The 60,948-nt window shown below is 42.6% G+C and overlaps 2 protein-coding genes and 2 pseudogenes across 2 annotated transcripts; all 4 read right to left on the bottom strand.

The window, feature by feature from the left end:
• Window positions 1-805: 805 nt before the first annotated feature.
• Window positions 806-13,186, bottom strand: LOC149320525 (uncharacterized; annotated as a pseudogene).
• Window positions 13,187-18,933: 5,747 nt separating this feature from the next.
• Window positions 18,934-28,327, bottom strand: LOC149320524 (uncharacterized; annotated as a pseudogene).
• A 5,740-nt stretch (window positions 28,328-34,067) lies between these two features.
• Window positions 34,068-39,598, bottom strand: LOC149320523 (uncharacterized). The gene is made up of 5 exons (XM_089500550.1): window positions 39,560-39,598; window positions 38,619-38,739; window positions 36,553-36,759; window positions 35,976-36,474; window positions 34,068-35,720 (listed from the first exon to the last, which is right to left on the bottom strand). The coding sequence occupies exons 1-5, from the start codon at window positions 39,581-39,583 to the stop codon at window positions 34,154-34,156; spliced, it is 2,418 nt and encodes an 805-aa protein (XP_089356676.1). The 5' UTR covers window positions 39,584-39,598; the 3' UTR covers window positions 34,068-34,153.
• Window positions 39,599-48,379: 8,781 nt separating this feature from the next.
• LOC149320522 (uncharacterized) lies at window positions 48,380-56,000 on the bottom strand. Its single transcript, XM_089499849.1, has 4 exons — window positions 55,424-56,000; window positions 53,933-54,015; window positions 52,925-53,045; window positions 48,380-50,178 (listed from the first exon to the last, which is right to left on the bottom strand). Exons 1-4 carry the CDS (start codon window positions 55,998-56,000, stop codon window positions 48,380-48,382), a joined length of 2,580 nt encoding a protein of 859 aa, XP_089355975.1.
• Window positions 56,001-60,948: the final 4,948 nt, after the last annotated feature.

Raw genomic sequence — 60,948 nt, 5'->3', positions numbered from 1 at the left:
AATGGGTTCTATGGCAAGTTCTCTGACTTAATCTTTTCCAACCTTTAATATTTTATCTCACCTTTCCTATTTTCAGCTTTAAATGCCAATAATTTCCCAAGATTTAAAGTACAAAGTAAATAGAAGTGAGGATATGGGAGACGAATTACTCCAGTAACCAAAAAAGTAAAATGGTTTATCATTTCACAATGACAGAACAAAGATAAGAATTTCTTAGGCCAGGTGTCACAGAAGGCTGATGCATATTGAAATACTAAGACAGCTTTCATTTACTGAATGACAGATGGTGCATATTTATTTCAGAACCTGTACTATAGCCTTCTCAAACATATTGTTGTGTGCCTTCTAGTTATTTCTGATGTTATTTCTGGTGACCCTAAGATGAACCTATCATAGAGTTTTCTTGGAAAGATTTGTTCAGAGTGGGTTTGCCTTTGCCTTCCTCTGAGGGCGAGAGAATGCGACTTGCTCAAAGTCACCCTGTGGGTTTTCATGGTTGAGTGGGGATTTGAACCTTGGTCTCCAGACTTGTAATCCAATACCCATACCACTACACACCTCAGACATTAGTCCACAAGAAACTTTTGTTTGTCTGTTAACTTCTACAAAATTGTAAAAGGAAGATGACAAAATTTCAGTGAACTTTATTAAACTAGCACAAAGTATAAGACCCAACAGCTGAAAAGGGAGAAACCAAAGGGGACACCACATCATATTAACCAGTGAAGCACCAGCAGTAACACAGACCAATACTAAGCTGGACTGATCAGGTTCTTCCTTAACAGGAACAGACAATTTTTTTTATTCAAATGTAAGATTCCTGGCATATTTCTGATTTCTCTTCTGTATGAATGTGCTGGTGTCTTTTGAGGACTAGTTTGCAGCTAAAACTCTTTCCACACTCCAGACATTTATAGGGCTTCTCTGCTCTGTGAGTCCTTTCATGTCTAATGAGATTGCTCTTTGCAGCAAAGCCTTTTCCACACTCCAAGCATTTATAGGGCTTCTCTCCTCTGTGATTCATTTCATGTCCAATGAGACTTCTCTTTGAGGTAAACCCTTTTCCACACTCCTGGCATTATTATGGCTTCTCTCTCATGTGAATTTTTTGATGTCTATTGAACTGTCCTCTTTGACGGAAGCTTTTCCCACATTCCTGGCATGTATATGGTTTCTCTTCTGTATGAATAAGCTGGTGTCCTTTAAGGACTAGTTTGCGGCTAAAACTCTTCCCACACTCCAAGCATTTATAGGGCTTCTCTCCTCTGTGATTCATTTCATGCCCAATGAGATTTCTCTTTTCAGAAAAGCCTTTTCCACACTCCAGGCATTTATATGGCTTCTCTCCCATGTGAATTTTTTTATGTCTATTAAACTGTCCTCTTTGACGGAAGCTTTTCCCACATTCCTGGCATGTATATGGTTTCTCTTCTGTATGAATAAGCTGGTGTCCTTTAAGGACTAGTTTGCTGCTAAAACTTTTCCCACACTCCAGACATTTAAAGGGCTTCTCTCCTCTGTGATTCATTTCATGTCCAATGAGACTTCTCTTTGAAGTAAACCCTTTTCCACACTCCAGGCATTTATATGGCTTCTCTTCCATGTGAATTTTTTTATGTCTATTGAACTGCCCTCTTTGACGGAAGCTTTTCCCACATTCCTGGCATGTATATGGTTTCTCTTCTGTATGAATAAGCTGGTGTCCTTTAAGGACTAGTTTGCTGTTAAAACTTTTCCCACACTCCAGACATTTATAGGGCTTCTCTCCTCTGTGATTCATTTCATGCCCAATGAGATTTCTCCTTTTAGCAAAGCCTTTTCCACACTCCAGGCATTTATATGGCTTCTCTGCTCTGTGAGTCCTTTCATGTCTAATGAGATTGCTCTTTGCAGCAAAGCCTTTTCCACACTCCAAGCATTTATAGGGCTTCTCTCCTCTGTGATTCATTTCATGCACAATGAGACTTCCCTTTGAGGTATAGCCTTTTCCACACTCCAGGCATTTATATGGCTTCTCTCCTGTGTGAATTTTTTGATGTCTCTTGAGGGTTCCTCTTTCATGGAAGCTTTTCCCACATTCCAGGCATGCATACGGTTTCCCTTCTGTATGAATTAGCTGGTGTCTATTAAGGACTAGTTTGCTGCTAAAACTCTTCCCACACTCCAAGCATTTATAGGGCTTCTCTCCTCTGTGATTCATTTCATGCCCAATGAGATTTCTCTTTTCAGCAAAGCCTTTTCCACACTCCAGGCATTTATATGGCTTCTCTCCTGTGTGAATTTTTTGATGTCTCTTGAGGCTTCCTCTTTCATGGAAGCCTTTCCCACATTCCAGGCATGCATATGGTTTCCCTTCTGTATGAATTAGCTGGTGTCTATTAAGGACTAGTTTGCGGCTAAAACTCTTCCCACACTCCAAGCATTTATAGGGCTTCTCTCCTCTGTGATTCATTTCATGCCCAATGAGATTTCCCTTTGCAGCAAAGCCTTTTCCACACTCCAGGCATTTATATGGCTTCTCTCCTCTGTGATTCATTTCATGCACAATGAGATTTCTCTTTTCAGCAAAGCCTTTTCCACACTCCAGGCATTTATATGGCTTCTCTCCTGTGTGACTTTTTTGATGTCTCTTGAGGCTTCTTCTTTCATGGAAGCTTTTCCCACATTCCAAGCACTGATAGCATTTATCCACTGTCTGTCTTTTTTCATGTCTAGTAAGGTGTATACTACATTCAAAGCTTTCTTCCGATTGGTGGGATTTACGTTGTCCTTTCTCTATGTCGTTTGTGATGTTATCAGTCAGCTCTGATGCTTGGTGGAACCATTTCTCACGGATAAAGCACTTCTGAATCTCCCTGCTTTCATCTGTTTCTCCTTGGATTGGGATTTCACAAGAGTTGGCAGGGCACTGATTCCTTCTGTTTTGTTCTGCTTCCATTCTCATGCTTTGCTCTTTCCTCTCTTTATATCTAGTTGTATTTAGCCACTCTTTCCATGGTGCTCCCCCATTTTCATTCTCCTGTCCATCATCACCTCAAAAGAAAAAAGACAAACCATAAGTAGGCATAAGAGAAGGAAAGGATGAGATCAATTGAAGAGAATGAAGAGGAGAATGAGAAAGGAGGGGTGATAACCATGCCTCAGCTAAGGGATGAGAACATGTGATCTTCTGAAAGATGCTGATAACAACTTTCACCATAGTAGCACAGCCAACAGTGGGGGAATGAGGCAATTTTAAATCCAATAAAATCTAAGAGGCAGTACATGATGCAATAAATTCTACTTTGGTTAGTTTTAACTAAGATTGTGTGTCATGTTGCATCAGCTCCATGGAAATAGAAAGTCTTTTTCTAACCTGTCTTGTGTTTCTAAATCATTTTTAGTGGTCAAAAAGGCAGCACCTAAGACCAAGATGAGACCAAATGCAAAACCAGAAGTATTTAAGTAAAACCACAGGCAAAGCAGAAAAGTGCTACAATCTTTAAGAGCTGTAAATAGTTCTTCAGTTAGTCAATTCTTCCTGTTTCTCTTACTTAACAGGGTTGCTGGACATCTAAGTTTTACTCTATTCTCCAGAGGTAGGATATGATAGAAAGAGCAAGGAATGATAACCATAGGGCACCACAGTGACACTGCCACCTCCAGCCATGGAACAGAAGGAACAGGGGCTGTACTATTAAAGAATTAACAAGGCCTGGGTGGAAAAAAAGAAGAAATGGGGCAATTCTGATCAGGAGAGCTAAGAGGTAGGGTGAGACAACTGGGTTCATGTAATGGCATGAAACTGTCTCTTAGTTCTTATGTTGCCATACCCCACTTCTGGAGTGGTGAATCCAACTTTCTGAAGTCTTCCTGATGTTATAAATAAAACGAAATGCATGGTATCAATAATACAGGCAACATTTTCTGCATGGCAGGTGGTTGGACTGGATGGCCCTTGTGGTCTCTTCCAACTCTACAATTCTATTATTGCTTAGAAATGGGGTGAGCACAAAGGAGATCAATTACTGAGGCTGCTGAATTCAAAAGACCTCTCCATAAGCTATCCTACTAGAACCACCTCTGAGTAAGCATTGACCTAGCAATGTCCCTGTGAAGATCAGCTCCTTAGAAGCAGCAACCAGAGGGGAATTGTTTATTCTCACCCTGATCAGAAAACAGAAGTGCTGAACACTGGGGATTCATAGCCCCATACAGAATGACTCTAAAAAGAGGTGGCAATTACTAAAATAATATTTATTGACCAAGAGGCAAAGGGGACATCAGTTATTGATGACCACAAAACCCCTTACCATAAGCCATCCTACTGGATCCACTTTTGAGTAAATGTATGTCCCTGTGAAGACCAGCTCCTCAGAAGCAGCAACCAGGGAAGAATAAGTTCTTCTCACGTTGATCAAAACTGGACACAATGCTGGACACAGGAGATTCATGGCTCTGAACAATACACACACATACACACTCCTATATACAGCAAGGCTCTAAAAAGAGGGGACAGTTATTAAACTGATATTTATTGACACAGATGCAGAGGGATCCTTACTGAAAGAAGCCACCATCTTATAATTCTCTTCCATGACCTCTCTTTGCAGAGTCCTTTGCTCCAGATCTAGCAGGGCCCACTCCTCCTCACTGAAACGGACAGCAACATCCTTAAACGACACCTGAAAGAAGAGATTTTTGACAATAAAACTACTTTCACTGCTAAGCAGAATCTAATGTACACCCAAGTTGATGAAAGCTTAAATACAGCACGCCCTTGCCTTACATGGGGGATCTGTTCCAGACCCCCCTCCCCCCAGTGTAAGGTAAATTCCATGTATGATTTGAATGGGGCGTGCCCCCATGGTGCAGCATGCACCCCAGGTGCGCGCCCCATTCACCATATTAGGGCTCACCATCCGCGTGACCTCAAGTCTGCATATGGCAAGCCCGTGTACAGCGTGGGAGTACAGGAGTCAAAGAGAGGATTTGGACTTATAATGCAGCACAGAAAAAAATAAAAAAATCAGTATATTGTAAAAGGCTCATCCCATGTAAACAGTCCTCAAAAGCCTGTCAGAAGAGAAATGTCTTCACCTGTTTGCAAAAAGAGAATAGGCCACTCTAACCTTCTTGGGAATAGAATTCCAGAGCCTGGAGGCAGCCACTGGGAAGGCCCTGTATCTCATGTGTTTCTTGCACTGTTAAGAATAACCCCAATGTACAACTAAATTGATCCAATTACAGTTTGAACAGTCTAAAGCCTAAATTGGAAAGCACAATGTGGGTCCTAGTGGAAAATTAAGGCCTTCAAGAACAGAAGTCTGCAACTTTTTACTAGGATGTTTGGGCAGAAGCAGAAAACAAGAAGAGGAAAAAAGCTTTCAGGTCAAGTGAAGTGGCAGTGGGCAATTCCAGTTATCTCCAGTTGATTTCTATGTCCATCCTTTTACCTGATTTTTTTGCACAGAAGCCATTTCTACATCTTCACAAAGAGATGAACTACTGCAGCTTACCAGCGTCCTTGATCCATCTCCTGTGAAATAGCAAAAAAAGAAAGGGAAGAGAAGCTTAATTTCTTGATTTGTTTTTCAAAGTTAAGTTTTAGGTCAAAAATTGGAGCCCTGGTGGCACAGTGGTTAAATGCCTGTACTGCAGCCATTCACGCGAAACCACAAGGTTGCGAGTTCAAGACCAGCAAAAGGGCCCAAGCTCGACTCAGGCTTGTATCCTTCCAAGGTCGCTAAAATGAGTACCCAGACTGTTGGGGGCAAATTAGCTTACTTGCTAATTAGCTTACTTGCTGTTCACCGCTATGATCATTGGAATAGCGGTATATAAATAAAAAAACAAAAACAAACAAAAACAAAAACTAGTTTACAGTTTAAACATGCTAAAAAGGTATTTTAAGGGATTTTCAAGGGACAACAACATCCTCAGGACAGAACAAAAAGAAGTAATAGTGCCACTTTATTCTGCTTTGGTCAGGCCCCACCTGGAATATTGTGTCCAGTTCTGGGCACCACAATTCAAAAAGGACATTGAGAAACTGGAGCGTGTCCAAAGGAGGGCGACTAAAATGGTGAAGGGTCTGGAAACCTTGCCCTATGAGGAACGACTCAGGGAGCTGGGGATGTTTAGCCTGGAGAAGAGAAGGTTAAGAGGTGATATGATAGCCCTGTTTAAATATTTGAAGGTGTTACGGCGGGAATCAGTAATTAGTAAACTTACAATGACGGAGACAACAGCCAGAAGTTCAGTAGCTCAGATATGCTGTTTATTTGCTATAGCAAAAAGACTGACCCTTTGAATCACTTCAAGAAGAGTCAGCCTCGAAGGTAGGCTGGTGGCTCTCCTTTATGCACAGAAACCACAAGCTGTCACAAGTGTTCAGTTTGACCAGACAATTACACCATGTCTCATTCTTAGTTTCTGCAACTTAAGCTAGCAACCTAAGCAAGTCTATATTTGCAATCCTTAGTGTAGCATCAGCAAGCTAGCAAGTTAACATGTGGCCCCCTTGTCCCCCATGTCTCCCCCTCCCCTATATATTTCCCGTTAGTCTAACCGCAGGACAGAAATTTCCTGTACAGCGAATGTCCAGTATACTACCTAGGCTATTTTGGTTATCCCTTGTCACACATCTCTTACAGTTAGGTTTGCCAATTTCTTGTCACATAGCAACTTTGAATTGTCAATGGCTTCTAGTTATCATTTATTACCTTTAGCCCTTAATTTAGCCTCCTTTTTACCCTATCAAAGGGATGTCATATTATTTTCTGCTGCTCCAGAGAACAGGACCCGAAACAATGGATGCAAGCTACAGGAAAAGAGATTCCACCTCAACATTAGGAAGAACTTCCTGACAGTAAGGGCTGTTCGACAGTGACAGTGGAACAAACTCCCTTGGAGTGTAGTGGAGTCTCCTTCCTTGGAGGTCTTTAAGCAGAGGCTGGATGGCCATCTGCTGGGGATGCTTTGATTTGGATTTCCTGCATGGCAGAATGGGGTTGGACTGGATGGCCTGTGCGGTCTCTTCCAACTCTATGATTCTATGAAAAAGCAGAATGTTGGAGGCAGGTCTGGCTCGTCCATATAGGCCAGCTAGGTGGCCGCCTAGGAGCGCCAACCTCTAAAGGGCACCAGAGAGAGAGAGAGAGAGAGAGTGGTTGGAGCCAGAGGATCATAGAAGCAGGCAAACAGAGCAGCCAGCAGCACTGCCAGCCTCCGAGTGGCAGGAAGAGAGAGCTGCTTGCTGAGGCTGGAAGGAGGGAAGAAGTTGGCTGCGCTCTGCAACACCTAGACTGCATCCACACTGGAGAATAAACCCGGTTTGGCACTGCTTTAACTCTTTCTGGCTTAAGGCTATGGAACTCTGGGAGCTGGAGTTTCTTATGGAGTCCAGAGTGCCTCCCTTCTCCTTCCTTCCTTCCTTCCTTCCTTCCTTCCTTCCTTCTCTTTGTCTTCTTTTCTTCCCCCTTCTTTCCTTCTCTCCTTTTTCTTCCTTCCTCCTGTCCCTCCCTCTCTCTTCCTTCTTTCCCCCATCTTCCCTCTATCTTCCTTCCTTCCCTCCCTCCCCTCTCTCTCTTTTTCTTGCCAAGAGAGACTTGTTCAGGGAAGGCTTGCCATGGCCTTCCCCTGAGGCTGAGAGAGTGTGACTCTCCCAAAGTCGCCCAGTGTGTTTCCTTGGCCCCATTTCTCCCTCTCCCCCATAACTCCTTCCCAGACTTTGGCCCTATTCCTTCCCTGTCCACCCCCCTTTGCCTCCCTTCCCATCACTTATTGTTGTTGTTTGTTGCTGTGTGTCCTCAAGTCCTTTCTGACTCATGGCCACCCTCTCATGGGGTTTCCTTGGCAAGGTTTGCTCAAAGGAGGCTCACCATGGCCTTCCCTTGTAGCTGAGAGAGCGCGACTCCCCCAAAGTCACCCAGTGGGTTTCCATGGCTGAGCTAGGATTTGAACCCAGAGTCATAGTTAGGGTTGCCATTCATCAGGACCGCCAAACCGGGACAAATGTAGGACAAAATGTTCAAATGTAGGACACTTTTTTTTGTGTCCTACATTTGAATAGGAGCCTCCGAGGCTTTCCCTGCAGGCCTGGGACCCGCCCTTGGCGGGGGCGGAGCCCAAGCACAAAGGGACTCCTCCCCTTCAGGGAGGCTTTCCCTTTAGGCCTGGGACCTGCCCCTGGCAGAGGCGGAGCCCAAGCAGAGAGGGACTCCTCCCCTTCAGGGAGGCTTTCCCTTTAGGCCTGGGACCTGCCCCTGGCAGAGGCGGAGCCCAAGCAGAGAGGGACTCCTCCCCTTCAGGGAGGCTTTCCCTTTAGGCCTGGGCCCCGCCCTCGGCGGGGGCGGAGCCCAAGCAAAGAGGGACTCCTCCCCTTCAGGGAGGCTTTTCCTTTAGGCCTGGGACCCACCCTCGGCGGGGGCGGAGCCCAAACAGAGAGGGACTCCTCCCCTTCAGGGAGGCTTTCCCTGCAAGCCTGGGCCCAAGCGGCAAGAGAAAGCCTCCCTCAGCTTGCTATATCTCGCCCGGGAGCAGGGGCAATCCCGGGGGCGGGGCCAAACCGGGCCGTGACCGTGCAGCCCTGCCCCAAACCGGGAAAGTCCCGCCCCCAGGCGGGATATGGCAAGCCTAGTCATAGTCCAATGCTCAAACAACTAGTCCACACTGGCTTAGGGTTGCCATAAGTGAGGACCTCCAAACTGGGACAAATGTAGGGCAACATTTTCAAATGTAGGACACATTTTTATAAAAATGGAGGACGTGCAAAAAATGAGGTTTTTTTAAAAAAAATGTTAATATAAATGCATGTTTTTAGGCATGATCAAAATGGAGGACATTTTGGCATTATTCCTAGACAGATGGCAGAAATGTATTTCCCCTCGGGTTCAACTGTACTTCTCAGAAGTGTGTACTTGGGCAAGGGACTGTGGTTTTTCTTCACTGCGCATGAGTTAGTAAAAATCATAGCAAGTTACATTGGCCGTGCCTCAGAGGCTTGTTGATATCAATATCACCATCATCATCATCATCACCACCACTATAATTGGCCAAGAAAGGCAGACTTGTTAGCATTCAAAGCACCATAAATACACAAAAAACGCACTTGCGTATATTTAATAATAAAAAATAATGAAAAAATAAATAAAAAACAAGGCAGGGGTGTATGTATTTGATAATAAAAATTAATGTAGTAAAATAAAAAACAAGCAATAATTAAAGTTAATAAAATAAAACAAAAACAAGCAATAATAAAAATTAATAAAATAAAACAAGCAATAATAAAAATTAATAAACTAAAACAAGCAATAATACAAATTAATGAAATAAAAACAAGCAATAATAAAAATTAATAAAATAAAATAAAAACAAGCAATAATAAAAATTAATAAAATAAAATAAAAACAAGCAATAATAAAAATTAATAAAATAAAAAATAAAAAGCAATAATAAAAATTTAAAATATTAAATAAAATAAGTATTTTATATTTTTAAAAATAAATTAAAAACCCCAAAAAACCAAGGCAGACCTAATGGCCACTGACTCAGCTTTCCTCCTCCTCCTCTGCCCCAATTCTGCCCTGGCCTAAGTTCAGGCACCCTTCCTCCGGCTCCTTCCTCCTCCTCCTCTCCCCCCTCCTCCTGCTTATGAAGGCTGGCGTGCGTGCGGAGGGAAGCAGGGCAGGTGCGCGCGCACGCGTGCGCAGAAGGACGCGTGGAAGGCAGGCGCATGCGGAGGGAAGTGGGGAAGGCGCGCACGCTGCCCCTGGCTCCTGCTGGGGCCTGGGCGGCGCGCAAGCCCTCCCAGTGGGGGTGCGGTGGCGGCGGCGCTTCTGCTGCCCGCCGAGGAAGAGGAGGAAGGCGGAGCCGGAGGAGGAGGTGGGTTGGCGCCGCAGCAGCCGCGTTAGCAGCAGCGGCAATGGCTGGAGCGGGCCCCCAAACCGGGAACAAGGTACGGGTGGGGGCCCAAACCGGACTGGGACCGGGAGGGGCCCCCCGAAACCGTGATTGGCACGGGGGCCGCCGGGTTATGGCAACCCTACACTGGCTCCAACAATACAATTTAAAAGCTTGGTCTTCTTCCCAGATGTCTTCACTGCAAAGGAAGGCACCACAAAATGGAAGGCATTCAAGAAAAAGGGAAGACAGGACTCAAGAAAAGCTCCAAACACTCCTAGAAATGTAAATGCATGCTTTTTAGTCAAGCTCAAAATGGAGGATGTTTTAGAATATCTCCTGGACAGATGGTTAAACTGGAGGACATGTCCTGCAAAAGGAGGAGGTCTGTCCTGCCCTGAGGAAAACCTACCATAGGGTTTTCTTGGCAATATGAGTTCAGAGAAGCTTTGCCATGGCCTTCCTCTGAGGCTGAGAGAGTGTGGCTTGCCCACTCTTGGTGGTGTTATTATTATTATAGTTTATTTCTAAAGCGCTGTAAATGGTGTGCCTATTATGTGTCTTTTTTTTCTTGCCCTGTAGCCATTCCCATCCTTTTTTCATAGGCTGCATCTACACTGCAGAAATAATGCAATTTGACACCGCTTTAGCTGCCCTGGCTCCATGCTATGGAATCCTGGGATTTGGATTTTTGGAGGAGAATTCGCCTTCTCAGTCAGAGAGCAGCGGAGCCATAACAAACTACAAATCCCAGGGCTCTATAACATGGAACCAGCAGGATGGCCAGATGTCCTCTTTTTCTGAGGTATACCTTACATTTCAGTCTTCTGTCCAGGAGGAATTCCAAAAATATCCTCCCTTTTGAGCATCACTAAGACGCATGCATTTATAGTTATATGAGGGGTTTCATCTTTTACTTGGTCATGTCCTCCATTTTACTTGAAAGCCCTACATTTTGTGGTGCCTTGTCCTCCTTTGCGGTTAGGACAGCTGGTCACCATGAGAGCCAAGGGCAGCTAAAGTGGTGTCAAATTGCATTAATTCTGCAGTGTGGCAGCAGCTCTGATCCTTTCACCTGGTGACTCTACTGGTTTTCTTCTCTTTCTTGTGACACCCTTTTCTGCCCCTTGAGTGAAGATTTTTAGTTTTTAGGGATCATAGATGGGGTACTACTATCCCATAAATTCATGGGGATGGGATCCAGATTTTTCTACATCATTAGAATGAATAATGCTTCCAGCTTGCAAAAGGAATAAGTGTGAATTAGTCTCCATTCCAAATATCACAGCAATAAATAAGTCTTTAACCTGTAAAAATCTAATTGGCTTTTTGACTAATTCTCAATATTGATGAAAGATTGGAACCTAGGTTTTATGTCATGTTTAGCTTTAACAAACGAAACAGCAGAAATCAAGGAGTGAAAATAATTGAGGAACGACAGGGGTGCCAAAATATTTCTTACCTAGGGTGGCAAAATACCTAGAGCTGGACCTGGTTGGAGGGTGAGACTTGGGCAAGGTGATTTGCAAGTCCTACCTAAAAATGGCAGGTGGAGCACGTCCTCTGTCACTACCCCTCTGACGTCACTGCAAGAGAAGCTGTATAGTGTGTGACACCCCAGAAGAGGTGTGATGCCCAGTTGCACCTCCCCCCATATCTTGGTGTCGCTGCCTCGTTCTCTGACACAGCAGCCGCAAGGAAGGCTGAGTATGCCCACCCCACACACACCTTGGTGCTGCTGCCTCATTCATTGTACAGTATATACAGTTGGACCTCTGTATCTGCACGGCATCTGTTCCAAATCCCCCCACGGATACCAAAATCTGTGCATGATCAAGTCACATTTTTGCTAATGGTGGAGTGGTGCACATGCACACTATGCCACAGCCACGGGCACACGGTGCCATTAAGAAAAACAGGGGCTTGCAATCCATGGATGGTTAAATCCATGAATGGCAAATCTGCTGATACAGATGGCAAACTGTACATCTTTTCCAAGGAGTCATGTTGCCTCATAATCTAACCAAAGTAATATACACTCAGTTTATTAATTTTGGCTTCTAGTGAGAGTTCAATCTTGATTGGCTCTACGAACTTTTAATTTGTCTTTTTGGACAATCCATGATATTTGTGGAACTCTCTTCCACCACCAAATTCCAAATCATCAAAAAGTTCAAACTAAAGACTATACTCAGGTTTTTGATCCCAACTATTCAGATAAGAAAACCTTATGAAATTCATGAGGTCACCAGAAATTGACAAGTGACTTGAAGACATACACACACACAGGAAACACTTTACATCATTGTGTATTTTGTGCTCCATTTACTGTTGATGCAGGAAACAGCAATACTGCACCAGCCTCCAAGAAAACATCCCTTTAGTATTTCTACTGGTTTGCAGTGGTCTTTGGATTAAGCGATAAACTAACTTCTTCTAGTATTTCTACTGGGGTGGGAGACGTAAACTCTCGCCCCCCCCCCCATCAAAAGACCCAAACTGTTAGGTAAAAGTTATGTTGCTCTTTTGAAGCAAACAAAACATTGTGGTGGCTCACTCAAAACAAACAGGTTTTATCTGGCATAAGCTTTCATGGGATGGAGCCAGTTTCATAAAATACTATCTTGGGTGTATGCATTGTACAACCATCCTACCAAAACCGCTATTGCAGCTAAGTATTCATGGGAACATAAAAACAGACCTTGTTTTTTAAGGACCCTTGTGAGCGAGGGACAAAAGTAAAGAAGACACCTCAGCTAGTGGAAAAAGTCCCTCTCTTACCTTCCAGCTTGATCCTGGCCTGCACCTTCTGACTGGCATCGGATGGGACCTCCTGGGCATTAAGTTTCTTTTCCTCTGCCTGGCTCAGGAGAAAACCTTCAGCCAGAGCCACCGCCTGGGAACTGGTCTCTGCCCCACATTCCCTGATCCAGCTTGACATCTCCATGGGAAGGACAGCCAAGAATTGCTCCAGGATCACCAGGTCCAGGATCTGAGCCTTAGTGTGTCTCTCTGGCTTCAGCCACTGATGGCAGAGAGTATGGAGTTGGTGGCAAACCTCTCGGGGCCCTTCAGCCTCCTGGCAGCGGAAGTGCCTGAAGCTTTGGCACTCAAGATATGATCTGAATGTCTTTTCATCTGGGACTCCCTCCACTGTTCTTCCCCAGAATTCCACACTTCTCCCAGCCCTGATCACATCGGTCCCTCTTTCCCCTTCAGAGCTGGATAGGTTTAGCTCTTCCATCTTCAATCTGGATTCCAAAGCAGTTTCCACCAGGGCTGAAGAACCTCTTCCTTTCTCCATCAGATTATGTCATGAAGCAATAGCTACTCGATACACTGAGGAGATCAAGTCCAGGTTGACTAATAAGATCTGGAAACCATTAACACTTCCAAGAGAGGAAGATCCTTTATGATCCTTTTGTGGCTTTCTTCTGTATGGTTTCCCTGTAGAAAAGAAAGGCAAAGGTCTGGCTGTTTTAGAGTCAAATGAATGAAGCACCACTCCTGGAACTAATTGACTTCTTTTGCTTTTCCTTTCCTTTCCCTTTGCCTTCAGCCCCATTTCGCTTTTGACCATGCCTATGCAATTGTGAAGCCCACAGGTGGGGCGGACATTTTAAACCACCATACATATATCTCACAGAGAAATTTTATTTACAGATTTGGAGCTGTGCTTTCCTGTTGCAATACTGAACAGAATATTTCCCCCATGTAGCAAGTATATTCAATCAAGACATTTTTAAAATAATTGTTGGGTGTCCATTTTAATAGGATGGACATCTAAAAATTATTTTTAAAATGCTTTGAATAATTGTGGTACTTAGAATGGAAAAAATGTGTGTGTGTGAAATTAAGATTTCTGAAAAAGAAAACTTTCCTACATTCCTATGAAAGTAAATATGCAAGAAACTGCATTTCGTAATATTATAAAAAGATTTTTAACAGAAAACATAGGATATACCTTAAAGCTAAAGCATATAAAAATAAGAGCAGCAGAAAATAATACATAATTTAACCTTCAATAGCAAACTATTAAAAATTATAGACTACAAAACCATTACATTTACCATATAGTGTTACAATATTGTAAGTTTTTATTCTGAAGCTGGAAACCACTGTAGAATTAGAGTGCTATTGTTCCACTTTAACTGCATGACTTTGTCCTATGGCATCTATGGGATCTCCAGTTTTCATCATTCCCAGCCAAAGACCCCTAGTGCCTCCCCCAACTACAAATCACCAGGATTTCATAGGACTGGAGGTGCTATAAGTGGATAGTGAGAATCAACCCCTGGGTTTCAACCCCTGCTCACTCATGGAATCCCACTGGGCAGCAAGTCCCACTGTCTCAGCCTCAACTGGCAAGCCACCTCTGAATTGGGCTGCTGCCACACCTGCAGTGCAGCAATAACACAGTTTGACCCCTCTTTTAACTGCCATGGCTCAATTCTGAGATGTGTAGTTTTGTGAGATGGTTAGCCCTCCCTGGTCAGAGTGTCCTTGTGCCACAGCAAACTACCAATCCCCAGGATTCCATAACACTGGAAGTTACGGAAGTTAAAATTAGTAGCAAAGCACTTCATTTGTACAGTTTGGAAAGAGCCTAAACCATACCAGGAAGAAGGCAGGCCCTCCTTTGCCCTCCTGCCATGGCTGACCCCCATCTCCCCAAAGAGGGTTGGGGGCCAGGAAGGAAGACTCACCTCATTTCCCTGGTTGAGAAGGAGAGGAGATTAACAGGGGATCCATACAGATGGCCATAGTTGGGCCACCTCTTTCCAAGTCTCTCTGCCCCAAAGCAAGGATCCACCTGGCTTCCTCCAGATCAGATGCACCTGGCCATGGGAGGAGGAGACTTTCATTAGGGAGACAGGCCCCCTTTCCACCCCCTCTTCCCCCCCCCCCCCCATCTTCTTCAGTCCTTTTAGCTCTTTCTGCTGCTCTTTTGGGGAACCTGAAATTGCCATCATCAATACTGCCATTTCCTAGGGATTAAGCTTTTGTGCCTGGGAATGGCTTTGCATTTCAGCCTGCAGTGGCTCCTGCCTGCCATCAATGCAGACTCCTGGGGGCTTTAAGGATCATCCTCCTGTTTATTGTGTTTCCCACCTTTTCCCTTCAGTTTTGGAACCACTGAGTCCTGGCCTTGGTCCTTGCCTTCATTTCTTGGTGAGGTTTGGCTTGACAATATCAGATCCTCCCTGAAGAGGTGGATGGTAATGATCCAGGCCCCAAACATTTGGTTGTTGTGTGCCTTCAAGTCCTTCTGCCAGCTCATGGTGACCCTAAGACACTCTTATTGTGGTGTTTTTTTCACTTTTTTGGCAAGATTTGTTCCAAGGTTTCCTGTTTGAGTCTGAGAACATGTGCTTTGGTGAAGGTCACCCAGTGGGTTCCAGGGCTGAGTAGGAAATCGAACCCTGGTTGGACTGTGAACTCTGGAGGCCAGAGATTCTTGATTCCCTGCTCAGGCATTGAATCCCTGAGGCTCAGAGAGTTTGACTTGCCCAGAGTCACCCAGTGGGTTCCGTGGATGAGCGGGGAATCGAACCCTGGTCTCCACAGTCACAGTCCAACATTGAAACCACTTTTGTGGTTTTTTGGGGGTATGTGGTAATTGAAACCGCTGCTGGTTGATTTGAAGGTAGATGCAAAAGGGGAGAGGCACCATATTTTGTTTGTAAATCATTTTTAAAGGGCTAAAACAAAGGCATTGAGTTATTGGAGTTACAAAAGGAACAAAAAAAAATCACAGAGGGCTGACTGAGGTATTGCTGGTAAGGTTCAGTGGGGATGGGATGACAGAGAAGAAAAACAGGATGCAACATGGACTGTCAAAAAACTATCCTTTAATGCAATGAAAATTAGCATACACAAATGTAAAAAATAACACTTGGACAGCACCAAGAAGTCTTCAGCTAGTGAGTTCTATGTCACAATATTGCAAGACGTTAGAAAGAGAAACTGAGAGGCTATGAATATCTAATAAGTACAGATAGGGAAGTAAATAAGCAAAAGAGGAATACAGAAATAATTGTTGCTGTTGTTGTTGTTATGTTTATTTATATCCCACCTTCCTCCCAGTACAGGGTCTCAAGGCAGCTCTAAAACAGTCCAAGAAATAAAATGCAGAGGGTACTATCAGCTCACAAAACTAGAGAAATACAAATAATCCCTCAGAAAAGGCAGATATAAATATTGTTGAACCTTTGTTTTTGCAGACTAGGAATCCGCATCCCTCGCCTGTTCTTGGGCAGCAAACGGAGGGGGACAAAATGGTGCGCACACCACCATTCAAGCCAATGGGGTTTGAATATTGGCGATTTCCCGTTTTTGCGGAGGGTGTGTGTGTGCCCGGAACAGATCTCCCACAAAAACAGAGGGGCAACTATACTATGTGGTCATCATCACCAGAAGTGGGGTTAGAGATCCTTTTACTCAGTAAATAAAGACGACCACCCTGAGACCTTGGAAATTCAGTGAGTACAGCTACCCACAACGAAACCCACTTGGTTACCTTGGGCAAGTTACACTCTCTCAGCCCCAGAGGATGGTGATGGCAAACTCCTTCTGAATAAAATTGCCACAAAAACCACATGACAGGCTTGCCTTAAGGCAGCAATGTATTTAAGCAACAACAAAGTCACTCACAAAACAGCCATGTTGCAAGATGGCAAATTGGTGAGGATAAGAGACTGAAAATTTGCTCATGGTCTGATAGGAATAAGGGCAGAAGGCTTTGACCCATAGCATGACCACTTTTCCAGCATCAGCCCACTCTTTCTCTGATATACAGATGTCCATATACTCTCCAACTGCCCCAATCACACTTCCCTGCTGTTCTGCTCTCTTCTGCTAGCATCTCTCCTGGCTCCTTCCCGCTTTCAAGTCCCACTTCCCAAGCATTACCCTCCAATTCCTGCCAATTCTTTTTGATTCCTTTTCCAGTCTCTCACTTTCCAGGCACAAAGTGCTGGTTATACCCAATAAAGCCCTCTATGCTTCACGGTTTGTGAAGACTCTGTTATCCCATATGGTTTGATGATGTGCCAGAAAGGTACATCTCTCAAGCCCTCCACCTTCAGAGCTTTTAATGTAATGCAAGCCACTCTGCATCCCAGACATGGGAGAAAGGTATTTTATTTTATGAATAAAATAAAAATATTTTCCTTTAAAACAGGGTTTTGGCAGGTGGTTGGCAACCCGAGTCCTACCCTGGGGCCAGACGGAGCTAAGCAGCACAGTGGGGTAAAGAAAAGGAAGGAGATGTGAAGGTAGGGATAATAAGCAAGCAAAGAAATAAAGCATTAAGGACCAAGAGGGCACGCTGGGCCCTAAAGAAGTATAGGAGCCTTATTAAATAAAATGTTCCACTCCTTTGATTATGACTGCCATGTTTGCTATGATTGTCATGCAATTTTATTAATAATGTCAGTATTTTATTGATTGTATCTTTGTATTTGTGTTTTGTATTTATTTTATCGGATGTAATTATAAGGTGCAATGGTCACTATGACACCCGCAGGTACTGTTCACTCTCAAAAACAATGTTATTTCTGGCAACGTAACCGTTTCCCACACATTATACAAATATTTATTCCTGAGCAATAACTTTTTTTCTTTCCCTTTCAAAAACCTTTTAAACCAGTATTTGGGAAGCAGAGCTAGAGGTGTGGATGAGAGAGGAGAGAAGGAAGGTGAAGCAGCCATTGGGGTGATGCTCTGATTTTAAGCCACCCTGCATTTTTTAAAAAATTCAGGTGACGAAGGACCTCAAGCAGCTACCAAAAGAAATTCAGGATTGATCTCGGGATCCATTCTGCAAAACCTGCTTTAAAAAGTCTCCCCTTGTATGAACAGACTAATTTTGAAAAAATGACAATTGCTAGAACTAGGACTCTTCCTGCACTGGAGGAAAGTGTATGTTTACAACCAGTGAAAGTTCTTTGATAGCTCTTAAGATCTGAATCCACTTGGTGGGCCTTTCCATACTGATAGCACTGATATGGTTTCACAGGCTGCATGTGGTTCTTGAGGCCCTAAATGAAGTCTCAGAAGCCCAACCCCCAGCTCCCTATTTTTAAAATTGTCCATTTCAAGCTGATTTTATCCATTTTTTGGCCCCCAAATCATATAAAACTGTGGCAGTTTGATTCTCTCTCACACACCCAGAGCACCCCAACTGCCTCCAAACTTTTTAAAATTGGGATATACCCAACTAAAATGTTCAAAAGTAATGTTGTGTGTCTCCTGGTGTCCAAATATACTGGAGACAGGCAGATACAGAGTAAGGGAGAAATGCTGCCCATCTCCTCCCTGATTTAGATTTTTGTTTTGTTTTCTGTACAGAGTACTACCTAAATATTGCAAAGGTCTGCCTGATCTTGGAAGCTAAGCAGAGTCAGGCCTGGTTAGTCTTTGGGAGGGAGACTTATCAGGGACTATTGGTGCTAGAGATATTTTTCAGAGGAAGGCTGTAAAAATCCTCCTCTAGATATTCCTTGTCTAGTAAAATCCCATGAAATTCACAGCATTGCCATAAATCAATGGAAGACTTGAAGACATCTCCTCAGACATGATGCTGTGTGCCTCCCAATCATTTCCAACATACGGCAACCCAAAGGGAGTTTTCTTAGCAAGATTTGTTCAGAGAAAATTTGCCTTTGCATTCCTTTGAAGCTGAGAGAATGTAACTTGTTCATGGTCACACGATAGATTTCCATGGCCACATCCTGGTTCCCAGAGTCCAAGTCTGAAGGTCAAACCACTACATCATGCCTCAGATATGAGACCATGTGAAACCTTTATAAAGTGTAAAAGAAAACAAGCATATTCCAATGAACTTTCTAAAACAAGCACAAACACACAAGACCTTACTGCTGAAAATGGAGAAACCAGAGAGGACGCCGTATCATCTAAGCTGGTGGATCACTGTGAGGGATACAAAGCCAGTATTAAGCTTAACCAGCCAGGTTGTTCCTTAAAGAAAATGAAAAAAAGAGCATTCAATATTTCTTTAATCAAGTGTAAAACTAGATGGGAGGGAATTTATATGAAATCCTGAGCGGCTTTCTGCCCCTGTGTATTTCCCCCCTCTGTGTGAATAGTTTGGTGCCTCTTGAGGGTTGATCTATGGCTGTAGCTCTTCCCACACTCTAGGCATGTATATAATTTATCTTCTGTATGAATATACTGGTGTCTTTAGAGAACTGGTTCACTGCTAAAACTCTTTGCACATTCCAGGCATTTATAGGGTTTCTCTCCTTTGTGGTTCATTTCATGCCCAATGAGACTTCTCTTTTCAGCAAAGCCTTTTCCACACTCCAGGCATTTGCATAGCTTCTCCCCCACGTGAGTTTTTCGGTGTGCACACAGGTCATTTTCCTGATGGAACCTTTTCCCACATTCCAGACATGTGCATGGTTTCTCTTTTTTTATGAGTACGCTGGTGGTTTGTGAGGGATTGCTTGCGGCTAAAACTCTTTCCACATTCCTGGCATTTGTAGGTTTTCTCTTTTCTGTGGTTCATTTCATGCCGAATTAGAGTTCTCTTTTCATTAAATCCTTTTCCACACTCTTGGCATTTGTACTGTTTTTCACCTCTGTGATTCATTTCATGCCAAATGAAACTTCTCTTGTCAATAAAGCTTTTTCCACACTCCAGACATTTGTATGGCTTCTCTGCCATATGGTTGTTTTGGTGTCTACTGAGGTCTTTTTTCTGACTGAATATTTTCCTACATTCGAGGCATGTGTACGATTTCTCTTCTGTGTGACTATTCTGGTGACTTTTCAGGGTTGATGTGTTTCTAAATGTCTTCCCACAGTCCAGCCATGTATAAGGTTTGTCTTCTCTATGAATATGTTGATGTTTTTTGAGGACTAATTTGTAGCTAAATCTCTTCCCACATTCTAGGCATTTATAGTTTTTCTCTCTTTTGTGGGTCTTTTGATGCCAAATTAGATTTCTTTTGGTAGCATAGACTTTTCCACACTCCAGGCATGTGTAGGGTCTCACTATTGTGCTGTGATTCATTTCATGCTCAGCGAGAGTTCTCTTTTCAACAAAGCCTTTCCCACACTCCAGGCATTTAAAGGGTTTCACTCCTCTGTGATTCATTTCATGCCCAATGAGGCTGCTCTTTTCAGCAAAGCCTTTTCCACACTGCAGGCATTTATATGGCTTCTCTCCCATGAGGGTTTTTTGGTGTCTACTGAAACCTCCTTTCTGACAGCTTTTTCCATATTCTAGGCATGCAAACATTTTCTCTTCCATATGTTCTTTTCCATGGCTAGTAAGGTGTGTACTACATGCAAAGCTTTCTTCCAATTGATGTGATTTATGTTGTCCTTTCTCTATATAGTTTGTGATATTATCATTCAGGCCTGATGCCTGGTGGAAGCATTTTTCACTGATAAAACACTTCTCAATCTCCCTGCTTTCATCTGTTTTTCCTTGGACTGGAATATCACAGGAGTCAGCAGGGCACTGGTTCCTTCTGTTTTGTTCTGCTTCCATTTTCATGCTCTGCTCTTTTCCCTCTTCATATCTAGTTGTCTTGAGCCACCCTTTCCATGGTGCTCCCCCATTTTCACTCTCCTGTACATCATCACCTCCAAAAAGAGAGAGAGAAATGATAAGAAGCCATGAGAGAAGGGAAGGATGAAATCAATCAACTAGCATAAATGTTACGAGTGAGAAAATGAGAGATAAGGAGAGCTGAGAATCTTGCTTTGGAGGAGAGGAAAGGATCTTGCCTCATCCAAGGTTTTAATATTGTATTGTCATACTTTGATATTACATGGTTTTAAATTGTTTTTAAATTGTAATTTTAGATTTTGTTGTTGAAACACTGTTGTAATCCTGCTTCAATCCATCGGAAGAGGTGGGAAAATAGAAATAAAACCTATTATTATTATTATTATTATTATTATTATGGGGTGAGGAATATGTAGTATTCTGAAAAGTTGTTAGATAACAACACCCATCATAGCACATCCAAACGTTAGGGATATTGTGACAGATAACAGTGTGCAATAAATTCTAATTTGCTGAGTTTTAACTGACATTGTGGATTGTATTGGATCAGCATCAAAGAAATTAAGAGGGGGATACAGACAGGCATAAAGAGGCGGTGAGACGCTGCCCCTTTCTGCCTCTGACGGAGGCCACAGGAGACAAATGTCGTGGCCTCTAGCAGACCTAAAAGGAACCCGCTCCCAGTGGGTTCTTTTTAGGTCTTGTGCGGGTGTGCCATTGGCATGCTCCCACGCAACAATGACATCCGTGCAGTGCTGTTTGGCCCTGCACTGCATGGACATCAACGTTGCGTGGCCTGTATGGATGGGCGCATGGAATTATGGCGTCCACGTGCCAATAGTAGTGTGTACATAATCCTAATTTCAGCCCAGGTCTATACTGGGCCTTAAAGTCTTTTTTAAAATTCTGTCCTGTGCTTCCTAAATCACTTGTTTGGTGGTGAAAAAGACTATAAAATGCAAACCAAAAAGACAGTACTTAAAACTATTACTTCCCTTGATCTAGACACTATACTTTTATTGATGCAGCCTAAAATTGCATTGGCCTTTTTGGTTGCCACTTCACACTGTTGACTCATGTCCAACTTGTGGTCTACTTGGACTCCCATATCACTTTCACAAATAGTCTCATTCAGCCAGGTGTCCCCCATCCTATATCTATGCAATTCATTTTTTTCCCCCCTAAGTGCAATATCTTACATTTCTCCATGTTGAAATTCATTTTGTTAGCTGTGGCCCAGCTTTCTAGTCTATTCAGGTCATTTTGAATTTTGATCCTGTCCTCTGGGCTGTTAGCTACTCCTCTTAATTTGGTGTCATCTGCAAATTTGATAAGTATGCCCCCAATTCTGTCATTCAAGTCATTGATAAATATGTTGAATAGCACTGGGCCCAGGACAGAGCCCTGTGGGACCCCACTGGTCACTTCTCTCCAGGATGAAAAGGAGCCATTGTTGAGCACCCTTTGGATTCGTCCAGTCAACCAATTACAAATCCATGTAACAGTTACCTAGTCTAGCCCACATTTTACAAGCTTGTTTGTAAGAATATCAGGGGGAATCTTGTCAAAGGCCTCACTGAAATCAAGATATACTATATCTACAGCATTCCAACAGCAATCAAAGCACCGGCAACGGTTAGTTATCCACACACTGTTTAAAAACTTCCAAAGGAGGAGGCTCCACCACACTTCAGGGCAGCATATTCCACTCTCAAACGGCTCTGACCATTGTGACGTTCCTCCTGACCTGTTGGCTTTTTTGGCTACCGTATCACACTGCTGATTCATGTTCAGCGTGTGGTCTACTAATACTCCTAGATTCCTTTCACATGAACTGTTATCCAGACAGATACCTCCCATCTGTGCCTTTCATTTTTTTTCTGCCTAGGGGCAGTTCCTTACATTTCATAGAATCATAAAATTGTAGAGCTGGAAGAGAGCACAAGGGCCATCCACTCCAACTCCAAATCAAAGCATCACCAACAGATGACCATTTCTCTTTGTTGAAATTGTATATAACTGTAAAGAGTTGGAAACCATTCTTAAAATACCCCATTTTGATTGTTAACCATTACTTATCAGGGTTGTTGGAAAGCTATGTGCTACTCTGCTCTCCAGAGAGTTAGGATAGGGTACAAATCACAGAGCCATAGAGCACCGTAGTGACACTGTCACCTCCAGCCTTGGGACAGAAGAAACATCAGTTATTGAGATTGCTGACCACAAAAGTCCTTTCCATAAGCCATCCTACTGGATCCACTTTTGAGTAAGTGTGAAGACCAGCTCCTCAGAAACAGCAAACAGAGAGGAATAATTTCTTCTCATCCTGATCAAAACTGGACACAGGGGACTCATGGCCATGAACAATACCCCCCCCCCCCCCACACACACACCTATATACAGCAAGGCTCTAAAAAGAGGGGTCAGTTATTAAACTCATATTTATTGACCAAGAGGCAGAGGGATCCTTACTGAATGAAGCCACCATCTTATAATTCTCTTCCATGACCTCTCTGTGCAGAGTTCGTTGATCCAGCTCCAACATGGCCCACTCCTCCTCACTGAAACAGACAGCCACGTCCTCAAAGGTCACCTGAAAGAAGAAATGTTTGACACACAGATACTTAATCTTTCATCCATCGCTAAGCAGAATCCAATGTAAACCCAAGTTGGTCCACTGAAAGCTTGAACATCCCTTCACCTTGTTCTTTGTCTATTCAGTAATGAAAAGTGAACACTACACAGCAGGAAAAATAACAAACAGAACATTCAGTACATTGTACAAGGCCTGTCCCACCTGAACAATCACTCCTCAAAGGCTTGTTAGAACAGATATACCTTCGCCTGTTTGCAAAAGAGAGCAGTTCCAGAGCATGGAAGCCATCGGTGGGAAGGCCCTGTCTCCCGTGGGGTTCTTCCACTGCTAAGCATAATCCCAATGTAAACTAAGGGCCCATTCAGACTACACTTTACCCTGGATCAGGAATCAGTTCTTGCACGTGAAGTTCATATTGGCCCCAAATCTGTCACAATCCATTTCGAGGCAGGCACAAGCGTTTTGTGGCAAATGCCCTTTAGGGGTCATTCAGAATCGGGGCAAAAGCCGTCTCTTTTGAAAAAAACCTGGGTTCCACGAAATATGAACTTGCCCCCGATCATGATCGGGTCAAGTTCAGGGGAGGGATTAAGGTCAGAGGGAGGGCAGAGGGCGAGCATTCCCTCCCTTCATCGGAGGAGGAGGAAAGAGCCGGAGGAAGGATGCAAAAAAGGGGGATCTGACCGGAGGCAAAGGATGACAGGAGGCAAAAAGGGGGAATCGGGGTGACTGATTGGGTAAATTCAGGGCAAGTCAGAGGGACAGAGCAAGCCAAGGCTCTGCTCTGCAGCAGAGAACTTTCCCCTTTTATTTTTATTTTTTTAAATTATTTTTCTCCATCTATGCGCATGTTTTTTGCTTGAGGTAGATATATATTTAGATAGAATGTGGCTAGCTGCTTGTTCACTTTCCTTTTCATTTCCTCACCTCCAGCAAAGGGGAAATGCTGAAAGGAGTGCTTTGCAAGAGGCCTTTTTCCTTTGAGAATGAATGCTATAATGCGAATGTTACAATGTTTCTCTTTCCAATTTGGCAAACTGGCAAATTGATACACAGAATGCTTTTGCTACTGTCTCTAAGGAATTCAGGAGGAGCCTAGGAAAAGCAAAAAATTCATGGCATCGCTTCCTTTTCTGGCATTCAGAGGTGAGAAATTTATTATTATTATTATTATTATTATTATTATTATTATTATTACTACATGTGTATGAGGCATTCTGAGGTGACAAGGAAGGGGATACAGGATGCAGGGATGGCATTAGCTTGCATTTTGGGGTTGAAAACGGGGCCAAGGGCAGATCATAACCTGCACTGACTCAATGACCACAACACACACACACACACACGAGGTTTTTAATTTGAAAGAATCTGTGCATACAGGTGCCTTTTTTAAAAAGGAGGGGGGAAGGACACTTCCAATGGGCCAATGAGTGCAGGATCGTCCCCTATGATGATCGCGGAACTAAATTTGATTGACAGGAAAGGCGCCCTCAATTCAACCCGCTTTCTCTGAGAGGGCATTCAAGGATTCGGGGAGGGAGAAACCAAAGCTTCCCATTTCCTTCCAGTGCAAAAGTGCCAGTGAGAATGGGGCCTAAGTGTATCCAATGACACTTTGAACACAGGGCAAGCCCAGAATGGAAAACACAGTGTGGTTCCAGAAGAAGCAGAAAATAAATAAATAAATAAATAAATGCTTCCAGGCCAATTGAAGTGGCAATGGGCTTCTTATTAGGAGACTTAGGGGCTTGATAGACTGTCCCTAAGTGGTGACCTATCCCTAAGGGGTGGCCTTTTAGCCGAATTGGGTCCGCAGCAACTACATGCCATGGCTTTGATCTCTGCTTTCTGCGGTGCAAAAAGAAGCTGCAAAAAGCAATGCCAGAGGAGCACCATGGCGCTGCATGCTGTGTGGAATGCAGTGTGATGTCACGCCAGCCTGGGGGAGAGTCGGGGCGTGCGTCATGTGGATGCCACACCTCGACTCCGTCCCCAGGCCAGCCTTGATGGTCAGTCTGTCAAGCGCATGAGGCAGAACCAGAAAAGAAGAAGGGAAAAAAGTTTTGAGTCCAGGTGACGTAGCAGTGAACAATTTCACCATGAGATCCAGGTCATTTCTATTTCCATCCTTTTACCTGACCATGTTCCATGGGAACCATTTTTCTGTCTTCACAAAGAGGTGAGCTACTACAGCTTCCCAGCATCCCTGATGCATCTCCTGTGAAATGTCAAAGAAAGAAAGGGAAGGGAAGCTTCATTGATTTGTTTTTCAATGTTCATTTTTAGGTCTCAAAGTGGTTTACAATTTAAACATGCCAAAGAGGAACTGTAAGGGATGCTCAAGGGAAGGGACAAAAGAGCAGCAGAATGTTGGAAGGTGAGACTCAGGCAGGCAACATGCATTGCTAGTCCCACCAGAAAATGGCAGGGATAGTCCTCGACATCTCTGGTGTGTGAAGCTAGTGCTTAGCCACTACACCACAACCATGGATAAATGTGGGTTGTAAATGGGCAAATATACGCACCCAAGAACCAGACCACAATCAAATACTTTAGCCTCCATAAAACTTTTTAAGTACAGTGATCCCTCCACATTCACTGGGGTTAGGGGTGAAGGACCCCCGTGAATGCGGGGAAAACGCAAATAAAAAAACATTATTCTTTTTATCTGAGAGAACACTTCTCTAGGAATCTCCAGGTCCTCCAGTTCAACTCTAGGTCCAACATCTGCAAGAAGTTGATATATGAATCATGCTGGAGGACCTACAAAAGCCTAGAGAAGTGTTTTCTCTAGGAACTTCTAGGTTCTCCAACACAACTCTATGGTCAACCTCTGGCAGAGTCAGGCTGCAGGGCCTAGAGATTCCTAGAGAGAACATATTAATCAAAAAGACCTTGAAAAGTGGAAGAAGAGACAATTATCCCTAATGGGTAGAATAGCTACAATCCAAATGTCGGTTCTTCCTAAAATGCATTTTTTATTCCAAACTATCCCCATTATCACTAATAAACACCCATTCAAATATATGGAATCAGGTCATATCTAAATTCATTTGGCAAGGGAGAAAGCCAAGAATCAAATTTGCAGTTATGCAGGACAAAAAAGAAAAAGGTGGACTAGGTCTCCCTAATTTTGAATTATAATATAACGCATGCTCTCTCCAGTGGATCAGAGAGTGGATTCTTTTTAAAAATCCCAAACTATCAAAACTAGAGAGTATAAATATGAGACAAGGTTGGCACAACTATCTATGTTATGATTTTCCCCAAACTGATAAAGATTTCCAGTCACATCTTATTAGAAAAACTTTATTCCTGATCTGAAAATATTATAAAAAAATATGTAAGATTCCTATCTGGACCTCCCCACAGGAAGCCTTTTATAATAATGATTACCCAGACAATACAACATGGATTAAATATGAAGAGTAATTTATAATTAATAATAGGTTTATTGCTTTAACAACAACTTAATTAGACATCTTCTCATTTCCACCCTCTCCCCTCCTCCCTTCCTCTTGTCCCTCTCCTTCACTCCCGACTCTTGTTTTTCCTTCCCCCCTTCTCTTCTTTTCTTTCTCTCTCTTCTTTTAAATATTGTGTACAGTTTTGTTAGCTTTTTATTGTACATATGTTCAAAACAATAAACATTAAAATTAAAAAAAAAACTGTGACTCATCAAATCCACGAGAGTCTAAGCCACAGATGTGGAGGGCTGACTGTACAGCCATACTATCCTATCCCTTGTCTGCCTCTGACTGTCTGTTGTGGTTATCTGCCAACAAGTCTACTGTCTGTGAATGTGAGACCTCCAAGAGACCATGTTCAACTAATAGCCCTGCTCAGGTTTTGGGAACTGTGGTTTTAAGAAGGGAGGGATTAAAATTTAGCATACATGGATATTTAGCATATGATAAAGAGAAAACAAACCAAATATTTAGTAATCATTGCATGAGGAAACGTATTTTGCTGGTCTGGAAGAAATATAAAAATAGAATGCAAAAATTCCCTACTTGGTTATTCCCCCAAGAAGCTATATATAGGAGAGAAATGTATCGGGAGAAGAAAAATAGTTTAAGTTTAAGGAAACTTCAGATTAAGTATGTAGGAAAGATAGACATAGATTTGGAAAGGCAAGAGTAAGTGTAGAAGGTTAGAGGAGGTGTGAAGGGTTTGAGAAGTACAATTGAAGGAATCGGAAGAAAGTATGGGGATAAGAGAGGAGGAGAGGGTGAAGATTGGGAGAAGCAGGAGAAGAAGGATGGTTAAGGAAAGATGGAAAGAATGGGAGGTGTGTGAGAAGAAGAGAAAGAAGTGATGAAGGAGGAAGGAAAGGAGACTGGGATGATAAGATTGATATGAGATTATTTTGTTTGCTATATGTCATTGTGAAATAATAAGTTTGGAATAAAAATATTTCAAAAAACCTTTTTCAGCTGGGGCAGGGGAGGCAAACTCCCGTTTCCCCCATAGAAGGACCCAAACTGCTAGGGATTAGATGTGTAAAGCTAACGAAACCTTTTGGTGGCTCACTCAAGACAAACAGGTTTTATCTGGCATAAGCTTTCATGGGATGGAGCCAGTTTCTTAAAATACTATCTTGGGTGTATGCATTGTATAACCATCCTACCAAAACCACTATTGCAGCCAAGTATTCATGGAAACATAAAAACGGACCTTGTTTTTTAAGGACCCTTGTGAGCGAGGGGCAAAAGTAAATAAGACACCTCAGCTAGTGGAAAAGTCCCTCTCTTACCCTCCAGCTTGATCCTGGCCTGCACCTTCTGACTGGCATCTGATGGGGCCTCCTGGGCCTTAAGAGCATCATTGTCTTGATGCTTTTTCTGTTTCTTCTCCTCTGCCTGGCTCAGGAGGAAACCTTCGGCCAGGGCCACGGCCTGGGAACTGGTCTCTGCCCCACATTCCCTGATCCAGCTTGACATCTCCATGGGAAGGACAGCCAAGAATTGCTCCAGGATCACCAGGTCCAGGATCTGAGCCTTGGTGTGTCTCTCTGGCTTCAGCCACTGATGGCAGAGAGTATGGAGTCGGTGGCAAACCTCTCGGGGCCCTTCAGCCTCCTGGCAGCGGAAGTGCCTGAAGCTTTGGCACTCAAGATATGATCTGAAGGTCTTTTCATCTGGGACTCCCTCCACTGTTCTTCCCCAGAATTCCACACTTCTCCCAGCCCTGATCACATCGGTCCCTCTTTCCCCTTCAGAGCTGGATAGGTTTAGCTCTTCCATCTTCAATCTGGATTCCAAAGCAGTTTCCACCAGGGCTGAAGAACCTCTTCCTTTCTCCATCAGATTATGTCATGAAGCAATAGCTACACGATACACCGAGGAGATCAAGTCCAGCTTGACTAATAAGATCTGGAAACCATTAACACTTCCAAGAGAGGAAGATCCTTTACGATCCTTTTGTGGCTTGCTTCTGTATGGTTTCCCTGTAGAAAAGAAAGGCAAAGGTCTGGCTGTTTTAGAGTCAAATGAATGAAGCACCACTCCTGGAACTAATTGACTTCTTTCGCTTTTCCTTTCCTTTCCCTTTGCCTTCAGCCCCATTCCTCTTTTGACCATGCCTATGCAGCAATTGTGAAGCCCACAGATGTGGGGGGGGATCTTGGGTCCCCTCCTTGACAGGACCCCCAAAATAAAAAAAGGCCATACATAAATTACGTAGTCCTTACTGACTGAAGTTATGAGATCTCCCTGGATAGATCCTAGGGGTTACAGATATAAAGTGGGCTGCAAGAGAGCTGCATATGGACTCCTAAAGTTGCAAAGTAAATATCACAAATATATCTACATACATACATCTCATAGTGAATTCATATTTACAGATTAAGAGCTGTGATTCGCTGTTCCAATACTCAACAGAGTATTTCCCCCATGTAGCAAGCGCATTGACTCAAGACACTTCAACAATGATTTGAAAAGTGTCCAACAATGGACAGCCAACAGTGATTTTAAAATGCCTTGAGTTCATCCTGCCTTTTGGACATTCAGAGGAGACAAACACACACCTACAGTTTATTCAGTGATCAGTATGATCCCAACCCCTATTTCAATGCCTTTTGCAAGGTACTGCCAGCCAATAATAATAATAATAACAATAATCCCTAAGTATGTGATTGCTCACAATTCCAGATCAATTGTGCTTTGATCCATTTTTTTAACCACCTCTGACCTGTGATTTAGGATTTGCCTCTTTAGGTGCTTTCTAGTGGTGGGCAGGATAATAAAACTTGCTAGGATATTGACAGGTTTAAATATATTAGCAGCCCTTCAGCTTTCCCTCCTCTGCTCCCAGAGATTTCCTTGCCTTTTCTCCAGGACTATTCAATCCTCCAAGTATGATCCCAACTCCTCCCAATTCCTGCATAAATGGCAAATGTATATTAATAAGTAATAACAAATTGACTGTGGTAAAAGGGTGGCCAGATGAACCATTGTGGTACTTCGAATGGAAGAACATAGAATATAGTTCTTTCATTAAGATTTTTCAAAAGACTGACTTTTCCTAAATTCCTGTGAATATAAATAAGCACATAACTGCATTTCATAATTTTATAAAAAATTAACAGCAAACCTAGGATAAACCTTTAAACTAAAGCATATATAAAACTAAGACTAGCAGAAAATAATACATAAGTTATTATCCATTACAAAACTTATAAAAAATGCACTGCAAAAGCATTACATTTACCATATATTGTTATAAAATTGTAAGTTTTTCTTTTGGAGCCGGAGACCAGGGGCCCATTCACACTCCAGAATTAGAGCACTATTGTTTCGCTTTAACTGCCATGGTTCTATGGAATCCTGGGATTTGCAGTTTTCAGAGTTCTCAGCCAGAGAGCCCTAGTGCCTCCCCCAACTACAAACCCCCAGGATCCCATAGCACTGGAAGTTATGGAAGTTAAAAGTAGTAGCAAAGTGCTTTATTTGTGCAGTTTGGAAGGAGCCTAAATCTTACCGGAGGGAGGGAGGGAGGGATGGATGGATGGATGGATGGATGGGGGTCTGGCTCCTCCTTTGCCCTCCTGCCATGGCTGACCTCCATCCTCCCCAGATTAGGGGATACCTAAAGAGGGTTGGGGGGGAGAAAGACTCACCTCATTTCCCTGGTTGGGGGTTGAGAGGGGACCCACAGGGAAGGCCAAAGTTGGGCCACCTCTGTCCCTCGTTCCAAGCCTTTCTGCCCACCTGGCTTCCTCCAGATCAGATGCACCTGGCCATGGGAGGAGGAGACTTTCATTAGGGAGACAGGCCCCCTTTCCACCCCCTGTTCCCCCCCCCCCCCCCAATCTTCTTCAGTCCTTTTAGCTCTTTCTGCTGCTCTTTTGGGGAACCTGAAATTGCCATCATCAATACTGCCATTTCTTAGGGATTAAGCTTTTGTGCCTGGGAATGGCTTTGCATTTCAGCCTGCAATGGCTCCTGGGGGATTTAAGGGTCTTCTTCTTTTCATTGTTTAAATTCTGATTCCCTACCGTTTTGGAACCACTGAGTCCTGGCCTTGGTCCTTGTCTTCATTTCTTGGTGAGGTTTGGCTTGACAATATCAGATCCTCCTTGAAAAGGTGAATGGTAATGATCCAGGCCCCAAACATTTGGTTGTTGTGTGCCTTCAAGTCCTTTCTCCAGCTAAGACACTCTCATCATGGTGTCTCCCCCCCGCTTTTTTTTTTTGGCAAGATTTGTTCCAAGGTTTGCAGTTTGAGGCTGAAAGAGTGTGACTTGCCCAGAGTCACCCAATGGGTTCCATGGCTGAGTGGGAAATCGAACGTTGGTTGGACGACTTTGGAGGCCAGAGACTCTTGATTCCCTACTCAGCCATGGCCTTCCCCTGAGGCTGAGAGAGTGTGACTCACCCAAGGTCTCCCTGTGGATTTCATGGCAGATCAGAAGCCTGGTCTCCAGAATCATAGTACAATGCTCAAACCACTACGCCATGCTGGCTCTCAGTTACAAAGTTACACATTTGCATTGTATCAAAAGTTTTAAAATGTAATGATGCTATTAATAAAGAAAGCCTTTCCTTTTTGAAAACTTTTAAAACCAGTAGTTAGAAAGCAGAGCTAGAGGTATGACAGAGAGGAAAAGGAATCAGCCAGGGGGTGATGCTCTGCTTTTAAGCCACCCCACATTTTAAAAAATATATCCAGGAGACCATGGGCCTCATGGAGGCACCAACAGACATTCTGGACTCATGTGGGCAAACCCTGCTTTCCAGGGTCTTCCCTTGTAAGCACAGGCTGATTTTTAAAAAATGGCAATTGCTGGCACTGGAACTCTTTTGTGCCAGAGGAAAGTGTATGTGTAAGTTCTTTGATACCTAGAATCCTAGAGTTGGAGGAGACCCCAAGGGCCATCCAATCCAACCTCTGCCATGCAGGAATTCTCAAAGTACCCCTTAAGATCAGAATCCAGTTGTTGAGTTGTTCCAGCACTGATACAGTTTCACCAGCTGCATGTATGTGGTCTTTGAGGTCCTAAATAAAGGTGCTCATCACATGGCTTAATAAATCAATGTACCTCCACCCGGCTTAAATCTTAATTTGGGCAGCGTCTTTTCGGATCTGTGAGTTTTCTGAGTTAAGAAAATGGCCACCGGAGTGCTCCTGGAAGCGGGGATGGACCCGGGATGTATTTGGGTAGCAAATTAGGCAGCAAAAACCTTGTGGTAATATCAGGATGCCACTTGAATTACGATTTAAGCCAGGTAGAGGTAAATCAATTTATTAACAAACTCCAAATTCTCGGAAGACCAACCCCAGCTCCCTATTTTTAAAACTGTCAATTTCATACTAGTTTTTTTTAAATCAAAAAATGTTTTGCCCCCAAACTGGCCTAAATCCCTAAAGTCATATACAACTGTGGCAGTTTGATTCTCTCACACACACCTAGAGCACCCCCCACCTGCCTTCAAACTTGTTAAAAACAGCCTAAACCCAGGGCATGGCCAGCAATCAAACATGGGAGATGCATAGTCAAAGAGCTTGCCTCAATCCTGATTACTAATCATAAGTAAAAGCAAGAATTTCAACTTAAGACTGTGGGCATTGATGTCCACATTAAAGAGGGCAGCCGATAACTTATTACGTATTTTGGCACACCTGCAAAAGAAGCAAAACCACAACTGGAAGAGAGAGGCCCAGTAACTACTAACATGCCATGTGGCTCTAATAAAGCAAATAAAATGGGGAACCCTGGATGTCCTGTTGTCCCAGACCTTCCCTTTCCAGTATTACTGTAAAAGTTAAGTGAAAATTTGGTAGACATCTACAAAGGGACTAGTCATTTGCTTTAGAGCCATTTAGTTTAAAAATCTCTGAAATTTCAAACAAAATCCAAGATATAGAGGAAACAATAACCATCGCCTTCCAACAAGGATTTCATCATGAAAAGAGAATTTGTACCTTAAAAGAAGCAAATTCTCAGCTGCAAAATAAATTGGAGGATTGGAGGATTTGGAAAATAACATAATAAAGACAGAAACAAGAGAAAACAACCTCCATCTCATCTGAACCTTTGGTTGGACTTTCTGTATTAGATTTACACAAAGACAGGAGACCCGCAACATAATTCAAAGTTGTGAGATGAATTGTTTTATTTTGCTTATTGTTGTGACATGTTATGTCTACTAATTAATTTTGTTTTAACTTTTTTAAAAAACTAAATATATATAGTTTTAGCCCAAACTCAACCAAAATGGTCAAAGGTAATGTTGTGTGTCTTCTGGTGTCCAGATATGCTGGTGACAGGCAGATGTTCCCCATCCCTCCACATTTGCCCAACCCTGCTTTATGGTAGATTTTTGTATTCTTTCCTGTATGGAGTACTGCCTAAATATGGCAAAGGCCTGCCTGATCTTGGAAACTAAGCAGAGTCAGGTGTGGTTAGTCTTTGGCAGGGAGACTATCAGGGACTATAAAATGCTATATGCCATTTTTCAGACAAAAAGGTCATTAAAAGACTCCCCCAAATATTCCTCGCCTGTGAAAATCCCATGAAATTCATGTTAATGTATATTTGTATTTAAAATGTTTAGATGTGACAATGGTTTGCTAAAGTAAAAATTGGTTACAGACTGAAGGCAAAAACACTAGGCCTCAGACAAAGTTTTCAAGGACAACGTACGAGACAAAATGTACACAAGACATGTTTGTTGGTTGTACTATGATTGGTTCCTGTGTTGCATGGCAATTTGTGGGAAAAAGGCTGGACTATCGTGGGAATGTTGTTCTTATGAGAGAACAAAGACTGATCTTATGTTCAAGTTTTTCTGTGAAAATGGACTCTGAAAGAGAAAGGTGTGTTGTACAGTTATTAGCTATTAGCTTGTGTATATATCAACTAAGACAATAAAAGCCCTCATTGAGATAAGCTTGCTATAGTTTGTTTCTTTAATTAAGCAGCTGTTTCACTAGGCATTCTTCCAGCAAGCTGAAGCTTGTGTTGGAGTTTGCCAGGATCCTGAGTTCCAGAAAAGACTGCAGCTACATCCAGTTGGAACCACGGGGCAAGACACATCACCCAAACAAATTTTTCTAACAATTCATGGGGTTGATAAGTCAACAGGAGACTTGAGGGCATGTACCAATTTCTGTTGTGTGGATGTTTTGACCCCGTGAAATTCACATGTTTGCACAGGAGACTTGAAAGCATCAAATATGTTGCTGCATGCTTCCAAATCAATTTCAACATAGGGTGACCCAAAGGTATGGCGTTTTCTTGGCAAGATTTGTTCAGAGGAAGCTTGCTTTTGCCTTCCTTTGGAGCAGAGAGAATGTAACTTGTTCAAAGTCACCCAGTACATTTCTATGGCCACATCCTGGTTCCCAGAGCCATAGTCCAGCTCAAGCCACTGCACCATGCCTCAGACACGAGGCTATGTGAAACCTTTATTTCTCTGTTAACCTCTACAAAAGTGTAAACGAAAATGACCAAATTTCAATGAACTTTATTAAACAAGCATGAGGTACAAGACCTTAGAACTGAAAAGGGAATAACCAGAGAGGACACCATATCATTTCAGCTGGTGAAGCACCAGCACTGACCCAAGACCACAACAAAGCTGAACCGAACAGGTTCTTCCATAAAGTAAAAAGAACAAAAGAACAGCCTAAGAGACTTTCTGTCCATGTATATTTTTGCCCCTTGTGTGAAGAGTTTGGTGTGTCTTGAGGGTTGATCTATCACTGAAGCTCTTCCCACACTCTAGACATGTATATAATTTATGTTCTGCATGAATATGCTGGTGTCTTTGGAGAACTTGTTTGCTGCTAAAACTCTTTGCACACTCCAGACATTTATAGGGTTTCTCTCCTCTGTGGTTCATTTCATGCGTAGTGAGACTGCTCTTTGAGATAAAGCCTTTTCCACACTCCAAGCATTTGTATGGCTTCTCCCTCATGTGGGTTTTTTGGTGTGCACTGAGGTGGCGGATCATTTTCCCACATTCCAGGCATTGGGATGGTTTCTCTTTTGTATGAACACGTTGGTGGTTTCTGAAGGATGGCTTGCGGCTAAAACTTTTCCCACATTCTTGGCATTTATACGGTTTTTCTCCTCTGTGGTTCATTTCATGCCCAATGAGACTTCTCTTTGAAGTAAACCCTTTTCCACACTCCAGACATTTGTATGGCTTCTCTGCCATATGGGTGTCTTGGTGTCTGATGAGGTCTCTTTTCTGACTGAATATTTTCCCACATTCCAGGCATGTGTTCGATTTCTCTTCTGTGTGACTATTCTGGTGGCTTTTCAGGATTGACATGTTTCTAAATTTCTTCCCACAGTCCAGCCTTGTATAGGGTTTCTCTTCTCTATGAATATGTTGATGTCTTTTGAGGACTAATTTGTAGCTAAAACTCTTTCCACATTCTAGGCATTTATAGTTTTTGTCTCCTTTGTGGTTCTTTTGATGCCAAATGAGATTTCTTTTGTCAGCATAGACTTTTCCACACTCCAGGCATGTGTAGGGTCTCACCCTTCTGCTGTGATTCATTTTATGTTCAATGAGAGCTCTCTTTTCAGTAAAGCCTTTCCCACACTGCAGGCATTTATAGGGTTTCACTCCTTTGTGATTCATTTCATGCCCAATGAGGCTGCTCTTTTCAGCAAAGCCTTTTCCACACTCCAGGCATTTATATGGCTTCTCTTCTCTGTGATTCCTTTCATGCCAAGTGAGGTTGCCCTTTGAGGCAAAGCCTTTTCCACAATCCAGGCATTTATAGGGTTTCTCTCTTTTGTGGTTCATTTCATGCCTAATAAGACTGCTCTTTGAGATAAAGCCTTTTCCACACTCCAAGCATTTGTATGGCTTCTCCCTCATGTGGGTTTTTTGGTGTGCACTGAGGTGGCGGAACATTTTCCCACATTCCAGGCATTGGGATGGTTTCTCTTTTGTATGAACACGTTGGTGGTTTCTGAAGTATGGCTTGAGGCTAAAACTTTTCCCACATTCTTGGCATTTATACGGTTTTTCTCCTCTGTGGTTCATTTCATGCCCAATGAGAGTTCTCTTGTCAATAAAGCCTTTCCCACACTCCAGACATTTGTATGGCTTCTCTGCCATATGGGTGTCTTGGTGTCTGATGAGGTCTCTTTTCTGACTGAATATTTTCCCACATTCCAGGCGTGTGTTCAATTTCTCTTCTGTGTGACTATTCTGGTGGCTTTTCAGGACTGACATGTTTCTAAATGTCTTCCCATAGTCCAGCCTTGTATAGAGTTTCTCTTCTCTATGAATATGTTGATGTCTTTTGAGGACTAATTTGTAGCTAAAACTCTTTCCACATTCTAGGCATTTGTAGTTTTTATCTCTTTTGTGGTTCTTTTGATGCCAAATGAGATTTCTTTTGTCAGCGTAGACTTTTCCACACTTCAGGCATGTGTAGGGTCTCACTCTTCTGCTGTGATTCATTTTATGTTCAATGAGAGCTCTCTTTTCAGTAAAGCCTTTCCCACACTGCAGGCATTTATAGGGTTTCACTCCTTTGTGATTCATTTCATGCCCAATGAGGCTGCTCTTTTCAGCAAAGCCTTTTCCACACTCCAGGCATTTATATGGCTTCTCTTCTCTGTGGTTCCTTTCATGCCAAATTAGATTGCTCTTTGAGGCAAAGCCTTTCCCACAATCCAGGCATTTATAGGGTTTCACTCCTCTGTGATTCATTTCATGGTCAGCGAGGGTTCTCTTTTCAGTAAATCCTTTTCCACACTGCAAGCATTTATAGGGTTTCACTCCTCTGTGATTCATTTCATGCCCAATGAGGCTGCTCTTTTCATCAAAGCCTTTCCCACACTCCAGACATTTATATGGCTTCTCCCCTGTGCGGCTTTTTTGGTGTCTACTGAGGCCTCCTTTCTGACAAAAGCTTTTCCTATATTCTAGGCATGCATACGGTTTCTCTACCGTATGTTTTTTCCCATGGTTAGTAGGGTGTGTACTACATCCAAAGCATTCTTCCGATTGCTGTGATGTATTTTTTCCTCTCTCTACATAGTTTGTGATATTATCATTCAGGCCTGATGCCTTCTGGAAGCATTTCTCACTGATAAGGCATTTCTGAGTTTCCCTGCTTTCATCTGTTTTTCCTTGGACTGGAATATCACAGGAATCAGCAGAGCATTGATTCTTTCTGTTTTGTCCTGCTTGCATTCTCATGCTCTTCTCTTCTCCCCCTTTCCTTGGTGCTCTCCCATTTTCACTCCTCTGTCTATCATCACCTGAAAAGAAGAGAGACAGACAGGAAGAAGGCATGAGGGAACGAAAGGATGAAATCAATCAAGTAGCATAAATGTTGTGAGTGAGAAAATAATGAGAAGTGAGAATCTTGCTTTGGAGGAGAGGTTCTTGCCTCATCCAAGGGGTGAGGTATATGTGGTTTTCTGAAAGTTGTTAGATGACAACACCCATCATAGCACATCCAAAAGCTGGGAATATTCTGAGTTGCAATTCACAAGGATATGACAGATAACATAGTGGGCAATAAATTCTAATTTGGTAAGTTTTAACTGACACTGTGGATTGTGTTGGATCAGCACCAAGGAAGTTTAAAATTCTGTATTGTGCTTCCTAAATCACTTGTCTGGTGGTGAAAAAGATTATAAAATGCAAACCATAAATTAATTCTATAAATTAATAGATTTTATTTAGAATTTATATGTTATTTTTGTCACGCCGCTGAATGCAAGTTTTGTAAATACAACATGTTATTATATTATAATAAATAAAAAAGAATGCGAACCAAAAAGACAGTACCTAAAACCAAGGTGAGACTAATTGCAAATCCCCTGAAGCATTTAAGTAAAACCATGAGCAAAGCAAAAATGCTATAGAATAACAGACTCATAGAGTTGGAAAAGACCTCAAGGAACACAGAGTCCAACCCCATTCTGCCAAGCAGGAATACACAATCAAAGCACCCCCAACAGATAGTAATTCACACTCTGTTTGAAATCCTCCAAAGAAGAAGACTCCACCACTCTTTAAGGGAGTGTCTTCCACTGTCGAACAGTTCTGACCGTGGGAAAGTTCCTCCTGAGATTTAGCTGGAATCTCTTTTCCTGTAGTTTGAATCCCTTACTCCTTGTCCTAGTCTCTAGAGCCATGGTATGACATTCCTTCAAATATTTAAACAATATTTAAATATGTAAACAAGACAGTCATGTCCCTTGTTAACCTTTTCATCAGGCTAAATATTCCCAGCTCTCTAAGCCACTCTTCATAGGGCATCATTTCCAGATCTTTCACTATTTTAGTCGCTCTCCTTTGGACACGCTCCAGTTTCTCAACATCCCTTTTGAATTGTGGTGCCCAGAACTGGACACAATATTCCAGGTGAGTCCTGATCAAAGCAAAGTACAGTGGTATTATCACTTCTCTTGATGAAGATACTATATACTGGTTGGCTTTCTTGGCTACCATATCACACTGCTGACTCATGTTCAGCTTGTGGTCTACTAATATTCCTACTAATATTCCTTTCACATGAACTGTTGTCCAGGCATGTGCCTCCCAATCTGTGCCTTTCATTTTTTCTGCCTAGGTGCAGTACTTTACATTTCTCTCTGTTGAAATTGTAAATAATTGTAAAGAGTTGGAAACCATTCTTATAATTGCCCATTTTGACTTTTTAACCCTTACTTAACAAGGTTGTTGGGCAGCTATGTGCTACTCTGCTCTCCAGAGAGTTAGGATAGGGTATACATCACAACAAAGAAGGATAGCCATAGGGCATTGTAATGACGCTGTCACTTCCAACCTTGGGACAGAAGGAACATCTATTATTGAGACTGCTGACCTCCAAAGCCTCCAAAGCATAAGCCATCCTACTGGATCCACCTTTGAGTAAATGGGTGTCTCTGTGAAGACCAGCTCCTCAGAAGCAGCAACCAGAGAGGAATAATTTCTTCTCATCCTGATCAAAACTGGACACAGTGTTGGGCACAGCATCTCATAGCCCTTAACAATACACTCATTCTCTCTCTCTCTCTCTCTCTCTCTCACACACACACACACACACAGCAAGAGAGTGCAATTAATAAACTGATTTTTATTGACCAAGAGGCAGAGAAATCCTTACTGAAAGAAGCCACCATCTTATAATTCTCTTCCATGACCTCTCTGTGCAGAGTTTTTTGATCCAGGTCCAGCATGGCCCACTCCTCCTCACTGAAACGGACAGCCACATCCTCAATGGTCACCTGAAAGAATAAATTTTTGACATCCAGATATTTAATCTTTCATCCATTGCTAGAATCCAATGTCAACCCAAGTTGGTTAAACCAAGATTAGTTAACTGCTAAGCAGAATTCAATGTATACTGAAAGCTCGAACACAGGATTCAAAAAGAGGGATCTGGCCTTCTGGAGTAGCATTCCCAGCCTTTCTGAGCAGAATTGTTTCAAAAAAAATGTTTAAAATGAAAAGCACAGTCGTTTCTATTGTTATTTATATCCTAACTTTTCCATTTTCATGGCAGCTGACAACACGTTAAAAAAACATAGTTAAAACATTCACAAAATGAAGAGGTTTAAAAAGTGATGAAGTTATCAAAAAATTAAAAGCTGAAATCATAATACCATAAATCCTTCAACAGATAGAGCAGTGACTCCCAAACTCTGGTCTTCCAAGTGTTTTGGAATTAAACTCCCAGAATCCTTGACCATTGGCCAAGATGGCTGAAGCTTCTGGGAGCTGAAGTCCAAAACAGCTGCAGGATCAAAGTTTGGCAACCACTGATGAAGATGGTGACACTTGGCATGAGAAAAGTACATGCAAAAGGGATCCAGGAGTCCTAGTAGACCACAAGTTGAACATGAGACAACAGTGTCATGCGGCAACTGAAAAAGCCAATAGCAGTGCAACTCTATTATGCCATGATCTGGCTTCGTCTGGAATATTGTGTCACGTTCTGAGCACCACAACTGCAGGATATTGGCAAGCTGGAATGAATCCAGAGGAGGGCGACCAAAATGGTCAAAGATCTGGAAACCATGCCCATTTCTATTTCCATCCTTTTACCTGATCTTGTTCCATGGGAGTCATTTTTACGTCTTCACAAAGAGGTGAGCTACAACAGCTTCCCAGCATCCCTGATGCAACTCCTATGAAATGTCAAAGAAAAAAAGGGAAGGGATGCTTAATTTCTTTGATTTGTTTTTCCATATTCATTTTTAGGTTTCAAAGTGATTTACAATTTAAACATGCTAAAAAGGAACTGTAAGGGATGCTCAAGGGAAGAGACAAAAGAACAGCAGAATGCTGGAAGGTGAGACTCAGGCAGGCAACATGCATTGCTAGTCCCACCAGAAAATGGCAGGGATGGTCCTCGACACCTGTGTGAAGCTAGTGCTTTGTCAATACACCACAATCATGGATGAACGTGGGTTGCAAATGAACCAATATACACAACCAAAAACCAGACCACAATCAAATACTTTAGCCTCCATAAAACTTTTTTACAGTGGTCTCTCCACATTTACTGGGGTTAGGGGGTGAAGGACCCCCGTGAATGTGGGGAAAATGCAAATACAGCGCACCCGCATCATACGCGGGTGTGCTTTACGTGCTTTCAGCATATGCTGAAAGCTGCGCGGTGAGAAGGGGCGGTGTGTCCCATAGGGAACAATGGGGTGTGCACCCATGGCGTACGCATGTCGCCACGCTACCACATACACGAGCCCCATTCATTTAAATGGGGCTCAAGCATAGGCAGAATTTGCTTTACACGCATAAAGAAAGGCCACACTGTAAAAAAAAAACCCTATTCTTTTTATCTGAGAGAACACTTCTCTAGGAATCTCCAGGTCCTCCAGGTCAACTCTAGCGCCAACATCTGCAAAAAGTTGATATATGAATCATGCTGGAGGACCAACAAAAGCCTAGAGAAGTATTTTCTCTAGGAACTTCTAGGTTCTCCAGCACAACTCTATGGTCAACCTCTGGCAGAGTCAGGCTGCAGGGCCTAGAGATTCCTAGAGAGAACATATTAATCTTGGAAATGAAATTTATTACAGTTGATGACCAGCATAAAACAATATAAAAAGTATAATATTACACAATGCCCAATAGAAAAACAAAACAAAAAAATGCAAACGGTATAATACAAATACAATAGGAATGCAGCTTGGAGGCTATAAATTCAGATAACTATATAGCGTGAAATCCCTTCAAATACAAATACAAGATGAAATCAATAGAGTAAAAATTAGAAATTAAAACACCATTTTTCATCTATTAATCAAAACTGTGAATCATCAAATCCACGAAAGTCAAAGCTGCAAATGTGGAGGGCCTTGTCTGCCTCTGACTGTCTGTTGTGGTTATTTGCCACCAACTCTGCTTCTCTGTGAATGTGAGACCTCCAAGAGACTATGGTGCTTTACAGAGCTCCCAAAAAGTGCGCTCTGCTGGCACCCGTGTTTGCTGCGTCAGGGAACCACAGCGGACAAACCACGTGGTTCCCCGGCGCAGCAAAAAGAACCCACAAAAAGAGGGTTCTTTTTGTGGTGCGGAAATGACGCCACAAGGCACCAATGGGGCACTTGCGGTGTCATTTCTGCACCACGACGTGTGGATGCTAAACGTCTGCTACGTCAAAATGGCGGCGCCCATGTAGAATGGGCGCTGTCATTTTGTACGTGCTTGGCACGTGCTAGGGTTAGGTGCGTCCAGAAAGGACGCCTCTTCCTAACCCTAGTACGTGCCGAGCACATACTTTTGGCACGTGTGGAATAGTTATAGTAATAGCCCTGCTCAGGGTTTTGGGAACTCATGGCTGTGGTTTTAAGAAGGGAGGGGTTAAAATTTGGTATAAATGCATATTTAGCATAGGATAAAGAGAAAACAAACCAAATATTTCATAATTATTGCATTAGGAAACATATTTTGTTGGTCTGGAAGAAATGTAAAAATAGAATGCAAAAATTCCCTATGTGGTTATCTCCCCAAGAAGCTATATATAGGAGAAATGTATCGGGAGAAGAAATGGTTTAAGTGTAAGGAAATAACAACAAAAAAAACATATGGGGAAAATAAAAATCAAAACCCAAGAAGAACTGAAAGAATTGGGATTTGACCTGGTATAGTTTGCATATAGGCAAATTTATGAAAGAACAATGGCAGACCTAAATAGGTTTGGAGCGGAAGAAAATAAATCGGAATTGGAGGGAAACTATTAGAAATTGTGATGGAAGAAGAAACTGTGACAGATACTATGATTAACTGGGCAAATTATATAGAGCATAATATACAATTTGATCAATGGGAAAAGATGTGGAAAAGAGGGATTAAATATACAGCATCAGACTCTATAAACAAATTGGTATAAAATGTTTTATAGATGGTACTTGATCCTGGAGAAATTGGCAAAGATTTATAAAAATAAAAGTAATAAGTGTTGGAAGTGTGGTGAAGCGGGCAGACATGCAAGTAAGCTAAAAGGTATTGGAAAGTAATCAAGAAAACAATTTGTGAAATTTTACATATCAAACAAGAAATGAGACCGGAAAGTTTTTTATTAGGAATGTTTGACGATAAGCTAGAAGGAAAACATGGGAAAGCATTGTTCTACATGACATCTATGGCAAGAATATTATTTGCACAAAAATGGAAAGTTAAAGACATTCCAAGTAAAGAAGATTGGATGATTAAATTGCTTGAGATAATAGAAGTGGATAAGCTGACACAAATGTTAAAGAATAGATCAACAGATAAAACTGATAATGACTAACTATTGATTCTTGAATACATGAAGGAGCAATGGAAAAACATAATATTGATAGATTAGGATAGTAAAGAAAATTCACAAATCACATAAAGAAGAGTTAGTAATAAGCAGAGGTTGGTAAATGTTTGGTAAAAGCAAGGACATACAATAAAATTAAGGAACAGACTATAAAATAATAATATGATATTATTATAACATAACAGTAGATGATATAAGGTAAAAATAACAAGTAAATGGCATACGCTGCTGAAACAGCTCTATATTAAGGAGAGAAGAAGTCAATAAGGGATAAGAGAATTTTAGTGAAATGAGAGTATAAGGATGGATAGGGTTTGTTTTAGGCAGATTAGGTATGTAGGAAAAACAGATAGATTTAGGAAGGCAAGAGTAAGTGTAGAAGGTTAGAGAAGGTGTGAAGGGTTTGAAAGGTAGAATTGAAGTAATAGGAAGAAAAGTATGGGGATAACAGAGGAGGAGAGAGAGAAGGATGGTTAACGGAAGGATGAATAGAATGGGAGGAGTGTGAGAAGAAGAGAGAAAGAAGTGATGAAGGAGGAAGGAAGGAAGGGAGAATGGGATGATAAGATTGATATGTGATGATTTTGTTTGTTATATGTCATTGTGAAATAATAAGTTTGGAATAAAAATATTTGGAAAAAAATATTTCAGCTGAGGCAGGGGAGACAAATTCCCTTTTCCCCCAAATGACCCGAACTGTTAGGGATTAGAGGTGTGAAGCTAACCAAACATTTTAGGGGCTCACTCAAGACAAACATAGAATCACAGAATCATAGAGTTGGAAGAGACCACAAGGGCCATCCAGTCCAACCCTATTCTCCATGCAGGAAATCTAAATCAAAGCATCTGAGACAGATGGCCATCCAGCCTCTGATTAAAGACCTCGAAGGAAGGGGACACCAGCACAATCTCCGAGGAAGTGTGTTCCACTGTCGAACAGCCCTTACTGTCAGGAAGTTCCTCCTAATGTTGAGGTGGAATCTCTTTTCCTGAAGCTTGCATCCATTGCTCCGGTCCTAGTCTCTGGAGCAGCAGAAAACAAGCTTACTCCCTCCTCAATATGGCATCTCTTCAAGTATTTAAACAGGGCTATCATATCACCTCTTAACCTTCTCTTCTCCAGGCTAAACATCCCCAGCTCCCTAAGTCGTTCCTCATAATAGAGCATAGTTTTATTTGGCATAAGCTTTCATGGGATGGAGCCAGTTTCATAAAATACTATCTTGGATATATGCATTGTACAACCATCCTACCAAAACCGCTATTGCAGCCAAGTATTCATGGAAACATAAAAACGGACCTTGTTTTTTAAGGACCCTTGTGAGCGAGGGGCAAAAGTAAAGAAGACACCTCAGCTAGTGGAAAAGTCCCTCTCTTACCCTCCAGCTTGATCCTGGCCTGCACCTTCTGACTGGCATCTGATGGGGCCTCCTGGGCCTTAAGAGCATCATTGTCTTGATGCTTTTTCTGTTTCTTCTCCTCTGCCTGGCTCAGGAGGAAACCTTCAGCCAGAGCCACCGCCTGGGAACTGGTCTCTGCCCCACATTCCCTGATCCAGCTTGACATCTCCATGGGAAGGACAGCCAAGAATTGCTCCAGGATCACCAGGTCCAGGATCTGAGCCTTGGTGTGTCTCTCTGGCTTCAGCCACTGATGGCAGAGAGTATGGAGTTGGTGGCAAACCTCTCGGGGCCCTTCAGCCTCCTGGCAGCGGAAGTGCCTGAAGCTTTGGCACTCAAGATATGATCTGAATGTCTTTTCATCTGGGACTCCCTCCACTGTTCTTCCCCAGAATTCCACACTTCTCCCAGCCCTGATCACATCGGTCCCTCTTTCCCCTTCAGAGCTGGATAGGTTTAGCTCTTCCATCTTCAATCTGGATTCCAAAGCAGTTTCCACCAGGGCTTAAGAACCTCTTCCTTTCTCCATCAGATTATGTCATGAAGCAATAGCTACACGATACACTGAGGAGATCAAGTCCAGGTTGACTAATAAGATCTGGAAACCATTAACACTTCCAAGAGAGGAAGATCCTTTACGATCCTTTTGTGGCTTGCTTCTGTATGGTTTCCCTGTAGAAAAGAAAGGCAAAGGTCTGGCTGTTTTAGAGTCAAATGAATGAAGCACCACTCCTGGAACTAATTGACTTCTTTTGCTTTTCCTTTCCTTTCCCTTTGCCTTCAGCCCCATTTCCCTTTTGACCATGCCTATGCAGCAATTGTGAAGCCCACAGATGTGGGGGGGGGGATCTTGGGTCCCCTCCTTGACAGGACCCCCAAAATAAAAAAAGGCCATACATAAATTACGTAGTCCTTACTGACTGAAGTTATGAGATCTCCCTGGATAGATCCTAGGGGTTACAGATATAAAGTGGGCTGCAAGAGAGCTGCGTATGGACTCCTAAAGTTGCAAAGTAAATATCACAAATATATCTACATACATACATCTCATAGTGAATTCATATTTACAGATTAAGAGCTGTGATTTGCTGTTCCAATACTCAACAGAGTATTTCCCCCATGTAGCAAGCGCATTGACTCAAGACACTTTTCAAATCATTGTTGGACAGCCAACAATGATTTTAAAATGCCTTGAGTTCGTCCTGCCTTTTGGACATTCAGAGGAGACAAACACACACCTACAGTTTATTCAGTGATCAGTATGATCCCAACTCCTATTTCAATGCCTTTTGCAAGGTACTGCCAGCCAATAATAATAATAATAATAATAATAATAATAATAATAATCCCTAAGTATGTGATTGCTCACAATTCCAGATCAATTGTGCTTTGATCCATTTTTTTAACCACCTCTGACCTGTGATTTAGGATTTGCCTCTTTAGGTGCTTTCTAGTGGTGGGCAGGATAATAAAACTTGCTAGGATATTGACAGGTTTAAATATATTAGCAGCCCTTCAGCTTTCCCTCCTCTGCTCCCAGAGATTTCCTTGCCTTTTCTCCAGGACTATTCAATCCTCCAAGTATGATCCCAACTCCTCTGTGTTTAACTCCCAATTCCTGCATAAATGGCAAATGTATATTAATAAGTAATAACAAATTGACTGTGGTAAAAGGGTGGCCAGATGAACCATTGTGGTACTTCGAATGGAAGAACATAGAATATAGTTCTTTCATTAAGATTTTTCCAAAGACTGACTTTTCCTAAATTCCTGTGAATATAAATAAGCACAGAACTGCATTTCATAATTTTATAAAAAATTAACAGCAAACCTAGGATAAACCTTTAAACTAAAGCATATATAAAACTAAGACTAGCAGAAAATAATACATAAGTTATTATCCATTACAAAACTTATAAAAAATGCACTGCAAAAGCATTACATTTACCATATATTGTTATAAAATTGTAAGTTTTTCCTTTGGAGCCGGAGACCAGGGGCCCATTCACACTCCAGAATTAGAGCACTATTGTTTCGCTTTAACTGCCATGGTTCTATGGAATCCTGGGATTTGCAGTTTTCAGAGTTCTCAGCCAGAGAGCCCTAGTGCCTCCCCCAACTACAAACCCCCAGGATCCCATAGCACTGGAAGTTATGGAAGTTAAAAGTAGTAACAAAGTGCTTTATTTGTGCAGTTTGGAAGGAGCCTAAATCTTACCAGGAGAAAGGAAGGAAGGAAGGAAGGAAGGAAGGAGGGGAGGGGAGGGGAGGGAGGGAGGGAAGGAAGGAAGGAAAGGGGTCTGGCCCTCCTTTGCCCTCCTGCCATGGCTGACCCCCATCTCCCCAAAGAGGGTTGGGGGCCAGGAAAGACGACTCACCTTATTTCCTTGCTTGGGAAGGAGAGGATTGACAGGGGATCCATAGAGATGGTCAAAGTTGGGTCAACTCCTTCCCTCTTTCCAATCTCTCTGCCCTAAAGCAAGGATCCTCCAGTTTTTCTCCAGGACAGATTCATCTGGCCATGGGAGGAGACTCATTGGGGAGACAGGCCCCTTTTCCACCCCATCTCCTTCCCCCATCTTAGTTCTTTCTGCTGCTCTTTTGGGGAACCTGAAATTGCCATAATCACATCCCCATTTCCTAGGGATTAAGCCTTTGTGCCTGGGAATGGCTTTGCATTTCAGCCTGCAATGGCTCCAGTCATCAATGCAGACTCCTGGGGGCTTAAAGGATCTTCTTCCTGTTTATTGTGTTTTTCCCTCTTTCCCTTCAGTTTTGGAACCACTGAGTCCTGGCCTTGGTCCTTGTCTTCATTTCTTGGTGAGGTTTGGCTTGACAATAGCAGATCCTCCCTGAAGAGTTGGATGGTAATCATCCAGGCCCCAAACACTTGCTTGTTGTGTGCCTTCATGGCCTTCCACCAGCTCATGGTGACCCTAAAGCCATCTTATCATGGTGTTCCCCCCCCTTTTTTTTTTTTGCCTAAATTTATTTCAAGGTTTGCGGTTTGAGGCTGAGAACGTGTGATTTGCCCTAGGTCACCCAGTGGGTTCCAGGGCTGAGCAGGAAATCAAACCCTAGTTGGACTACAACAACTCTTGAGACTAGAGACCTTTGATTCCCCATTAAGCCATGGAATCCCTGAGGCTGAGAGTGTGTGACTTGCGCAGAGTCACCCAGCGGGTTCTAGGCCTGAGCAGGACATCAAACCCTGGTTGGATTACAACTCTGGAGGCTAGAGACTTGATTTCCTGCTCATATGTAAAACCGGTATGTCCTTCTTTGATAAGCAATGAATTTAGATATGATGTTGAGCGTTACCTAATACTGACGGGGGAAATTTTTTGGCCAATACTACACTCTAGGTACCTTCTATTCACCCAGCAGGTCAACACCATTTTTTGTCAGCTTTTTTACACCATCTAAGTGAAGCGGCTTCTGGTTCCATAGTGGTGGGAGGTGATTCTAATGAAGTTTTGCACTCCTATCTTGATGAATCCAAACCTCCTAAACATACAAGTCCAACCCCATTGATGCAGATAATTAAAGAGGCAAGATTACTTGACCCTTGGAGATCTCTACAGCCTGAACAGACAGGCCAAAATAATGCTGCTTTAGATCACTTTGTAAGTATGCTGTTTAAATATTGCATAGATTCTAAAGAGGCCAGAAGCCACGACAAAGCCATGTTCCAGTCCTAAGGACTGGAGTGCAGCTTTGGTGCAGCTTCTGGCCTCTTAAGATGCATGTGTCATTCACAATGGACTCCCACCCCTTTTAAATCCAGATCAGCACTGATTAGAGAAAACACCTTGAAAATTATACACAAGTGGTACACTCCAGTGAAGCTGGCCAAAATGGTTAAAAATGTTTCCTCCAAATGTTGGCGTGGTTGTAATGATAATGGCAAATTTCTACACATTTGGCTAGACTGCCCCCAAAATAAACACATTTTGCAATTGGTAATTTAACAAATTTTACTGATTACTAACCAAGAAATTATGTAAAATTATGTCCAGAAATGCTTTTGTTATCAATATATGTAGACACAAATCCAAATTTGAAACATAAAAACCACATAATTTCCTCCTCACGGCAGCATGTGTAGAATTTGCCAGATGCTGGAAAACATGGGGTTGATAAGTCAACAGGAGACTTGAGGGCATGTACCAATTTCTGTTGTGTGGATGTTTTGATCCCGTGAAATTCACATGTTTGCACAGGAGACTTGAAAGCATCAAATATGTTGCTGCATGCTTCCAAATCAATTTCAACATAGGGTGACCCAAAGGTATGGCGTTTTCTTGGCAAGATTTGTTCAGAGGAAGCTTGCTTTTGCCTTCCTTTGGAGCTGAGAGAATGTAACTTGTTCAAAGTCACCCAGTACATTTCTATGGCCACATCCTGGTTCCCAGAGCCATAGTCCAGCTCAAGCCACTGCACCATGCCTCAGACACGAGGCTATGTGAAACCTTTATTTCTCTGTTAACCTCTACAAAAGTGTAAACGAAAATGACCAAATTTCAATGAACTTTATTAAACAAGCATGAGGTACAAGACCTTAGAACTGAAAAGGGAATAACCAGAGAGGACACCATATCATTTCAGCTGGTGAAGCACCAGCACTGACCCAAGACCACAACAAAGCTGAACCGAACAGGTTCTTCCTTAAAGTAAAAAGAACAAAAGAACAGCCTAAGAGAATTTCTGTCCATGTATATTTTTGCCCTTTGTGTGAAGAGTTTGGTGTGTCTTGAGGGTTGATCTATCACTGAAGCTCTTCCCACACTCTAGACATGTATATAATTTATGTTCCACATGAATATGCTGGTGTCTTTGGAGAACTTGTTTGCTGCTAAAACTCTTTGCACACTCCAGACATTTATAGGGTTTCTCTCCTCTGTGGTTCATTTCATGCGTAATGAGACTGCTCTTTGAGGCAATGCCTTTTCCACACTCCAGACATTTATAGGGTTTCTCTCCTCTGTGGTTCATTTCATGCGTAGTGAGACTGCTCTTTGAGATAAAGCTTTTTCCACACTCCAAGCATTTGTATGGCTTCTCCCTCATGTGGGTTTTTTGGTGTGCACTGAGGTGGTGGAACATTTTCCCACATTCCAGGCATTGGGATGGTTTCTCTTTTGTATGAACACGTTGGTGGTTTCTGAAGGATGCCTTGAGGCTAAAACTTTTCCCACATTCTTGGCATTTATACGGTTTTTCTCCTCTGTGGTTCATTTCATGCCCAATGAGAGTTCTCTTTTCAGTAAAGCCTTTACCACACTCCAGACATTTGTATGGCTTCTCTGCCATATGGGTGTCTTGGTGTCTGATGAGGTCTCTTTTCTGACTGAATATTTTCCCACATTCCAGGCATGTGTTCGATTTCTCTTCTGTGTGACTATTCTGGTGGCTTTTCAGGATTGACATGTTTCTAAATTTCTTCCCACAGTCCAGCCTTGTATAGGGTTTCTCTTCTCTATGAATATGTTGATGTCTTTTGAGGACTAATTTGTAGCTAAAACTCTTTCCACATTCTAGGCATTTGTAGTTTTTATCTCTTTTGTGGTTCTTTTGATGCCAAATGAGATTTCTTTTGTCAGCGTAGACTTTTCCACACTTCAGGCATGTGTAGGGTCTCACTCTTCTGCTGTGATTCATTTTATGTTCAACGAGAACTCTCTTTTCAGTAAATCCTTTTCCACACTGCAAGCATTTATAGGGTTTCACTCCTCTGTGATTCATTTCATGCCCAATGAGGCTGCTCTTTTCAGCAAAACCTTTCCCACACTCCAGACATTTATATGGCTTCTCTTCTCTGTGGTTCCTTTCATGCCAAATTAGATTGCTCTTTGAGGCAAAGCCTTTCCCACAATCCAGGCATTTATAGGGTTTCACTCCTCTGTGATTCATTTCATGGTCAGCGAGGGTTCTCTTTTCAGTAAATCCTTTTCCACACTGCAAGCATTTATAGGGTTTCACTCCTCTGTGATTCATTTCATGCCCAATGAGGCTGCTCTTTTCAGCAAAACCTTTCCCACACTCTAGGCATTTATATGGCTTCTCTCCTGTGTGGCTTTTTTCGTGTCTACTAAGGCCTCCTTTGTAACAGAATCTTTTCCCACATTCTAGACATACATATGGTTTCTCTTCCGCAAGTTTTTTTTCACAGCTAGTAAGGTATGTACTACATCCAAACCTTTCTCCCAATTGGTGGTATTTATATTGTCCTTTCTCGATGTCGTTTGTGATATTATCATTTGGGCCTGATGCCTGGTGAAAGCATTCCTCACCGATAAGGCACTTTAGAATCTCTCTGCTTTCATCTGTTTTTTCTTGGACTGGAATATCATAAGAGTTGGCAGGGCATTGATTCCTTCTGCTTTGTTGTACTTCCATTCTCATGCTCTGCTCCTCTCCCTCTTTATATTTAGTTGTCTTCGGCCACTGTTTCCTTGGCTCTCCCCCATTTTCACTCCTCTGTTCATCATCACCTCAAAAGAAGAGAGACAAACAGGAAGAAGGCATGAGAGAAGGGAAGGATGAAATCAATCAACTAGCATAAATGATGTGAGTGAGAAAATGAGAGATAAGGAGAGATGAGAATCTTGCTTTGAAAGTTGTTAGATGGCAACACACATCATAGCACATGCAACAGTTAGGGATGTTGTGACTAGCAATCCACAAAGATCTGACAGATAACATACTGTGCAATAAATTATACTTAGTTAATTTTTAGCTGACATTGTGGATTGTGTTGGATCAGCACCAAGGAAATTTAAAGACTTTTTAAAAATTCTGTCTTGTGCTTCCTAAATCACCTTAAGATTATAAACTGCAAACCAAAAAGACAGTACCTAATACCAAGGTGAGACTAAATGCAAATCCCCTGAAGCATTTAAGTAAAACCATGGGCAAAGCAAAAAGTGATGTAGAATAATATACTCAAAGTTGAAAGAGACCTCTAGGCCACAGAGCCTGTTAGAGAAAAAGATCTTTGGGATGGTTGATGTCTCTTGTTACCGGTGGTTCTGGACTGGTACCAATTGGAACAGATGCAGTCTTCTCAGCTACTCAATATCAAAGTAACTTCCACACAGATTTTCACTCAAATGAGGGTTTATTAACTTTGTTGCTATTTACACAATGCACAGCAAGCTACTATACATCTATTCTCTTTCAGAGTCCATGCAAGAAAAAAAACTTGAATATGACATCAGTCTTTGTTCTCTCACAAGATCAACTTTCCCACCAAGTGGACACACCTTTCTCATGAAGTCACCATACTACACAAGACCATAACAATAATACATTTTGTTTATATTATATCTCAGGCAATGTCCTTGAAGACTTGTTCTTCCAGGCCTAGGCTTTCTGGCCTGCAACAGGAACCATTTTAAACCTTAGTTAACCGTTGACACATCTGAACATTTTCAATACAAATTAGAAATATATTTTAACAGAGCCCAACCCTCTTCTGCCATGCAGGAAGACATAATCAAAGCACTCCTGACAGATGATCTCCATCACACTCAAGGGCAGCATATTCCACTGCCAAATGGCTCTGACCATCAGTAAATTCCTCCTGAAAAGCTGGAATGCCTTTTCCTGTAGTTTGAATCCATTGCTTGAAGCCATTCCAACTTTTCAACATCCTTTTTAAATTGTGGTGCCCAGAACTGGTGAGCCCCGACCAAAGCAGAATACAGTGGTACTATCACTTTCCTTGATCTAGACACTATACTCCTGTTGATGCAACCAAAAATCACATTTGCTTTCTTGGCTGCTGTATCACACTGCTGACTCATGTTCAGCTTGTAGTCTACTAAGACGCCTAGATCCCTTCACATGAACTGTTGTCTAGCTAGGCGTCTCCCATCCTGTATCTGTGCATTTCATTTTTTCTGCCAAAGTGTAGTACCTTGTATTTCCCCCTGTTGAAACTGGAAATAATTGTAAAGAGTTGCAAACCATTCTTAAAATAGACCATTTATCCTGTTAACCCTTACTTTAACAGAATTGCTGGGCAGCTAAGTACTACTCTGCTCTCCAGAGAGTTAGGATAGGGTAGAAATCACAGCAAGGAAGAATAGCCATAGGGCATTGCAGTGACACTGTCAGCTCCAACCTTGGGACAGAAGGAACAGCAACTGTACTATTAAAAATGAATAACGCCTGAGTGGGAAACAGGAAAGAATGGAGCAATTTTGATCAGGAGATTTGGGAGAGTGGGGAGAGGCAGCTCTGTTGCTGTATTTTTCATCAAGTTCTAGATTCTGTGTCTTGGCTCTTGCCAGGCCCTTCTCCTGGTTTCAATTATTTGTTGTTATTGTTAACTGCCTTTGACACTAACTCACAGAATCTGTGGATGAGACATCTCCAAGACTCCCATGTCCTCCACTGTTCTGTTTAGGCCCTAAATTCATACCCGTGACCTCCCCTAATAGATTTCAATAATGCAAGTCATTTATTGTTTAGGGTGAAGATAAGAGAGGAACAGTTATTGAGACTGCTGGCTTCAAAAGCCCTAATCATAAACTATCCTACTGGATCTACTTTTGAGTAAGTGGGTGTCTCCTCACCCTGGTCAAAACTGGACACAATTCTGGACAGAGGGGATTCATGGCCCTGAACTATACAGTCTACCCTCCATATACGTGGGCTTGCCATACGCAGACTTAAGCATATGCGGAAAGGAAGCCCGCGGGGGGGGGTGCGTTGGCAGAGGAGGAGGAGAGAGAAGGAGGAGGAGGAGGCAGATCAGAAAAGAGGATGAGAAAGAGGAGGAAGGAAAAGGAGGACGAGTGGCAGGGCAATGGAGGGGGGTAAGAGGAGGAGGAGAAAGTGGAGACTGTGGGGCAGAGAAGGAGAAGACAGAAGGAAAAGGAGAAAGAAGAGCAGAGAAGAGGAGGAGGAGGAGGGAGGAAAAGGAGGACGAGCAGCGGCAGAGCAATGGAGGGGGGGAAGAGGAAGAGGAGGAAGGCGGAGAATGTGAGGGAAGAGGAGGAGAAGGATGAAAAAGTGCCATTGTCCTCAATGTGGTGTGGCCACACGCCCGCGCCACCATTGAGTTGTATAGGACTTGAGCCTACGCTGGTTTTGGTATCCATGGGGTGGGTGGGGGTGGTCTGGAACGGATCCCCCATGTATATCGAAGGCCTACTGTACATACAGCATAACTCTAAAAAGAGGTGGCAATACTAAACATATTTATTAACCAAGAGGCAGAGGGATCCTTACTGAAAGAAGCCACCAGCTCATAATTCTCTTCCATAACCTCTCTTTGCAGAGTCCGTTGATCCAGATCCAGCAGGGCCCACTCCTCCTCGCTGAAGCCGACAGCAACATCCTCATACGTCACCTGAAAGAAGATAATAAAGACAATAGTTCTGACAGTAATGTTTCTTGCTAAACAGAAACTAATATACACCCAAGTTGATCCAATTAAAGCTTGAATACAGGAGTCAAAGAGATGATCTGGGCCTTCTGGAGTAGCGTTCCCAGCCTTTCTGAGCAGAATTCTTTTTAAAAAAATATTCAAAATGAAAAGCACAGTTGTTGCTATTGTTATTTATATCCTATCTTTTCCCAACTGGGGACTCAAAGCAGCTGGCAACAGATTTTAAAATCCTAGTTAAAATATTAAAAAAAAAAGACATTTAAAAAGTGATTAAGGTCCAAAACACACTGCAGAAATAATCCAGTTTGAGACTGCTTTAACTGCCCTGGCTCAATGCTAGGGAATTCTGGGAACTATAAGTTTGTGAGACATTTAGCCTTCTCTGTCAGAGAGGTCTGATTCCATAATAAACTACAGTTCCCAGGATTCCCTACCAGTGACCGCACGGTGGACGCCCTAGCCCCACCCCTGCGGTTCCATTTTGGCGCACAGGCACAGCGGTCTACACAGTGCAGCACTGAAGGGACGTCATAAAGCCATGCTGCCATGGCTATGGCACCAAAAAGGAGCTGCTTTCTGCGGTACCTTTTTGCAGTCTCCATCAGCTGGATCGGGGCTGCAGCCCCGATCCGGCCACTAAAGAGATGGCTGCAGCCACCCATTTGTACAGCCCCCAAGTAAGTAAATAAAGAAAAGCTTCCAGGCCAATTGAAGTGGCAATCGACCTCTTATTAGGAGACTTGGGCAGAACCAGAAAAGAAGAAGGGGAAAAAGGTTTTGAGTCCAAGTGAAGTGGAGTGAACAGTTCCACCATGAGCTCCAGTTCCTTTCTATTTCCAACTTTTTACCTGATCCTGTTCCATGGGAGCTATTTTTACATCTTCATAAAGAGATGAGCTACTACAGCTTCCCAGCATCCTCAATCCATCTCCTGTGAAATGCCAAAGAGAGAAAAGGAAGGGAAGCTTCATTTCTTTGATTTGTTTTTCAGCTTTCATTTTTAGGTCTCAATGTGGCTTACAATTTAAACAGGCCAAAAAGGCACTGTAAAGGATGTGCAAGGGAAGGGACAGAAAGAACATCAAAACGTTGGAAAGTGAGACACAGGCATGGTGGTTTGCAAGTCCCACCAGAAAATGGCAGAGGATGGGTCCCAATACCTCTGGCGTGTGGCGCATGTGCTTTGCTACTACACCACAACGCCTCCTGCAAATGGGCCAGTATACTGACCCAAGAACATGCCACAATCAATATTTTAGCCTCCATAAATCTTTATATGCATCCATACTATCCTTTCAGTTGTCTGCCTCTGACTGACTATTGTGATTTTCTGCCATCAAGTCATCTTCAACTGATGGCAACTCTATGAAAGTGAGACCTCCAAGAGACCATGTTATATTAATAACCCTGCTCAGATTGAAATCCATCCATGTACTGTATCTTGTAGTCATCCTCTTCTAATGCCTTCCAATTTATAGAGAATTAGCGTTATCTCCAAGGAGTTATGTCATCTCATGTAATCTACTCAAAGTATGTACTGCCTAAAAAACACAACCAAAAATAATATACCCTCAGTTTAGTCATTTTGACTTCTAGTGAGAGTTCTTGATCGCTTAGAACTCTCTTCCACCACCATTATTTCATATAAATTGATCTTTATTTCAATTACCACAAGGCCCAAACCAAAGACTATACTCAGGTTTTTGAACCCAACAATCCATTACTTCACAATAAAGAAATTAATGGGGTCACTATAAGTTGGCAGTGACTTGAAAGCACATACACACACCCTTCAGACCAACCACTTTAGATCGTTGTGTATTTTTTGCTCACCTTACTATTGATGCAGGAAAGAGTAAACTCCCTTTTACCCCACAGAAGGAGCCAAACTGTTAGGGATTAGATGTGTTAGTTTCTTGCAGATAACCAAACATTTTAGGGGCTCACTCAAGACAAAAAGGTTCTATCTGACATAAGCTTTCATTGGATGGAACCAGTTTCATAAAATACCATCTTGGATATATGCATCCTTCAACCATTCTAACAAAAACAGCAGTGCAGCCACATATGAATGGGAATGTAACGGTAGACCATATACTTTGAGGGCACTTGTGAGCAAGGGACAAAAGTCAAGAAAACATCTCACCTGGTGGAGGGATCCCTATGTTACCATCTGGACTGATCAACCTGGTCAGCATCCTTGGACTGGTGTCAGGGGATTCTAAACCTATTGAATAAAACAACAATCACTATTACAAGCATTCAGGGGACCATACATGCAGACAACATTATTTTAGGAATATTCAAGGCCAAGCTAAAAATGTATAATGAATCCTTACCCAGTGAAGCAGTCCCATCACTATCCTCCACCTTGATCCATTTGAACAGCAACCTATGACTGGTGTCTGATGGGACCTCTTGGGCCTTAAGAATAACACTGTCCTGCTGCTCTTCCTCTTTTTTCTCTGCCTCCTGGCTCAGGAGGAAACCTTCAGCCAGGGCCACCGCCTGGGAACTGGTCTCTGCCCCACATTCCCTGACCCAGGCTGCCATCTCTGGGGGAAGGATGGCCAGGAACTGCTCAAGGATTACCAGGTCCAGCATCTCAGCCTTGGTGTGTCTCTCTGGCTTCAGCCACTGGCGACAGAGTGTGTGGAGTCTGTGGCAAACCTCCCGGGGACCCTCAGCCTCCTGGTAGCAGAACTGCCAGAAACTTTGGGAATTGGGATATGGCTTCAACATCTTTTCACTTGGGACACCCTCCACTGTTCTTTCCCAGAATTCCATACTTCTCCCAGCCCTGATCATATTGGCCATTCTTTCTCCTTCAGGTCTGGGTGCATTTAGCTCCTCCATGTTCAGTTTGGGCTCTAACACAGTTTCCACCAGGGCTGAAGAACCTCTTTCTTTCTCCATCAGATTATTTCATGAGGCAACGGCTACACGATACACCAAGGAGATCTGAAAATCATTAACATTCCCAAGAGAGGAAAATCCTTTACGATCCTTTTTTGGCTTGGTCTGTATGGTTTCCCTGTAGGAAAGAAAAGCAAAGGCCTGGCTGTTTTAGAGTCAACTGAATGGAAGCACCATCCTGGAAGTGACTTCTTTTCCTATTCCCTACCATTCTCCTTCTGCCCACTTCCCTTTTTGAGCTGCATATACAATTGTGAAGCCATAGATTGGAGAAAAAATATTGGCTTGTGTTTAGGACCCCCAAAATATAATCTAGATGTTTACAAAATCACATAATCCTTACTGAACAAAGATATGAGATCTCATAGAATCACAGAATCATAGAGTTGGAAGAGACTGCAAGGGCCATCCAGTCCAACCCCATTCACCCTGCAGGAAATCCTAATCAAAGCATCCCCGACAGATGGCCATCCAGCCCCTGTTTAAAGATCTCTAAGGAAGGAGACTGCACTACACTCCAAGGGAGTTTTTTCCACTGTCGAAAACATCTGTCACAAATGCTTGTCATAGTGATTGTTGTTTTATTCAGCAATCCATTGTCCGCAAAAAACAAAAACAAAAAACCCAACAACAACAACCCAAAAAACAAACAAACTGAAAAACAGGTTTGAAAGACGCAAATGGGAATGGGGTACAAAAATAGCCCACGCCAAAATGCATAGAAGTGACTGGTGTCACTGTGACATCTAATCACCTAAGCGCTTGATTGACAGCTCAAAAAAGAAAAAAGGTTCAAGACGAGTAGGGAACAAAAAAGTCAGTGTTAAAATGCAACGGAGAAATACCATTGGGAATGAGAACAGGGGTCAAGAAAAACCGACTCAGTTTGCTCTCTTTTGCAAAGGGAACAATGGATGAGATTCGAATGTGACTCAGGAAGTCGATCCGAGCCAGACTCTCAGCAAGATTCGTCGCTTTATCGCCCAGTGGGAATGACCCCTAGTCTCTAGAGCAACAGAAAAAAAGCTTGCTCCATCACATTACACTCTTTCAAATGCTTAAACAGGGCTAATATACAGCATGCCCGCGCCATACGCGGGCGCACCATACGCGGCCTTGAGCATACGCGCTCAAGCCGCGGAGCGCGCGCGGGGCGGAAGGGGCGGGGCGTCCCATTCAATTTAATGGGCGTGTGCGCCCGTTGCACCCCGCGTGCTCCCGCACCGCTGCACACGAGCCCCATTGTTTCCAATGGGGCTCGAGCATAGGCGGAATTCACCTTACGCGGCGGGATCCGGAACGGATCCCCCGCTTAAGGCAAGGACGGACTGTATCATCTCTTAACTGCCTCTTCTCCAGGCTAAACATCCCCAGCTCCCTAAGCCGTTCTTCATAGGACATGGTTTCCAGACCCTTCATCATTTTGGTGGCCCTCCTCTGGACATGCTCCAGTTTCTCCACATCCTTTTTCAATTGTGGTGCCCAGAACTAGACACAATTCTCCCTGGAACAGTATTTACCTAGGATTGGATTCTTTTGAAAGCGGGAATCAGGAGAGCCTAATTTGTATCATATTTGGAAGCATTTTGAGACCCATTGTGGCTTAGTGGTTAGAGTGCTAGGCTGGGATTTGGGAGCTCCAGAGTCCATTTGCAGTGAAACTCATTTGGTCCGCTTTGGCGAACTGATCTGTCTCAGCCTGAGAGACCAGGGCAGTTGCAGATATAAAGTGGGGAGCAGGAGAGCCACTGATGTTGCAACATAAATACAGTGGGCCCATCTTATCTGCTGGGGTTTGATTCTAGGACCACCACCGTCCCAACTGTGGATACCAAAACCCATCAATGCTCAAATCCCATTAAATACAATGGCATCGTGAAATGGTGTCCCTTATAAGATGGCCAAAACAAAGTTTGCTAATTGGAATTTATACTTTTTGAAATATTTTCAAGCCATGGATGCTTGCAGGCATGGATAAAGAATGTGGGTATTGAGGACTGACTGTATCACAAAAAAGTTTTGTAGGGGCTATATGGTGCATCCCCAGAAGCCCCGCACCTTACTCTGACCAGTACCCCACACTGCTTGCTTTCTCCTTCTTGGCCACCTGGCATCTTGCGCACACTTTCCCATTCAACTTTGCAGGTCCCAAGTTGCCCCCAAAGCCACAAAGGGGACCCTCTGGGAGGCTACTCCGGTCCCCACACATTGTCTAGTCAAAAATAAAAAAAGTAATTCGCTCTCCCCAACCTATGTTATTTTTTTTCAGGGGAAAGGGAATAAAACTTTCCTAAATTCCTATGAAAGTAAATATGTAAGAAACTGCATTTCATAATCGTATAAAAAGGGTTTAAACTGCAAACATAGGATAAACCTTAAAACTAAAGCATATATATAATTAACTCTAGCAGAAAATAATGCATACATTAAATTAAGTTAGCCCCTATTAGCAAGCTTTTAAAAATTGCACTGCAAAACCATTACATTTACCATATATTGTTATAAAATTGTAAGTTTTTCTTTTGGGGCCAGAGACCAGGGGCCCATTCACACTCCAGAATTAGAGCACTATTGTTTCGCTTTAACTGCCATGGTTCTATGGAATCCTGGGATTTGCAGTTTTCAGAGTTCTCAGCCAGAAAGTTCTAGTGCTTCTCCCAACTACAAATCCCCAGGATCCCATAGGAAGGGACCACAGTGCTATAATTCAGTAGGGCCAATCAATAGAATACCACTGGGAAAGTCCCACTCTCTCAGCCTCAGAGAAAGGCAATGACAAACCTTCTCAATTGGACTGCTGCCCATGGCAGAAATGAAGCAATTAGACACCGCTTTAACTTCCATGGTTCAATGCTTTGGAATCATCATCATCATGACTATCATTTGTATGCCACCTTTCTTCCAGAAGGGATCCAAGGTGGCTGACAGGCCAAATAAATAAATAAATAAATAAATAAATAAATAAATAAATAAATAAATAAATACATTACTTGGAAATCTAAATGGGTAAAAACAATAAAATATTTCAAATGCATTTAGATCTCTCAATTTAAAACAAGAAAGTGAAAAACACTGAAGGATTACACTGTTACACTACCAAAGTAGACCAGCATGAAGTCATAAAAGAAGACAATGAAAAACCAATAACTCAAAAAGCTCTATAATCAAACGCATGATCAACATCAACGTTATATGTATAAGATATGAGGTGCAATTTCAAATACTTTTGAAGTACTAACACCAATGACAGATTATTCTTAAAAGCTTAAAACCCTTATTCAAATAGCATATTTGAAATATGCAATAAGTACATTCTGATTAATTAAAAAAACTAAAGATAAAAAACCCAAAAACCATTACAATAAAAACATAAAACATTTAAAATAATCTATATCCTGGGATTTCTAGGGTTTTTTCCTAGCTATTCATCATCATCATAATTTTATTTCTATCCCACTTTTTGTTAAAACAATTAAATCAGCTTACAACATTTAAAATACAACAATATAAACAAGATATCCCCCTTAAAAAAGAATTAAACAGCCTTCCCTGTCACAACAAACTACAAATCCCAAGATTCCATTGCATTCAGCCATGGAATTGAAAAGCAGTACCAAACTTCTTTATTTGTGCAGGGTGGGGGGGAAAGCCTAAATCCTGCCAGGAAACCCTTGCCTGCCCCTACACTGCAGAAAAGATGCGGTTTAACACCGCTTTAACTGCCATGACTCAATGATGTGGAAATCTGGGATTTGTAGTTTTGTGACTACAAAACAAAGGGCCCTAGTACCCCAACAAGCTACAAATGGGATCCCCTAGGATGGAGCCCTGGCAGTTGAAGGAGTGTCTGGGTGCATCTTAAAGAAAGACAAAGAGCCCTCCTTCCGACCACCATCTTGAGGGGGAGAGAGGCCTGGCCTGGAAGACAAAGAGCCCTCCTCCAACCACCATCTTGAGGGGGAGAGAGGCCTTGCAATTTTTTGTATTGTATTGCAATTTTACTGTACACCGCTATGATCATTGCAGAATAGCGATCTATAAATAAAAATTATTATTATTATTATTATTATTATCTTTTCTGCAGTGCAGATGCAGCCCAGATAACGAGTTTCCCTTGTTTTCCCCATAAGTTGAAGGTACCAGACCAGCAAGGAAGGAAGGGATGTGAAGCCACCTGAGATGTCAGAGGGCAGAAGAGGACCTCTCCCTTGTGGCTGGGATGGAGGATCCTTGGGCCCTCCAGATTGTTTTAGCCTCCAAATGCCACCTGGTCTACCTGTGGAAAAGGATCCTGGGAGTTGTGCTACAAAACCCTGCCCTATGGACCCTGGGGGGACCTTGAGCTTGACCAGTGTTTTCACTAGCATCTTCTTAAAAACATCTAGGGGTAGCTGTGTTGGCCATATAGGAAACCCAAGAACATCCAAACAATGATGCCTTTATGGGTCCGACCAAAATGCACAATTACATGTTGCAAGCTTTTGAAGTCACACTGGCTTCTTCATCAGGCAAAGAGAACAAAGAAATAGAAGATGTTAGTCCTAGGCCTGCATTTTCTGTTTCTGGTCTTAGCCCTCCCTACTATCTGAACTAAGACCAGAAACAGAAAATGCAGACCTATGACTGACATCTTCAATTTCTTTCTCCTCTTTGCCTGATGGAGAAGCCCGTGTGACTTTGAAAGCTTGCAACATGTAATTGTGCATTTTGGTTGGCCCAATAAAGGTATCACTGTTCGGATGTTCTTGGATTCACCTATTCTTAACAGTCATATTTAGTTCCTTTCTAACTTGTATGTGGGTGTTTTAGCTGTACCTTTTAAATCTTTATGGAGAAAGTTCTCGCGCCACCTTTGAGACTCACTGAAAGAAAGAAGTTGGCAGCAGGAGCTTGCCTAGACTTCAGACTGCTTCCCAGTTGCATCTGAGGAAGTACACTGAAATCTACG

This window comes from Sceloporus occidentalis, unplaced genomic scaffold, assembly GCF_023333645.1.
Source record: "Sceloporus occidentalis isolate IW3139 unplaced genomic scaffold, rSceOcc1.0.p SCAF_1, whole genome shotgun sequence".
Lineage (NCBI taxonomy): Eukaryota > Metazoa > Chordata > Lepidosauria > Squamata > Phrynosomatidae > Sceloporus > Sceloporus occidentalis.
The sequence above is the reverse complement of the archived record's forward strand: the minus strand, read 5'-3'. Positions and strand labels throughout refer to the sequence as shown.

Bases quoted from the DNA above. Each gene is read 5' to 3' on its own strand.
- LOC149320522 (XM_089499849.1), bottom strand. From the start codon at position 56,000: ATGGAGAAAGAAAGAGGTTCTTCAGCCCTGGTGGAAACTGTGTTAGAG. The intron at 54,016-55,423 runs GTAAGGATTCAT...GGCATTTCACAG, and splicing joins TGATGGGACTGCTTCACTGG to GAGATGGATTGAGGATGCTG. The intron at 53,046-53,932 runs GTAAAAAGTTGG...ATCTTCTTTCAG, and splicing joins CTCCCATGGAACAGGATCAG to GTGACGTATGAGGATGTTGC.
- LOC149320523 (XM_089500550.1), bottom strand. From the start codon at position 39,583: ATGACTCCCATGGAACAAGATCAG. The intron at 38,740-39,559 runs GTAAAAGGATGG...TTATTCTTTCAG, and splicing joins CTCCCATGGAACAAGATCAG to GTGACCATTGAGGATGTGGC. The intron at 36,475-36,552 runs ATGATAATATCA...GATGTAGTACAC, and splicing joins CCAGAAGGCATCAGGCCTGA to ACCCTACTAACCATGGGAAA.